The following is a 72089-nucleotide window of genomic DNA, read 5'->3' as shown; positions in this document are numbered from 1 at the left end:
AAAAGTCAACATGGCTTTTATAATGGAGAATCTTCCCTTCCAAATTTACTAGAGTTCTCTGAAGAGATAGATATGTGTGGATGGTGTTAAATCAGTTTACATAATTTACTTGAATTTCCAAAGGTCTTCTAAAAAATCCTCAAAAAAGTTTTTAAGAAAGCTGAGCAGTGATGGGATAAAGGGAAAGGACCCTGCATGGATGAGTAACTGTTTAAAGGATAGGAAACAGAGGAAATGTGAATTAATAGTTTTTGCAACAGTGTGTTTCACCCTTGGAGTTCCAGTGGGATCTGAGCTGGCAACTGGGATAGCCAATGCATTCATAAATGATTTGGGAATGTGGGTAAGTAGGGAGTTCAGGAAGTTTGATGAGAATACAGAATTATTCAGGATAGGAAGGGCAAAAACGACCAAATAAACCTACAGAGGAACCTTATGAGTCTGAGTGACTGGGCAATTAAATGTCGAATGAAATTCACTGTAGATAAATGGAAAGCAATGCACATGGGGAAAACAATTCAACTCCACGTATTAATATGATGGAGTTGATCATTACTACTTAGGAGATAGATCTGGGGTTATGACAGATAGTCCTACGAAAATGTCAGCCTGATGCTTAATAGCAGTCAAGAAGGCAAGTCAAATGTTAGAAAACATTAGGAAATAAATGAAGAACAAAACAGAGAACATTGCTGTGCTGCTACAGAAAATCATCACTCAATCCCACACAGAATAGTGTGTGTGGAATACTGTCAGGTCCCTTTCTTTCAAAAATCATACAGGTAAGCCAGAAAATTTCAGAGGAAAGCCACGAAAATGATCAAAGCTTCAGAGCGGTCATCATCTTAAGAAAGCTACTCAGCAAATACAACAGGAGATGCTAGCACACTGTATCCTGAAGAAAAGATGACCTGTAAGAATATGACAAGAAATCTGAGAAATCATGAACACAATGAAGTGAATGGATCTTGACCTTTCCCACATGAGAACTAGAGAACATCAAATGAAGATAATAAGATTCACATTCAAAACAAACACAAGTGCTTTTTTCTTAAAATAAGTGGTAGATGTGTGAAAATCATTGCTTCATTATACTGTGTGTGCATGGACTAAAAAGGGAAACTAAACAAGTAGATCAATCATCTACTGAGAGTTACCAAAATGCAGTGACTGCATCTATTCAGGATGAACACAGCTGGAGTCTGGAGAGCAGCAAGAGCAAGTATCATGCAGAGACAGGTGCTGAGCTAGACGAGCCTTTGCTCTTTCTAGTAATGGCTCTTAATGTGAACTTACATTCTGCTAACAGATTGCTGCATCTGGGATATTCAAGATGTGGTCGACTAACTAAGATGAGGGAGGAAAGATGAGGGTATGAGTAACACGTGTTATACAATTCAGACAAATGGTAGGTATCTGGAACTTTATCTCAATACAGATTCAGGATATCTGCTAGCTGGCAGAAGGCAGTGCACACTTTACAGAACTAGGCCCTTTAAGAAAATTATATAGTTTCACATATTTCTTCTTAACTCACATGAATCAATCTATTTTCTTTGATGACTTTAACAGGACATTTCTTATACCAGAGAGAGAGGCTTTTCCTCCTTCTACTCTCAAATGAATTATGACAGAGATCACCTTATCTAGTGATCTGGGACAATTTGCCAGGATCTTCAATAATCTTCCAGTGTAGTTGCTACCTTAAAGAAATATTTATACTTTGTTCACTATAATGAAATCTGAATTATTTCAGATAATGAAACCAACTGGGAAAGAAGAAAAGGATCTAAATTTGAAAGAAGACTGGGAGGGTGATGGGGCTATACAAGAGACTTAAATAAATTGCTATAAAGATGGCATCACCAGATGGAGCTGTTACTTATACTCTTCTACATTCTTCTCCTTTGCATGCAAGGCTCCTCTGAGTTTTAAGACCTTATACATCGCATAATGTTGTGAAATAATTTCTGTGCTACAGACTATGGCAAGTAGCAGGGAAGTTCGCTCTCTGTCCTAGTGTCTTTAATGGAGCTGCTATTCTGGGAATTTTTTGGTGCTTTCTCAAGGCTTCTGAATGAAGACATCACCTGAACCCTTATTCCTCTTTATTCAAGGAGTCTTTTACACGGCAGTGAAAATGAAGTATCCCACATAAGGACTATGCCTGGTGCCTGCCACACTGATTTTGCCCCATGATGTTAGAGCTCACCTGCAGAGCTCTAACACTCAATGTTGCTTTGGCAGCAAGACAAGCAGTTACAGCTGATCCACACATAACCTTATTGATTGTATCTCTCTTCACCCAGGCTTTCCAGAACAGTGCTTGAGGTGGGAGACTCTCTGCCATTTTTCTTGCTATAGATCTGCTTATTCTTTCTGTTATCAGTGCTCCCAATATGCATTATCTCTGTACGTTATCAGCTACACAAAGCCAAAAGAAGAAAAGCTTTCCCTGTAAAATATTTGACTTAAAATCCCAGTTATCTGATCAAAAGCCTTGGCTCTTTCCCAGAGAAGAGAGCAGCCTTCAGTTTATTGCCCATAGAGGAGCCTATTCTTATTAATCAAGGCACCTTATTCAGTGCAAAGCCATGCTTGGCAAAACTGGCCTGACTGCTGCCTCTGTGGATCGACGTGTGTGAGACTGTATTTAAACAGGGTATCGCAACCTTGGCAAAAATTTTCTCCTCTTTCTTAAATTCTTGTCTGTACCAGATGCTACCTCAAGGCTTTAAATTCCACTTTGGAATTCTATTTTTGGAGCTCAAATGGGATTTATATGGTGCTCCGGCCTGACACGAGCTCTCTGCACAAGGCTGAATTTAGACTTGCATGCACTCACTGCTAAAACTGCTGACTGTAATAAACTGAGAAGGGCTTGCTCTACATATGTCTAATAGGCTACTATGTACCTGAAATGTAGGACTTCCATGATGGCTAAAATTTCATCAAATGCTTCTAGCATGCTAAAGATGACAAATTATGTTTGTAAGTTCATCTTTCCTTATTTGCAGCATCTGTGCTTCTTTAGCAACTGTTATAGAAAAATACCAAACCCTCATTTTAAGAATAAATGAAATAAGATTCCCAGATTTACAATTATGAAAAGAGTCCCCTTTTCAGTCTGGTATACGATCATGCCATCATCAGCACTGGCTCCCCTGACTTGCGTAAAATTTGAACTGTTGGCCAACTTAAACAAATAGATGAGAAGGGCACAAGGGAAGAGGTCTCATGGATATTAAGCTCCTTTGGGGTTCATTAGGTAGAGGAGAGAGAGTACTGATATCTCACTGATAGAAATATGTTGAACCTGTATTAGACAGTAAAGGGGCAAACAGGAGCAAATGAAGACATAAATATAATAGAAAATTAGATGTTGTTGATTTTGTTGCTCATGGATAACATATTAGTGTGGGGGAACAGATACACAGGAGATCAAGACCTGTGTGCTCACAGTGTTGTTAGTTTTGTGTGCTTTGATGTTTGTTGCTTCATCTGCAGGTGCAAACTGAGCAGGCATAAATGGAGCCCTTTAATATAAAAATATAGATTAAAAAATCAGTCCTGAGTGTCTTGCCCAAGTTCAACCAATTATATACATTGCTTCAAACTGTCTGGGCCTGATAAATTTCTGTTCAAAGCCTAAGCTGGGGTAATGAAAAATATTCCCAGGATGGTCTCAATTTCATAACTACACATTAGATATAAGCAGAAAAAACCTCCAAAAACAAAACACAAATTGAAGCCAAACAACTCACAGTAGTAGAATAAAGCAATGAAGAATGACAAAACCAATGAAGAAATCCACAATGTGTTTGCCTGTGCCTCACAGTAATTAATGCTTTTTGAGATATTAGATAAAGTTTTCTTTGTTGTAATAGAAACAGATTTCCCAGATCTCCTATTTCAGCTCTCAAGCTCCACCTTTTCTCGGCTTTGTCTGAAATTAGCCACATTTTCTACCACTTTAATAAACGTGGAATACAATTTGGAAATTATCTGTTTGCATCAGCACTGGCAATGAACAATAGCTCAAATTTTGAGAGTCAAGGCTTCAATAATAAGGCCTGATTTTCTTAGCAATCAGATGCATACACATGCATACACACACACACGCACGCACGCACACCACATGTCTTTGTGAATAGGGCCCAAAACAGCTGCAACCTTCCAGAAATTAATTGGATTCTGGATCATTTGCATTTTTATATAGTTTACCAACAAAAGATGGAGATAGCAAGTTTATTAATGTGAAAAAAAGACAGACAGAAAGAGAGAGAGGGAGGGAAAGTGAACGTTTTGGTTGAGCCACTAATCCAAATTTTAATACACACAGTGCCTATTCACCTTATAATGCTGCAGCAGATCCTCCAAGGTGGAAATTGATATGCAGGTCTAAACTGCAGGCAGCTGTTAAGGACTCCTACTGATGCCTGGGGCCTTTACAGTTCCTCATCTGGGTAGGCATTATGATTTGATAATGGCCATATTCAGACAACACCCAAGGCAATTCTAGGATTTGCTGTCACAATAGACACACTGAAAATAAAGTCAGTGTAAATAGATTAAGAAATTGACAGAATAACAAGGCAGAAAGAATTAGAATGAATACACAAATGGCAGATGACAACTCAATGTATTGTGATGCAGAGATGGGATAAGGGAAGAGGAGCTGGAGGATTTATCTGCTGCCAGTGTGCCTTCAACCTGCTTCCTGCCTGCATGGATGCCTATTTCACTGAGAAGTGAAATCTTTATTAGAAGATTTCTTATCTCCCTTGCTGCCCATTGAAAAACCCCCTTTCTGCTCAATTGAAAGCGAAAGCTCCTGTAAGCTCCTGATCTGTAGGTATCCAAGACAGTTTCAGTTTTTCCAGGTAGTCATCTAATGACCAGTGGGTAAAACTGACACATTCATTTCACTTGGGAATAGGAAGAAAATACTGACTTGATATTCAGAGGAAGCGTAATCCTCAACTCCTAAGTGAGTTGCTCTGAACACTTGATGACAAGGTGGTAACCAAGATATTATATTACGTGATTCATTTATGAATTTCTTAGAAATGCTTGTGCTGAGGTGTATGTGAGGTTTAGTGCATGAACTGTTCTGCATAGTTGCTTATTTGATACCTTTTGGGGGGGCTATAAGTAGATGGAATTTAATTTATTCACTTTTATTGTGATTGCTGCTTCATCTCTGCCAAAAACCAGCTCCTAGATCTGCTCAACCAGCCTGAGAAACCAAATCATACCTGAGTAAAGAAGGTACCAGACTAATTCCTGAAATATGGAATGTGCAGAATCACTGTGGATAGTGAGTAGTTAATTGATTGGTCTCTGTATGATAGACCCTGAGCACATCCAGAGATGAAGTATCAGGCAGTGATATCTCCAGTAGGTTGTTGGGTGAAGGAGGAACTAGAATTACTATGAGGATGAAAATGAAACTCAGTACTGTTAGTGCTCAGCTGGATAAGGATCCCAGCTGAACTTCAATCCAGTGTTAGTGTAGTGCATGCTTCCTAGGCTGTCAGACCTGGTACAAAGCTTTTCTGTGGAATAAAAGTTGGATGGAAGCACATAGAAAAGCAAGGCAGTAACACTGCATAGGACCAGTCTATAGCAACAGGTGCCTGGGGATGCCATGTAACAGTAAAATGGCATCTGCTTTGACTAGGTCAGAGCTTTGGGCAGCAAGATTGGCCACCAAGGAGACACTGGAGTAAAAGGTGCTGCTGGGAGGAAGAGTAACTTTACCCCTCTGGGGCTACATGAGCAGAAAAAACCCTCAACTATCCAACCCATCTTCACCTTTTCCTTCAAGCCCTTTCTTATTTACTCCTTTTCTAAATCACTGAGAAGCCTTGAGATGGCATTTGTGTTTGAACAAGGCAAATCCCAAATCCTCAGTGCAGGGTATTCAGCTGACACATTTTGAGTAATTTGGAGTGAGCTAAGACTAATTTTGAGTAAAATACTTAGTTTTGCTTGACTTCATGGGAATTAACCCAGTGCTTGAGTGCTGTGTTGAATCAGGGACAAAATTATATGTGTGGCTTGCATAAATAATAATTAAATCCTTTATGATTTTATACATGCCTATTATCTTCTATGGATCTTGTGAATGTAACAGTTCCATCAAATTCTGAAATACAATGCAATGGAACAACTTTGAACTTTAATTTCCTTAGCTTTTTCTTTCTTTCCTCCTGCACCATTTCTTTTGCCCAGTAAGGGGTCTCCATGATTTTCTGACATTTTCTGGGGTTTATTTTCCTTCTGCATAAAGTTTGACCACTTCTTCTTTATAAACTTTGACCACAGTCCTGACATATTACTTTTCTTTTTTTTTTTTTTTTGTTTTTGTTTTTTTTTTTGTTTTTTTTTTTTGTTTTTTTTTGTTTCTTTTTCTCTTTGCTTTCTTCCTTTAGGTGTTATTTTTTATTCCTCTTTCTTTGGGTGTTCTCAACCACTTTTGTTTACTGCTTTCTCATTCTTTGTCTCTGATTATTTTACACTGAGCATCTACTGACACTGTTCATCTCCCTTAATCTGTCCTTCAAGGTTAGAGAAAGAGATAAGATGATGGTTGCTATGGTCAGAGAAAAGAGGAATCAGGCAACAAGAATGAAAAGGGCTGAATGTCACAGAGCCTTTAAGTATGAGAAAGAACAAGGTGGAGTAACAAATATTAAAAGAAGAGGAGGAAAGGGAAAGTTTCCACAAAGACTGTGGAAGAAGTATTGAGAACAAGAGCAGTGAGGGGAAAACTACAGTGCTACTACTTCTATTTGCAGGTTCAATGTTCCCTGATTTTTGAATGACCCAAAGCTGCAAGGAGTAGAGAGCTCCATTTAGCCTTAAATCAATCCTGTTAAAAGGAATACCTTGATTACAGCTAGCTTGCCAGCATTTAGAAATGAGACAGGAACATGGCCAACATTCTTCTGGCTGAATACACAGATATAGTGAGACACATTACAGAATGATAAAGTATCTAAGTGCACCAAACCCTTATTTATCTAACTTTTGTTAACCTTTACAGAAAGCCTGCCAAAGTATTCTGGTAGTACTGAAAAGCCAAGCAGTAATAGTCTTAAAACCAGGCAACATTTTGCATGGCACAAATAACTGTGTTTGTTCTGACTAGGGACTTCGTCATTTCGTGCTTTAGAGGCAGTCAAAAAATGTGAGAAGTGTAAGATTAAAATCTTGGCCTCACTGAAAAGGCAATATATCCACTTAAATTTAGTAGTACAACACTTTCTTACTAAAGGGTTGCTAACAGAATGTTGCCTGTGTGAATGTATCAAATTTAAATGGTTTAAAAAAATCACCAGAGGAGAAAATGCAGAAAGCTGATGAATATTAGGGAAGGAGTGATAGAGAAACTACAGGTAGAGCAAGTTCATGAGAGGACTAGGGCTGAAAAGCTGGATGAGAAAATGTATCCATATAGGACAGTAAAATGAACAGATAAGCATCAAAATTGTCAGGGACTACAGATGAAGTGAAAAGGAAGATACAGGCAATGAGAACTCAAAGGTATTCTAGGCAAAGCAGAGATTGTTGCTACCAAGTGGGCTGAATTCAGGACCATGACTAGAAAGAGACTCAGGATGCATCTTTGGAAAGAGAGCTATTCTGTGTTTGTGCTCGGGAACCTGGCACAATATTACGTAGTTTTGCATCTGTTTACTTTGCAGGTGCAGAATATATTTTGTTTCCAGAAAGTATCAAACATACACACTTCTTCAACAGTCAGGATTTATAGCACTCATCACCTGGATTTCAAGAATGACACACGTGAAGTCTGCCTGGAGACTGCCTTCTCCAGAATGAGAAGGCAACACCAGGGGCAGCTCTTCTCATACGAAAAGCTGTATTTCACCTGTTAAAACTCTTCCACTGCTTCTCCAAGCAGAAATACAAATATTAGACTGCTGCTTCACTAGGCAATAGAAATTTATAGCTTTCTTCTCTGTAGTGAGAAAGCACTAATAAACCACTTATTTCATTCCCTGAGAGGCAGCAAGAGGGAGAAACTATTACATCATCAAAGCCAAATCCCAATAACAAAGAACAGTATTTGATATTAATTTTCTATCCTCTTGTCTAATCTAGTTTAAATTCCCGATGGATATGTCTTCTGCTACTCCTTTTGGGATCAAACTCCATTTTCATGTCTTTCTTGATTTTGTCTTTGCTTTACAATAAGGTAATTTTTCTTTCTCCTTAGCATTTACATCCTATAAAAAATTTAAAACTTGTTATATTTCATCTCAGTTACTCTTTCACTAAGTTGCCTATACTTGATTGTTATTTTTTTTCATGCAAGTTCATCTTCCTGTTCTCATTCCTTGGATTTGCTTTAGTTTATCAGCTGCATTCTAGCAGCATGATAAATCAAACACACACCTAGTATTCTATCCAGGCTACAACAGAACTACACAGACAGGGCTATTAAGACAGGGCTCAGTGATGCACAGCCTTCAAAAAGGCAGTCTGAAATTTTGCTACGCTTCATTGCGACTGTGTCAAGTCACATATGCATGCTTAATTTTCTGTTCACTATTGCCCCGTGACAGTATGTAACACAGTGGCATAAGGCTATTCAGCTGGTTTACACTTTCTGAGCACTGCTTGGATACTAGTAATGATGTCATTAAAAAAATTTCCAAAATCTGGCTGGAATTGGGCTTTGCCCAGAAATTGCAATTTTATGTTATTTCCATTTTAAGCTGTTATAATATTATGAGAGGTCTGATGTTTCGCAAAGTATTTGCCTTTTGCAGCTAACAGTTTCACTTAATGCAAACAGGTTTTTGCTTTGCAAAGTTTGAAGAAAACCCATTCAGAACTTTATTTACCCACACAAAAGAAACAGTTTTGCTAATTAGAAAACTATTCTAATGCTCCAATGGACATGGCTAATTCAAAGAGTACTTGAAGTTAAAGATTAAATTCAGAATAGTACATAGGCCTGGTAAGGAGTTTAGAGTGTGCTCTCCTCACACATCATCATCACTACGTTGTTGCTTGCAGAAGTGAAACTTGTGGTTTATATAAATCTTCAGAGATGTAATTTGTCAGGAGAAGATACTCCATAAATAAATAAGCATCAGCTATTTCAGATAGGGTACTGTTGTCCCTTTGGATGCAGAATGTAGGATCTGCCTGGAACAATCTGCAGATGGGAAACATCCGCTATAGTGTAGTATTAGTATTTCATTAGTAATTGCAAATTATTTGGGAGCAAAAGATGAGAAGGAACTGAGAAGGAATATTTTTTCTTTGAGTACCTTTGTGCTGGTCCTCTGCAAAAGAGGGGATGCTCTAGCAGAATGGGTGATTGCCTTGAGAAGATGTGATAGCAGCAGGTGTAAGTGTACCTATACTGCTGCTAAATCAGATTCCCTCAACAGCATGATCAACATAAGCTACTCACATTTGCCTGGGACCCATGGCATATAGTCAGATGGCTAGTTTACATGGAAATCTAATTCACATTCCACTGCATTTCACTGCTGTTATTAAAGTTGCGGTTGCTCAGAAAGCAATTAATCCTCCTTGTTGCAGTATAGACACTGCTAGTAAGCAGAAAGCGAAACACAGAGTCCTTGATCAGTCAGTCCTTCCCTGGTTCGTGGCATAGCTTCTCCTGACTTTGTACCTTGAACACTAACAATTGCAGACAAGGAGCAGTGCCTTCCAGCTGTGTGTTCTCTTTCTTTCAGATAAAGAAGATAGGATCAGCTTGAGACAATGAAGATCAGAAACTTCCAGTATGATGTCAGCTGATTCCATAGTGTTTATAAATAATGTTCAGATAGTGGATGCTGTGGAATTCAGATTATTATTGGCTCTTTAATTCTGGTTTGATATTGATAAAGCTAACACAGTTTCACAAGCCAAGCCATCTTTTCCATAGATTTAGAAACTGGGTTTGTGCGAAAACTAGGCTTATCCAAGTTTGACCCTATTAGTACTGGCAGCCCAACACACATCTAAATCAAAACTGCATGGAGTAGTAAGTTTTTATGCCAAAGTAATAAAAACTATAATGAGACACATACATACACATATCCCTGTCACAACATATACACATTGTGTCCTAGGCATACTTTTAATCTATGTCTAACTTTTTTACTAGTGACAAAGCACCTTTCAGTCATTACTAGAACCATTAATTTAAGTATCAGCATTGTCTGGATGTACTGTTCTCCTACAGTGCCTAGGATGTCCACGCAACCATTGATTTAAGAGACAATATCACTTGCTTCCAAGTTTATGAGGCAATAAACAGCTCCCGCATATTGATGAATGCGGAGGTGTTTGCTCAGCACATTTGCAGGGAACGTTTATTACCCAAGTGCTGTGCTTTAAAAGCAAATGAAATTGTAACTATTCTCACTTTCTTCTGTTGGGGAGAAGGGAGAAAAATACTGTTGTTTTTAATTTGTTCCTTCACTTTCTCTCCTCCTGTGACTCATTAAAATGACTGACACAGCCATGGATGTTTCCCTCATCTGTGCAGCTGACGACTACAGTCATTTTTTCTTTGGTAGCTTTGCATGAGGCTCCTTTAGAACAGGGTGCAATTGTCAGAATACCAGAGAGACATGACTAAGATTATTCCTTCGTGCTTTATTACCCTATTATCCCCTTCCAAAGGATTAAGTTAGCTCATCAACATAACCACTTAGAGTTACTAACTCTACAATAATATTCATTGCTCTGCCCATACAATAAAAGAATGAAATAATTTTTAATCTGCAGAATTGGATCATGTGAATTTAAGGGATTAAAAGATGAGTCTTTGGATTGTACACCTGGCAAAACACTTCTTGGAATCTAAACTCCTTTTAAGTATATGATACTGGGAAGGAAGAGAGGGAGGAGGAAAGAGATGAGATTGACTGCAGAGCTGCCTGCCAGCTGAGTTGTTATGAGGATGCCAGACAGAGAGAGCAACCCGTGAAAAATGTATTAAATTATCGAAACCACAAAACTGATTTATAGCTGCTGTAATTTCTCCTTTGCTTTTTGTTCCTATAAGAAGGATGTCAGGGACAATATTTTCTTACAAGAAAAAAAATGTTTCTAGCTGTTATTAAAATATATACAAACATATTTTAATTATTTTATTTAACTAGGTTGGGAATTAAAACAGAAAGACAATTGAAAGAAAAGTTGGAATACAAAATGTAAGAAGCAAACAAATATTTTCCAAAATTCTCAAGATGAATAGATCATCGAATACTCTGGCTTGTATGAAAAGTCTTTACTTCAAATAACAGCATATTTGTTGTTTCAAGAAAACAACATTTGACATTTCTAGCAGAGTAGATGATTCCTTTCTTACCCTTACAATATGAGACTGGGAAAAATATTAACTTGAAATATTTTATAATGCTCATTAACTTGCTTCATTGTTTGTCTCATTATGTTCCTTGCTAATTTAAGACTCAGATATGCAAACTTGCATTCATTTGTATAAACCTGTTCATCTAAGCAGTGCCATTAAAATCAGTGGGACACATTCTTAGGACAAGGTAGTTGTTAGCAATGTTATGCCAGTAGGCTGTAAGAGGTTGTTCTTTTCCTTCATGTTTGAAAAATGCTTTCACTACATTTGGAGGTGTAAAAATTATGTTATTAAGAACTAATCAATATATTTAATAGCAGAAAAACTTTAATTGGTTGTACTTAACCAGCTCTTATTACCTTACATTTTTAGAAAGGAATTTTCTACCACATCTGCTTTAATCCATATATTTATCCATTATAGTCCTTTTCCTTCTAATACTCTTTCTGATCCTTTCAGTTGTCTTGATTTTTCATTTTGCCTTCATTTTTGTCCTTCATTCTTATTTGACAGAGTGAATTTTTTAAGGGGAATTGAAGGGAGCTTATGGAGATAACAGGTTATGCTGACATTTGTTCAACCTTCCTGGCCTGTTCTGGGGGTGATTCATTGCTAACAACCAGATTCCAGTTTGTTCTTACTGTCCTCTGCCTTCTTATTGATGTGGGTGACAGGGTAGTCCCCGTAAGTGAGATGGACAATAGTAACATCTGGTTCATTTACAAGTCAGTTGACAGGGTTTAGTTTACATCATTAACTTGGTAATATTAGGTTACCATAGACTATTTTTGTCCCATCCCTGGCAGTGTTCAAGGCCAGGTTGGATGGAGTATTGAGCAACCTGGTCCAGTGGAAGGTGTCCTTGCCCATGGCAGGGGAGTTGGAACTAGGTGATCCTTAAGGTCCCTTCCAACTCAAACTATCCTGTGATTCTGTGATTCTAGGAATTACAGAAATTAGAAGGAAAAAGTCTGACAGGTTTTGTCAGCCTCACTGACTGATGCTTGGGGCATTTATTGGGGCAGGATAGGGGTGGCCATTTAAAGCCAGATATTTAGATTCTGCTTTAGTGTACCTGAACTGGCTGCAAAAAGTGTATTCCAAAAAGTCAAGAAACTGAAATTAATGTTTTTCCATGCTTGCAATTTTAAATAATGGATGTGTGGAATTCTGAAATTGGAATTACTTTAAAAAGTCATGGCAATAATGGATGGAACCTGTGCTTCATTCTGGGAACTGAAGTGAAAATGAGTATCATCATAAAATGGTTAAAGTTAGATCTAGTTACCTCAAGTGTGAAACAAAGTAATGGAAAAAATGTTTACTATGTAGAGGTTTTTATGTATCCTGTTCTATAACAGTGGGACTACTTTTGACAATAAATATAGGAAGAAGGTTCAGTTGCTCAGTAAACTTTACTACATAATTTGCTCTTCTGTTATTAATTTTATCTGAATGTCTCTACAGAAGTTCACAGTACCCTTGACTAAGGTCCGTGCATAACCCTGTTCTTTGCAGGTCTGGATATGACAACAATCTGCTAAGAAAGGAGGTAGGAAGAAGTGGTGGCATAAATGAAAATGAGGCATCTGTCTGATTTAATGTAACTAGGGAACAATATCTAAAAGCACAAGGCTACATTGTCTAATAAAGAACTTCTAACTAAAAGTATAAAAAAAATCCCAATTAATGTAGGGAGAAAGAATCAAGCCTGACAGTATAAAGTATACTGCTGATAAAGTATAATATACATAAAAGACATAGAATTAAATCAGAGTATGTGATATTTGAAAAAATATTTTTTTAAGTTAGTTTTTTTTGTAATTCCTCATTTAGGTTGCCATTGAGGAAGAAAACTGAGTATAATTTTGTTGTTCTAGTTTTGGGGTGTCATCTTCACAAGTTCTTGTATACAGGAAAGTTCAAGAAGATTTACTTTCTTTTCAAACGATGTTTTCAAAATTACTACTGCCTCCTATTTTTCTTACTGGTCATCCTACTTGATTTTTTTTTCCAAAGCAATGGGAGCAAAGTAAAGTTGTCTACAAGAAGGATAACAGTGGCTTTTGACACCACATGCCTGACAGAAAAGTCAGAAGCAAATGGGGACAGTGACTAGTCTTTGTTAGGAAGGACTGTTATCCATGTCCTGTGGAGGAAAAGTGGGTGATGACAATTATTTTGGAAAAGACATTCTGAGTGTTTGGGCAGGTGTTTCTCTCCCTTTGAAAAAACTAGGACAAGGCAATGATTTTGAGAGATAATCCATTTTTTTTTTTAATGGACATGATGTGCCAGCCTCTGTAGGAGGAAACTCCAGAAGTGTTTATCAACGAATAAGATACTTTTCCTTCCATATTTTCTCTGCTAAGGGTCTCAAGCTTTAATTGCAGGGAAAGTGTGGAAAACCTATAATATTTTGTGTGAAGATTATTAGGAGTTCCCCAAAAATCTCATTTTGAGTGACTAATTGCTAGCAGCAGACATATTTCTAGTTAATTTTAACACAAAATATTCAGTCTCTTTCATTGTCTCAAAATTTATAAGCAAGCTCTGCCATTTGCATATGCTGTTTGGCCCAAGGGACATGTTAGTGCTGGCAGTGAAAGGAAACCAAGGAGCACTTCTGTTAAAAGGAGAAAGGAGTGATGCAATCAGGTGCAGTTTTACTGAGTTACTGAAAACACAGGCAGCCCTGTATCTCCAAACACAGAACAAACCTAGGTGATATTCACACTCACAACTGCCAAGTTTGTCTTCCCAGTCTGTTCTGTGCCCCAGTCTTTTCCTTCCTTTTGTTCCCTGTTATAGCCAAACGAGCACCTCATATCTCTACCTGTAGCTGATGAACTCAGCCTTTTAATCAGTCCCTAACATGAAGCCTGTTGCTAGTGAAGGGAACTCATAATCTTTTCAGCTGTTTCATTTGTATCAAGAGACTTAAACAAGTCTTCCCTTTAGCCAGATTTAGGGGTGTTTAGCACCCCTAGCTAGAGCTGCTATGGCCTGGGGATCACAGGTTTTCTTAAAAGCAACCACTAACACTTTCCAACACAGCAATATTGTATCCAGCTACAATATGATGTATGATTTCATTTCAAATCCCTTTTGTTCCTGCAGGGGTCCCATCAAGCAAAGCATACGCCAAAAGTATAAATTCATAGAAAAACACTGGCTCCCTGCATGGATAAGAGATGTGTGTTAAAGGGGAAAAACAAGAAGAAATTATATCTGGCCTGCTGCTTCTGTGTGATTTTCATATTTATTAGTATAATCAGATTTATCATTATTCTTACGTATCTCTTGAGAAGCACAGTTGACAATGATTTAAGTTTTTAGTAGTAAAGAAAAGCACATCTGAAGTACCAGGTGACAAGGGCAAAAGCCATACCCTCTGTGAGAGGACACTTTGCCTGAGCCAGTATCCATGAAAAGTATGCATATACTGCAGTACATTGGAGACCCCGAAAGGAAAGCAGTTCTCTCCTCAAAGAATTAGTAGAGGCAAACTTTGCATGCTGGATTTATTCACTCCCTCCTCCCAGGAAAACACCACCACCCACTTACCTCCTGAAAACAGCTGCACTTTTGATGTGTTCTTAATCCCATTTGTTATTTCCTGGGCAAAACTGAACTGTGGCTCACCCTCCAAAAGAAAAGCAGACATAGACCTATAAAAACTATCTTGCTATAAAGGACTCTATAAAACAGTATGTTTTAATTGCTTCCTGGTTTCAGCAAACTGTTTTATATTCAAAGTTAACATTAGGTTGACACTTAACTTCCTTGGGCCTTTTATTATTTTAAAACGTAAATTATCAGAAGCTATTTATTTTAGCGTTTGCTTTCATGAATGGAGGTAGCATTTGTGTGACTGATTAAGCATTTAGAAAAGCAGCACAGCCCACCCCAGATTTTAATTAGTTGCACAAATTATCACCAAGCACCACAAATTTAATGTCATCTCTTTTACAATGACAAAATAAATACTGAGCAGGTAATAACACATTTGTATGGATTAAGTGAGTATCCTGTGGGTAGGTTACTATTATATTCATTTGGGATGCAGGAAGATGGGACTGAAGGAGTTGCCCAAGGTGATGCACTCCACTTATGGTTTGGGTTCTGAAATAGGCAGACTGACAGTTCAGGAAATGAGGATGTTTGGCTTTGTGCAGAGATGGCCAGAGCTCCCCTCTCACCCCCACCTACAGAATAGTTGAGGAATCACAAATATGATCAGCTGAGCAATTACTTTCTTTCTTGGAAAAAAAAAAAATGAAATGGTCTCTGTTTGCATTGTGCATGTCTAACAATGTTTTGGTGCTCAGCCAGGTAAGTCTTTCCCTTAATAATCTGTCTTCTCACAGATGTTGAGCCTGTAATATGGCTACTAAAATGTATTTAGAGGGTTTATTAACTTCGAGACTCTTCTGAAATCATTGTCACCACCAACTGATATCTTTCTGGAGAGAGAGATATACAGTAGCTTCTGTAGTGAGTTTCTGGCACTGCTTATCCCACAAATGAGATATCAGCTCATGAGGCTAAAAATCAACCAAGTGAATTTTTACATTATAGACTCTCACAAGAATCAGATGAAAACTGGTGACATTCAAGAGAACCAAAAGCACACATGCTGCTTGTAGTACAATCTAGTCATTAATAGCCTGCTCCCAGATATCATGTGATCTCATGGCTGATCTGTAAGGACAAGAGGCCCACTGGGTAATTTTAATAAAACTAGTTTTTTTAAAAAACCACTCCACATTCTTCCCTGTGGAGGACACAAATGTACAAAGCAAAGCAGTATGTTACTTAAAGGTAAGTCAGTATCCTATGAGAAACAACACAAATGAGACTGCACAATCTGAAGACATAGCCCCCTTCCTGGAGCAGTGAACACTTTATAAGCCACAGCAGAAGCAGCAGAAAAACTCTGCATCAGTAATGATCTTTTTCTCTAACAAGCCCTCTTCCAAGGTCATGCTTTTAAGGGAGCTGACAGATGAAGTCTGACAAGTCTAGCTGTAGCAATTTGGGATGTTATTCCCAGTGTTTATCTGGATTCACCTCTCTGCTGTGGATTCCTGCAGAACACAATGCATGCAGTTGCTTCAGCCCATCTTCGCATTGTTACTGGTTTGTGCCTCAGTGGCAAGCTGTGAATTGAGCTGGTTGAGGTGCAGACAAGAACACTGCTCTGCTGCCCCTGCTGCAGTGGCCACAGCCTCTGGCAGAGGAGTAGGCCAGATATACTCTCCTTGGCTGGATCTGCCTCAACTTGCCTGTTGAATTCACTGGGGTGCACTACAATTCAGAGGCTTCACTGCAACCCCTGCAGATAAGAGCATTCAGCTGCCAAATATTATGCAGGATCCCTGATGGGCTCGGCAGCCTGTGTCAAACCCTGTGAAGCTGTAGTTACCATCATGCTGCAATCATGTATCTGAACTGCAGGCTACAATTGCTCCTTAAGAGGAGCAGCACTGAGAGAACATAACAGAAATCTCCCTAGCATGCAATGCTATCTCTTAACAGCAGATGCCTAGAGCACAATATAAGAACACAGGTACTTTTAAAGCCAGAGGTAGCATCACAGACTTCTCTTGTAGGAATGTAGCTAATTGCTTTTGGAACTCATATAAACTGTTGACTTCTATGTGAGGAGATCCAAATTACAACATTTTGTTAAAAAGCATCTCTTCTTGTTGCTTTCAACCAGCCATTTGCTAGTTCCAGTAGCAGGACCTATTTCCTGGGTTGGAAAGAACAATAATTTCTTGTTCATTTCGCCATGTACCTCACAGGTTCACAGATTTGGATTGTGATCATCTTTGGTCATTTCTTCCCCAGAGAGAACCATGCTAGTGTAGATATTTCTCACCTGGAAATCATTCCCTAACTTTGCTCACTCTTGTAATTTTTCTATGTCTTTCATACTGTGCTAGTTAGGTAGGTGTGCACGTTGTCATCTTTATGTCACAGGAGTCAGAGGGGCCTGTGATATTGGCATGCAGATATGAGGGACAGCCTAAGAGGTAATGGGTTCAAACCAAAGGAGGGAAAGTCTAGGTTGGATGTGAGAAAAACTTTTTTTAGTATAAGGTTGGTGAGACATTTGAACAGGTTGCCCAGGGAGGTGGTGGCTGGCCCAACCCTGGTGGTGTTCAAGTCCAGGCTGGATGAGGTCTTGAGCAACCTGATCGAGTAAGGAGGTGTCCCTGCCCATAGCAGGGGCTTGGGACCAGATGACCTGTAAGGTCCATGTCAACCCCTCAACATACTATGATTCTATGATTCTAAATCATGGTTAACAGCCCAGTATGGACGATGGCCACCAGCCTAGCAGCTCCAAGAATAATGTGCACATCCAACCTGTGATGTGCACCTTCATGCTCCCCACTCATTTGCAATCATATACTCTAGACTATGGGTTCATGAATGATCTTCTACTCCTCTCAAGACTCTCCACTTCTTACCTTTTGTAGAGATGAAGGATCTTGCAGAGATGGAGACTCTCAGTAAATAACAATGCTTGAGTTAAATTGTAAACTTGTCCTGATATGAAATTTATCAATAGTTAGAAAAATTCCAAGATACAATTATAACTACTCATTCTGCTCTTCTGTTGTTTGACCCATTTGGTTAACTTCACTCAACTAGCAAGACTGCTTCCACCCAACTGAACTACCAAACAGCAAAACAAACACAAACTAGCAAACTAAAAAGCAAAGCAGAAGAGCAAACAACCACCATAAAATCCAGAATCATTAAACTGGGATCCAGGAAACTCTGAGGCTTCATTACAGATTGTGAGGCTAAAAAAATTAACAATCTGAGATAAATATTTCAGTAAAGTAGGGATTCTGGTTTTGTATTCTGTCAGCAATTGCAAGATGAAAAAGCTGACTTTTGAAATGAAAGTTGGCTAACTGAGGCCAAAAGCCACAGCTTGAAAAAAAAATTTAGAAAGTGCAATACCATTCAAGGAGTTCTAGATGATGATCTCATGATTCCAGCCAAGGTCCGAGGCACATTCACTTGGCTTAACACTTTCAGTTTGTGCAGCTTAAACTAAAAGATTCAGCTCTTTACAGTAAACTAGTGAAGCAAGGACAGTTGTTCAGTGTCTTTTATTAGTTCATGTAACAGATACTCAGATTTTATATTCACCTTCAGTATCTTTCACTTTTTTTCTATATCCCCTTCCAAATAAGATACTTTTTGAGACTGGCAACACATATTGTGGGAATGACTGTGCCTTCATGTTCATGGCCTCAAGAGGAAACTGTAGCTGTGGGGAATTTGTATCTATTAAATTCTCTTTTCAGAAAAAGAAATGTGAATCTGTGCAAACTGAATGGATTGCTTGAAAAAACTCAAAACAATCTCATTACTGAGAATAAAGCTAAACTAACAAACAACCGAAAAAAATCCAAAACCATCTCGAAAGACACTGCAAAGAAATTTTAGCCCTCAAAGAATTTCAGCCAGTGGCAATTACAGTTAATACAGTCAAGCTAAACACTTCTCCAAAACATTATTTAAATGGTGTTCATAGTAATTCTTGATCATAAATTAGCCATGTCTTATTACTAAGATATTTTAGTGGGGATTGTTTGGCCATGACAGGCACTTACTTACCACTTTTGTAACACTTCTAAATTAATAGAGATGCAGGGCATGATTTGCCAGGAATGTTCAAAATGAGTCATATCTTTTCTGTGTTAGAAGAGAGTATATTTGCTTTAAAATAAGAGCTCATCATTACCCACAAATTTGTATGGGTCTCTCTCCTATCATGTCAGAAAGTGGAAAGAGCAGTGAATCTGCACTCTGTATGATTTACGTATGCAAAAGAAATAAGGTTTGCTTCATTCCCCCTTTCCTCCATGCTAGGAAGAAATATGAAGTGGGAAACCAACCTCCAGTTTTCTCAAACTCCTCCAAACATAAAAAATTACACTTAAAGAAGTGTATACAATAATTATATAGTAAATAATATTAACCATGGTATCAGACTGTATTAGTGCCTTTTAATATAGTATTTAGTTCTGTCCCCAGAAAACATACTATAATTTTAATTGGAATTGAGAGAAAACACCTAATGCATGAACTATTTCAGACTTTGTTCATTGCTAAGGAAGGAATGCAATTAGCAATAAAAATTATTGGGATCAGTTTATAGTCAGCTTTCTCAATAAAATATACAATCTATAACTTTCCTGGAGGAGATATGAAATATTTCAGTTCCCAACAGACTAAATTCTGTATGTAAAAAAGTTCCATAAAAGGTTGTCATAAAGCTAAGCATGGACTCTGTTTAAACTGTTCTTGAAAACAGTAATGTTCAAAACTTTGCAGTTTGCAGTAGAGTAACTTTCCTGGGGATCATGTGCAGGTGTTCTTCTATAGCCTCTGCCAGTGATACACAAGACTTGAAGAGGGAGTGCAAAGGGAAAGTATTTTGACCTGTGTCTGTCTTTATCCCTTGATCTCTATGCTGGTGGGCACTTGTCTCTACATGCAGTTAGCTTTCTGGACTGCTGACTGCCCATGTTGGAAGAATTCACTATTTACATATTGCCATCATTTTTAAGAGTAAGAACTTCTTTTTAATGCCAGAAAAGCAACGTTGTAGTGAATGAAAAAAATAAAGTAAACTGTGGTGGATTATGGGCCATGCTATTCTATGAAGGCATAGAATAGTTACACCCTTTACACCTCTGATAATTGTGGAGGAGGTATCTTTTATCCTATTTTACCAGTAAGGTTTGTCCACCAAACAGAATCACAGCTACATTCATTTTCTAGAAATGCATTTTATCCAGTACCATATCTATTAATTTTGCTCATAGATGGGGACACTTTTCAGTGTGTTACAGTTAAAACGTGTTAAATTACATGTCTGTTACTCCTCTTAGATCAGCATCCTAAAGCATTAACTTCCAACATGTAGAGCAGGCAGGCAACATCGTCCTCAGACAACATATGAGATATTTAATAATGTGCAGTAATTAAAACATAGGTTTGATCATACAGTATGGTCCAAAGCAAGTATAGATAGAGTCTCAATTTGGGTACTATGATATACACCATTTATGGGTGACTCTCTAAGTATTTTAAGGTAAGCATTCTTTGATTTGCTTTCAAAATTTTTACAGTAAATTTGCAATCATACAAAAAACCCATTGTTGCAATCATACATTCTTTGTGCCCATTGTCTCTTGTTCTGTCAGTGGGCTCCACTGAAAAGAGCTTGGTCCCATCCTCTTGACATCCACCCTTAAGATATTTGTGTGTATTGGTAAGATCACCTCTCAGTTGTCTCTTCTTCAGGCTAAACAGGCCGAGCTCTCTCAGCATTTCCTAAGAAGAGAGACGTTCCAGACTCCTAATAATCTTTTTAGGGCTCTGCTGGACCCTTTCCAGGAGTTCTTTCTCCTTCTTGAACTGGAGAGCACAGATCTGGACTCCAGATGAGGCCTCACTAGGGCTGAGTAGAGGGGCAGGATCACCTCCCTTGACCTGCCGGCAGTGCTCTTCCTGATGCACCCCATAACTTCCTCCTCCTTTGGCCTCTGATTTTGGACATCGTACTTGGAAATACAGATTATCCAAGAATATGGACTACTTGAAGATTTTTTTCCCCCAAGGAACAGAATTTTTAAAATACCAGTTATCAGAAACATGCTATGTGCAAGAAAATATGGGTAATTCACTCAATCCTTCAATCAGTGTGCTTGAAGGCTAGGAATCCAATACTCAGCTCTCTTGGTCAGGCTGTAATTTCAGATACTGCTGGACAGCTATCTGAATCTCTTTGCATGTTTACGTGGCCTATCCCCACATGCTGACAGGTTCACACCTGTAAATCTGATTAGCAGACAATGTTTGACTTGATTAGTCAAGTGCAAAGCTCAATGCAGTCAGACATTTGAAATTCAAGATTTCCTGGAGCTGTGTTAATAGATTTGAGACCTGAGCAGTGTGCAAATGAAGCAACAGGAGCCACACAGCCTTACAGACAGTGTTTCATTTCTTCATGCTCAGGGGGTACTGAATCAGGAGCTGTTTGGAAGTGACATGTCCCTCCCTTGCTAAATACCTTAGGACAGACTGTGGCTGACATCAGAGCTTTTATGGAGCTTCTTCAAATGGCAAGTAGCAAGTTTGTGTAATATTAATCAGCAAATTCCAGTTTTCTACTGACTAATGTCTGTTCATTTGATGATCTATAAAGGTCTACAGGCTGCTTTCAGATTATTCCTTCACATGAGAAACAAGGACTACATTATATTCTCCCTCCAGCCTTTCACAAGGCTAATGTTTGCAGTTTCTGAGCTCAACCTCTTGTTTTCTTATTGCTCTTCCATTCCTGTAAATCCCATTCCTCCTCAGATCAATGTCAATGCAAAGCCCTCTTTCTCTTTTAACACTGTCTCAGTGGAATGTGTCTGATCCCACACGTTATGGATGCTCCGTGAAATCAGTTTAAGAGTAATGATTAGCTATATATGCTTAGAAATGTACTTATGTTACCAAATGTCTCATTGCATGTTATTAAGATTAGTGAATCAAACTGATGAGTAGTTCTGCCACCATAAGGAGCCCAGAGAAGAAATATACATGACTATAGGTCCAGACAAGTCCTAGTGTGGGAAAAAGTCATGGAAGGCTTGTTGTCTACTAGTTATACCTACCCAATAGGGTCATGATATTTACTATCCAGTAAGAAGACATGGATCCTTGCCCCTTGATCCTGTAGATCCTGTAGATCTACAGGATCCTTGTAGATCCTTGTAGATCCTGTAATATGAGAGAAATTTACACTGCACTGAAGTAATTGTAATATTGAAAGTCCCTAATACTGACACTTTGTAAGCAACAAAGTAAGATTTATTTTCATGCAGTTCATTCTCTAACATACTGCAATAAGTAACCTCAGGAGTAAGTTCTACTCCCTGGTACCACACCTGAATATCTGTATTCAGACTCTCACAATATTGTCCTAAATTAGGTCCAAACACAGTACGAGAATAACAGGACATTATGACAGGCAAAGTAACAGTGAACAGAAAAAAAATCAATAAATATGAAGAAAGGCTGAAAATTGCTTTGAGGTGAGTAGAGTTATTCCCACAGAAAGACTATTTGCATTGATTTAATTTCTGACATGCTTTGTTTTCAAGGCTTGTAATGAACTGTACTATTATTGTTGGAAGAATTGTCAGAAGGCCTGAGCAAAGTCACAAATAAGCAAGAATGGAAATGAAAACTTATACTGTTTCTATGCCATCTGTGAAGGGCAGGAATCACCTACAGGCACTAAACATGAGCTGGCTAAACAGGGTGGGCAGAAGGCTGAAGTAGAACAGAGAGCAGCAACTCTGTTGAGAATGGGAGACTTTCAGGAAAATGATAGACACAGTGCTTTAATAATCATTGACCTTGTGCTAAACAGCACAGGAAAAAAGCCAGTGCTCCAGAGATATAACATGGGGCAAAAGCAACAGGACCAACATTATACAGATTTCTCTCTCATGCATACATTATTTTCCTATCCATTTCTCCCAGGACATATTAGCTGTGTCCCTTCTCCAGTATCGTAAATCTACTCTCCCCTTCCCCCAGACACCAGTTCTCTCTCCTCCCCTCCCCAAAACTCAGAGGCCTCTCAAACCTGCAGGGTAACATTTATATCCAAACCAACATTTTCTTTAATATGAGAGAACTACTTACCAATGAAAATTCATAATTTTTGAGAAGGCATTAAAAAAATAAATCCAAACCTTAAAATTACAACACTATATTTAAACTGAGAACATCCATGGAAAAGCTGACTTTCATTTGGTGCTTATGTGAATGCACAAATGAATATCAAAAGACTTTTCCCTGCACCATTTGCTTTATCACAAAGCAGCCATTGGGAAACTTAGTGAAGATTTCACAGAATTTGCATTAAGACCAATGTTAGTTACACTATCATTTTGCACAGCACAAGGCAATTTCAGAATTTGTTTATTTTCAGAGCAAAGTAATCCTTGCTTCATGGACTTCAAAATGAAGCCCTTATTTTTACAGAAAGGGAGTCTTGGGGATTGGCTGCCCTCTGTCATTCACTTTCACAAGTTCTGCCTCCTTTCTCACATCTTGGAAGATGTGTGAAGGCACTGTGGTTTATAAGGGTGATGCATCTGGTGCCTGCAGGCACAGAAGAGGAAAGCAAGGGATACACCACTGCTGGAGAGCATGAGCTTGCACAGCACTGCAATCCCCTCATCTCTTACCCCATGCACTGGGTAAGTCTGCCTGGTGGATCACAGGATCAACATTCCAAGGAAGTGTGAGTGCTGTATGGTGCTCCATAAATGTATGTGATTTGGTGGTATACTGGAGTCATGATTTTTAGGAATTAGAATATCCTATCTTCTCAGAGCAAAATACTGGCACACACTCACTTCTGCTTCCACTTCCCACCTCAAATGACCCAGTGGCCCTTTCATTATTCATCTTTCTCCTTCTACAGGTGATGTGGAAAATCATCAGGCCTCCTCCCTGTGTGTTACCAGGACCCCCACGTGCTCTTCAGAAAACTCCTCCCTACCCTCCTGATGACATATGTCTGAGGCTGTACAGTGTACACACACACGCACACACACACACACACAATCTGTGGGAAGGCATGAGCCAACCTACTGTTCCACCAGACTCTCAGTAGGGCTCTGGCCCTGTGGCAACCCCTGGCAAATGCTTAAAAGAATCGTTAGGACATTATTTAACACAGCGTTGCTTTCTCATTGAATTCATTCACTGGAAATAAAGAGAGCAAATCACCACTGCTTTGCAAAAGAAGTGCACAGCCTCCAATTTTTAGAATTTCTGCTTCAGAAAGCAGGCAGGGTGAATGGTATTTAAATGTTACTAGGGAAGGGAGGGGAAGGTGAATTTCTCTCATGACACACCATGGTCACCCAGGCTGACAGTGTATGTCAACTGCCTGATCTGGAAGGGTCACTGCCATTCTGCTGCTGCTGCAGCATGTATGAGGGCTTGGGTCATCTGACTCAGGCCAAATCAGCCAGGCTAGTGGAACCTGCTGAAACATGCAGTGTGAGTTTCCCTGGCTCATTTTATTTGAAGAGCTCACACAAAACTGTCTCCCTAGCAGAGCCGCAGGAAAGGAGCAGCAACAGGCAATTGGAAGGTAGTGATGGCTTAAATCAGAGCTGTATGCAACATGAACATCTGTGGTTCGGTCATTTGTCAGTACAGTTGGTGTTTGTCAACGTGGTCAATGAGGTCATTTGTCAAAACAAAACTCTGCTGAGTTCCCAGATGCCTCATTCTTTCGTGTGAACTTCCCTAACATAAGCGCAGGAATAAAAATAATGTTCTTGTCGTTACAAGCATGAATTAATTAAATGTTAGAGCAAAATCCAAAAGAATTATGAGGAAGCATTTACCTCTCCACAGACAACATCTCTCTGTTATTTTTGCCAGCAATTTGGAAAACTAATTAAAAGAATGGATTATTGTACTCAATGTGTTAAACAAATCAGTAATGCTAACATGCTATGCATTTGCTATTTCCTATAAACACTATCTTAAAAAGCCTTCCTAAATTGACACTTCTAAGTAAAAATTGTTTTCTTGCTCTTTTTGGTTATTTCTAATCCAATAAATAATAAAGCTCAACTTGTTGGTATTTGCATGGGTGTGAGACAGCACAGGTCAATGGGCATGGGTAGCTGAGGAGGTTTAATAGCCCAGAATATATTTTTCCACTAGTTTGATCAACTTAGGCTTAGATAGCAGTGACTAGAAGGCGTTAGCATTACAGAGTGACTTCACTTCTTTTCTCCAGGAGAAATGTCAAACACTGATCCCATGATATTGATGTACAAATGCAGGTTCATCGACCAGTGGAGAATCCCATTAACCTAAATGGGGCTCTATGCAGGCGTCTGCCCTACTCACAAGAATCAAGGTCTTTATGGTTGGAACACAGTCCCTGAGTAACAGGAGTTTGCACCTCAGAACCTCCCTCCTCCTCCATGCCCCAGTCCCATGTTATCACGCTGCCAAGAGTTTCAGAATATTCAGGGGAAAAAAAAGATGCAAGAATCCACTTTTAATGCGTAGACTGACTCTTCTCTGGTGGCTGAGGTGTGCTTACCGCCAAAACATTTATGATGCAACTCTATTCTGTGGATAACTGCTGGGACTAGATCCCCAGACAGATTTTCATAAAGCTTTTTAGATACCAAACACATAATGTTATAAAACCATTGACCTTCCAAAGGGTTGAGCACCTTTCATATGTCTCCAGGTGAGCTTTCCAAAGCAGGAGCCCTCTAAACTAACAGTCAGGCTTGAATGCCGTGTCTCAGGGTGTTTTTCACAAACAATACATACACATACACTCTGCTCATATCATCTGCCTCTTCCACTTGCCTGAGAACTAAAACTCACATAAAGGAAAGAGATCCTCAGTCAGGCTATGAAATATGAATAGTTCTGCTGTGAATTGAACTTTGAAGCTTATATAACAGAGCAGTAAAAGTCTGGAAAACTGAAAGATGCACAGTTTTAATTTAGTGCTACCCCAAAAACTCAGTTAAAACATTTAAACGTCTTTCTTTACTTTAACTAGAATCTTCAATGGACCAAAAGTGCCTCTGGGGAATCAGCAAAGCATTCTGCAAGATCTGAAGAAGATTCAGGAGGAGGAGACCATGGGGGGAATTATCTGCACTTCAAAGAGTTTCCTTCAATATCAGTATTTCAGATGAAGATTTACAAAATGTTTATTATTTATACATTTAGTTATTTAAACAAATGTAATGTATTACTCAGATGAGAACAAAAAGAGTTTGAAAACTTAATTTTTATGCTGTAAAAAAATAATAAAGCCTATTGGACTGAAGTTCCCTTTGACGTTTCTTTCTTTTTTTAAAGAGACTGTTTTCAAACTAAAGAAAAAATAATGTCAAGTTCTCACCTCTCTGCTGAGGTTCAAAGGATTTTCCCCCCCTTCATTTTAGAGTTATTTTGTATGGTAAGTATCCTATCAAATGAAGGCTGTGTTTGTTTGAATTTCAATGAAAAACAAGATAGAAACAAGAAGCCAGCAGCAAGCATTCCACACTGGGAGTGCTGCTTTCTACACTTTTGATACAACTGCTCTAAAAAGTCTGAAAAAAGAATAGAAGCAGCAATGTAAAAAAGCCATAGCAACATAACTTTGCTGTTTGATTATGTCTCATTATTTGAAATGAGCTTCAGAAAACAGGATAAAGTCAGGGTATCCGGAGGCACTCAGTGGCCATGGGTGTTACCTGTGGGCAGAAGGATGGCACAAAAATGCTAGGCAATTTTTTTGATTGTTGTTAAGTTTCTGTGTGATACAAAATTCAAGAAGTCCTTTAAGCATATGATAAACTTTAAAGGCATGCTTAAATTCCACTTAATGTTGTATGACTTTAGCATGTGCTTGACAGTGTCCTGAGGTGGCTTGAAAGTCTGCAACAACCTATCACGATATAACTTTTTTGATCTTTATGATTTCCATGCCCCATTCTGTACCTCCAAACAATTTCTATTTCTTGAGCATCACAGATTTTCTGAGGGAGAAGTTTCATTCAAATTAATCAGGCTAACCTCTCAAAAAACCTGATCTGCCAGGTGAAAGTGATTTTTTAAAAAGTGCTAGTAAGCCTCCCTCCTATGTCCCTATGGCCTTTGTGGGATGTGTCCTTTCAGGGGATAAGCAGTGCAGGAAAAGCATGTACACCACTGCTCTCACTCCATCTGCTTTCCATGATCTCCTGTGCAGTCAGAGTTCTGCCTGACACCCCTATGTCCTTTGGGAATATTTCTTTCTGTTAATGGATCCCTGCCTGCACCAGTCTCAGTGCTCTGCTGTGCTGGGTTCTCCCTGCTGGCCATGAGAACATCTCCCCAGCTGATCCTGCTCAGCTCCCCAAGAGGCTTTGCTGATTTGCCTTAATGTGCTTCACCTGCTGCAGGTGCTCAGGCTGTGTGGGACAGGCAGCACCTGCCTGGTGTTGCAGCCCTGGGGCAGTGTGTGAGCACACCTGCAGGCAGCTCTTCCAGAAGCTTCCAGGCCAGCATGCGAGGTGGGTGAACAGAAGTTTCTATGCAACCTTCGACTGTGAAGGTGAGTTCCTACAGCCTGCCTAAGAGGCAGCAGCAAATCAGAAGCATTGTAATGGCATGTTGCATATTTTAGCATATCTCCAGTAGAATCAGAGGCTATTGATTGATTTTAAGGCCATACAAATGTTGTCAGCTAGACTAAAATATATGGCAGGCCAGAACTGAGTTAATATGTTAATAAGACAAAGAGCCTTTGCCAGCAGGGATATATCAAGCTTTGAATTCCCTAAGGTTGTAGCTAGGTGAAGCAAAGGTATGGCTGGTTACCTACTGTTATGCTAGTCTGACTTGTACAATTCACACAGCTCATGAGAAACTCCTAGAAAAATGGGGATGACTTGGCAACAGTGTGCTTAGCTCTACTGAGAGTATTGTAAGGATTGCTTGCCTTGAAGTAACATTTGTCATTGTTTAGGGAGTACCAATGGCAGGGCTTTTAGCAAGCTTCTCCAGTAAACTGGCTTTTATCTCCTTCTGTTATTCCTACCCCTGCTGACAGCCAGTCAACACACTTCTTTGCTGCATTAAAGTTTGTGTTTTCTCAATTGGGGACTGAAATTTCACTGCAATGGAGAAATTTTGCAAAAGAAGTTAACTGCTTTCAAATGTGTTTTTATTAGGGGGAAATATTCAGAACAAACCACTTGAATTTATTCTTTTATTTTCTTGCTTTCCTTTGAAATATTTTGTTTTGACAAAATATTTTAGGTTATTATTCTGATTAACTTTCCATCATTTAGTGTTACATTAAGTATCAGTATTATGTTTGTGCTGGTTTGAAAGCAAACCAGTGAGAGACTCCAAGTCAGAAGTACAATTTAATATGAACAACACAGCAAAACAACAACAAATGCAACAGTACAAAAATAACCTGACAGAGTCAGAAAGTAACCTGACACCCTGTCAGTCAGGGTGTTAGTAGTAGTCCGATTAAAATGGTGGCTGCAGTCCTCCTGGAGCAATGGCTTTGCTGGAGCAGTGATCCCGCAGATCTGCTCCTCTCCTGAAGGTCCAGCAGCAGCTCTTGTCCTCTGGGAATCCAGCAGGCAAAAGGCTACCTGTGCTGGTCCAAACCCCGGCTTATATCCCTGTGAGCATGTTTGGCTCCCCACCCCTGGGGTGAGTCACCTCTCAATGGGACAAGGCGATAATGGATCACTGGGTGGATGTGTCATGTATGGGTCCTTGGCAGCCCATTAATCAGAGACAGCCCCCTGAGGGAGCCATCAGGGACATGGTGATAAGGATCACTGCCCCACCTTCTTTAACAGCTTGTGGAGATGAAAATAGAATACATACCATTGCAACCCAGGACAATGTTATAGATAAGCTTCAGCACTGATGTGATGCACTCTAACCAGTGTAGCAAAATTACAAATCACCTTGCAATCTGTGTCTTAATGAAACCACCTCCTGTACCTTTACACAAGGATGGTTTAAGACACCACATTTAACAATGGAAGTGGCAGTGTAAGAGCAAACACAGCTGTAGGTAGTTGCAGCTGACCAGCCTCAGGCTGTTTGTGTCTCACAGTCCTTTAAACTCTCCTCAACACTTCTTGAGGCTAGGGGGAAAGGAAGAGATAGGGAGATGTTCATTCAGAGTGCAGCAAACCTTTAAATGCCTCCCACAGGGTGTTACAGGGCAGGTCAGTCCCTACAGAGCCTTGGGGCATGAAGGGAACAGCTAAGCAGAACTTGAGTGTGCAGTGTGAAGCCAGACCCATACTTGTTCATGGTCTCTCAAACTAAGTTGTTGAGGAAGAAATTCGGATAGAAAACAGCCAGTCTGCTTTTTCATCTAGGCTTAGATCCAAGTCTTATGGAGGCCTTTGTTATTTTAGATAGATTCTCAGTAAATAAATTAAAACTTCCTATCATTTTGTCTGTTGTACATTGCAACTATGTTGTTTTCTTCCTAATAAAAAAAGAAATTAACATGTGCTTCAAATCTCACCAGATGCCACAGAAATATCAAAATGCTGCAACAATTTGTTACTATAGAGTTAATGGGGAATTGCATGATTATTTATTTATTTTCAAAACAGCACAGAAATTGCAAAAAGGTTCTTCAAAAAACTTTAAGATATAGTAATCCCATAGGTTTTTAACTTTCACTTATCTACAGCTGATAATGCTGATACCAACACTAGTAAACACCACTGCCTACAAAGTAATTAGAAACTGAAAATTTATGCTTAGATGATTGTTCTGCTTGCATCTTTCATAACTGACTATAGCAAAATCATTGTTTGATCCTGAGAATTGTATAATAAGTGTTATTGGTTATTTTATCAGCCAAAGAGTTTTGGAACAGAAGATACTTTTTCAGCTTCTGATACCATTAAAATGAAGAGGTTGTGTCTTTAATACATCACCATGCCAGTGAAAGGGTCTTACAGTACTTCATATTACTAAATACTTATAAACACAAGGCAAGGATTGCGGTTTTTAGTAGTTTAAGGATGATAAAGTGGTTCTTTCAGTGAATGACTACTACTCATATTTCTTTCAATATGAGCTAAAAGATTTTTTTTTTCTGAAATAGGACAAGCCAATCTTGTATGCGCTTAAGTTTGATATAGTATGTTAATTGTTGGGTTACCAAAAACTGATGACAGAAGTTTTGGTCATAAATAGAGCTCTCATATAAACACATTCTAGCAAAAGGGAAAAAAAGAATATTTTATTTATATATATATATATGCTTTTGTACCCACTTACTCAGACTACAAGAAAGGTGGAGAGAGGTTATTTCCAAGAGCATGTAGTGAGGACAAGGGGGACTGATTTTGAGCTGAAAGAAGGCAGCATTAGGCTGAGTATATGAGGGCATTGAGGTACTTGAACAGGTTGCCTAGAGAAGCTGTGGATGTCCCATCCATGGAAGTGTTCAAGGCCAGTTTGGATGGAGCTCTGAGCAACCTTGTCTAGTGAAAGATGTGCCTGTCCATGGTAGGGAGGTTGGAACTAGGTGATCTTATGGTCCTTTTCAACCTAAACCATTCTATGATTCTATGATTTTGAGTGCATGAAACAAAAATTACCTTTTCTCAGTGTGGGAAAAACCAAAGATCCACTTTTCAGGAACTCACTGATGGTATTCAACAGCTGACACCGACTATAGAAGGTGGACAAGGGCTGCACAATACTTGCAGGTTGGGGACCTGGTGGCACATTGTGGAGCTGTGGGTGCTGGAGGGGCCCTACAGCAGCTGCTTACCTTGGGGGTGCAGAGGAGGAGAGCTGCCTCACCCGCAGCAGCACGGACAGTGCTTCTCCTGTGTCAATACACTGGGACAGATTGCAGGAACCTGCTAAATATTGATTCTGCTAAGGCTTGGAATTAAAGTTAATTTAAATAGTATGTGTAAAGAGTTTTATGAATTGATTTCAAATGACAAAGAAGTATTGAAAAAGCATTAAACCTAAGTGCCATTTTAAACAATAAATTTAAGCTGATGGTAATTGAATTATGTGTTTGCAGCCGAAAGGGTAGTCTGGGGGGAAACACACCCTGTGCTGCTGAAAACGGGCTCCCTTGAGAGTGTTCTTACAGGAAAATGCTGTCCTGGGAGCAGAGGGGCTGTGTGTGGGATGGCAGCTTGGCTACCCCAGGTTCTCCCACATAAACCTGCCAGGCTGCTGCCTAGGGGATGAGCGTGCTCTTGCAGGCAGCTCCAACACCTGCTGTCCAGGGCAGGTGCCAGGAGGGCAGCCCCTCATGGGAGCTGTGCCAGGGCAGGGATGGCTAGGCTACTTGTGCTGGCTCCTGCTGAGCTGGTTGCATGTGTAGGGCAGGAACTAGTGGGACATAAGAGGTAGGTGTGGTGTGGGAGGAGGTGAGGAGAGTGACCAGCAGGCCGAGGGAGATGATTCTCCCCCTGTACTCTGCCCTGGTGAAACCCTGCCTGGAGCATTGTGTCCAGCTCTGAGGTCCCTGAACCTGTGGGTGCCCTGTCCCTGCAACTCCTGCTGAGCTGGTTGCATGTGTAGGGCAGGAACTAGTGGGACATAAGAGGTAGGTGTGGTGTGGGAGGAGGTGAGGAGAGTGACCAGCAGGCCGAGGGAGATGATTCTCCCCCTGTACTCTGCCCTGGTGAAACCCTGCCTGGAGCATTGTGTCCAGCTCTGAGGTCCCTGAACCTGTGGGTGCCCTGTCCCTGCAAGTGTTCAAGGCCACGTTGGGTTCTGAGCAAGGGCAGGGATGGCTAGGCTACTTGTGCTGGCTCCTGCTGAGCTGGTTGCATGTGTAGGGCAGGAACTAGTGGGACATAAGAGGTAGGTGTGGTGTGGGAGGAGGTGAGGAGAGTGACCAGCAGGCCGAGGGAGATGATTCTCCCCCTGTACTCTGCCCTGGTGAAACCCTGCCTGGAGCATTGTGTCCAGCTCTGAGGTCCCTGAACCTGTGGGTGCCCTGTCCCTGCAAGTGTTCAAGGCCACGTTGGATGGAGTTCTGAGCAACATGGTCTAGTGGAAGGTGTCCCTGCTCACTGTGGGGGGTGTGTGTGTTGGAACTAGATGGTCTTTAAGGTCACTTCCCACCCAGCCTTGCGACAGTCCCGTAGAGAACCAGGTTCCACGTATCAGGCTGGGAGGAGTTATGGGTGTTTCTCTCCACGTGTCCTTTTCATCTCCCACCAGGCTGACTACTAAGCAATTAAAAATTGAAAGCTGGGAACAATCCTCCCTCCAAACCTTGCAACTACTTTCAGTTCCAAGGCAAAAGAGTGCTGCTGATGGAGAGGTAATGTCAAATTAATACAAATTAGGGAATTAGTGTCTTCCTTCCATGCCTTGTCAGTGCTGCCCAAAACTGCATGCATAGTCTTTGGGTGCTGCAACACCTTTGTGATGGATTGATTGCCTGCTGGCTGCCCCACTGCCCAAAACAGAAGGGGAGTGAGAAGTCTGTCTTGTGTTCTCATAGTAGAATGTATGGTTTCATAAATATCAGGTTCATACATTAAAAGCCAAGCAAACAGTGCAGATTACAGTGCCTATTAGAGGAATATAATAGCAGTTGTGCAATCTCTTTAGATAATGATTTATCAGTATATTTTTTAGTGCCCTTTCAGCATGAGTTTATCACTCCAGCACTCCTCTTGCCTGTACCTGGGGCAAGAAGCTGTGCTGTGCTTTTGTGAGGTCAGGCTGAAGGTCCAATGCATGTTGGCTCTCTCTTACGCTAGGTTTTGAGTTGCTCTGGGAGGTAAATCAAATCTATTGGCTCCTGGAGAGTTTGCAGCTAGCAATAAATCATTGTCCATAATGTAATGGATGAATAAGTCTGTGAGTGTACAGTCATAGCAGCTGTCAAAATGTTCTGGGTGGAAAACCAAGCAAACTAAACACCTGAATGCATTAAATGCTTAACCTGCTTTGCCTGGACTAGGATAGAAACAGTACCCTAGCAGTAGTGCAGGGAGCTAATAACTTCTGAGGTGCAGGCCAGGAATGGTAACCTCTTGGGTAGGGCCAAAGCCAGAGTAACATACACAGCTGCAGCTGGAGATAAAACAAGCTAATGAAATTAGACTAAAAGTCTCCTGCTTAAAAGAAGGTATTTAGTGGATATGATCTGTACATACACATTATATATTGGTACATTTTGTTCCTTATGCCATACATAAGCAACAAAATATATCTTGGCTGATTGCTCACTAGTGAGTGGTTTGGTTCTGTGAGTTGCCTTTCCTAGAGAAGATATGCATGTTGTGGATGGTTGGCATATTCTAGGCTGCTGAAAATGCATGAGCCACTTGAGGTAGTGAATAAGCTGACGTTATGGAGGCTGTAATGTTATTTTCACAGGGTACATTGGCCATATATCTAAGTGCTTTTGAATGGGCATCTTTATTGATATTGGAAGAAAACTCATTACTCAAAAGACCCTATGTGATAGAAAAGCTGAGGAAGTTATAGTAGCTGACTGGAAAGGCTGGTTATTTATGCTTACTGTAAGTAACATGCCCATCTTTTGAAGGGGGAGAATGTCAAATGTGTGACTCGAAGCTTTTTTCTCTTCTTTACCTCTCATTGGCAGATCTCAACCACCTCCACTCTATTAGGGCTGGGAGTTAGTTGTAGTAACTGTTCCCTGCAGGGTAAGAACTTTTGGGAGGTTCTGCTCTCTCAAGAGCTGGTGACACAATCCAGCACAATGAAGAAATCCCTCTGTACACTTAGATGGTATCAGTAACAGACAAATCTCAGGCTGTTCAGTTATTTAAAAGACTCTCTAATGCATCGGAGAAAGGAAGGAAGCAACATGAGAGGTTTAGGGAATAAATACTGGGAGGGGGGAGGAATGAAAGAGAAGAACAACTTCTTCTGCACTATGTTATGAGATAGATATATGCCAGTGAAGCATGCATGACTATAAAATGGATAGAAATCCACCCTTTTAAGTGGGTCAAGGATAGTGATAACAAAATAACTTGCTGCTACAAGTCATCCTCTGTTAACTGCATATAAAATGTATAGTGCTAGTTCTGTGGATCAAGCCTTGTGCTTAAATCTCAGTATTTCTCAGTCGTGTTTCATTATGCAGAGCTTCATCTTTCGTATTAAAAAGACCAAGAAAAGACTCTTCTATAAGGAGTAAACTTTAGTGGTGATGATTCAACCAGTGGAACATTGTTTCTTTACAAAGTCGCTTAGAGGGCAAGAGATTTAATAGTTGATTTTACAGTTTCATGTTATAATTTGATGGTAAAATATGTACTAGATTTAGTGATTTTTCTTCTTCTTAGTTGCAGATGTGTATGTAGAACTGGTAAGCAAATTGCTACATGTGAAGTAGAATTGCATCATGGAGCACTGTAAGCTTTTATAGCATGTTTTGCATGTTAGATAAACATATATATCTCTCTCTTGGCATGATAATCTATCAACTTGTGTTTTAAAAATACTCCATAGTGGAGCAAAAGTTTGAATGTTTGTCCTTCAGGAGTCTCTTTGCAGACCTGAATCCACATTGCAGAGATGCCTGGGTCATTAGGGATTTGCTCTGTTAGTGAGGCAATTCCACTGTATCACCCTTTAAATGTAAATAACTATCCTTAATTAATGGAAATGCAATATATACTAAGTAATGACAGACCAAGTAAATTAACAAATGCAGGGAAAGATGCTGTAACTCTGTTGAAGGCATCAGATGAGGATCTTTCTCCTTCATCTCATTAGTTTAGGTCAGTTAGAGCCAATGTGAAGTATAGACCAGTTTTTTATACTGCACAAAAGCACTGAAATTAAATACATTTTAGCTTGTGTTAGTAATTAGAAGTAAAAATTGAGTCATTTAGGCATGTAAATAGCTATATTTGGTATGTGGTTCAGAACAGCTGTCTCCTCTACCCACAGCTACTGGTGATCAGAGAAAGCATGGCCAGACTTTGCAAACCCCTTTCTGACAGTGCACAAATAAACAACTAGGGGTGGACTTAGCAATGTAAATACATTTTAGCTTGTGTTAGTAATTAGAAGTAAAAATTGAGTCATTTAGGCATGTAAATAGCTATATTTGGTATGTGGTTCAGAACAGCTGTCTCCTCTACCCACAGCTACTGGTGATCAGAGAAAGCATGGCCAGACTTTGCAAACCCCTTTCTGACAGTGCACAAATAAACAACTAGGGGTGGACTTAGCAATGAAGACAGTATTATCCCCATTCCTTTTTGGGATTTGAAAGGTAAATGTAATTAAGTAAAAATTGAATTTACCAGTCTACATGTGGAGGCTCGTATTTCCCTTCCCTTGCTCCCACTGCCACTTAAAACCTTTTTTTACTTCCATTTTATTTTTACCAACCACCAACAAAATGCCATATTCCCCTGGCTTGGTTTAATTATTTCTTTGGAACGACCCAAACCTAAAAATAGAGCAATGCAGCAAGGGCATAGCATGGTTTTCTTTCAGCTCTTTGTGTTCTGCCTCCCTTTTTCCAAATGATGATGCCTTTTCACCCTTTCTTCCACCCGTACTTTTCACTCTCCTTTCTTCAGGCTCAATACTCCTTAAAAAAACTTTGTGAGGGTGGAAGGAAAGGAATTTGCCAAGGGCAATGTAAGATTTCACGAGAAAACAGAAGAGGGGAGCCCCCTGAAATGTCACTAATTATCCTGAGGAAAATTAAATTTGTAGGTGGTATAGGGCCATGTTCTAGATCTCTGAATTCCACTCTGCTGCAAGAGTGGTACCTGCCTTTTCAGTTTCCATTTTCTCCTGTCTTTCTCTATCTGCAGTTACTTGTTCATGGCTTGGAAAATAAGCTTTTTGCAGCAGGGACTGCTTTGTGGTTTTTTTTTGTCTGTAGTTTCCGCATATTTGATATTACTAGGTCGACGATGATAGAAATAGAAGTCATCTTTCTCTGGAGAACTCTTGACTCAAAATTTGAGACTGTGCTCCTAGTTAACTCCAAAAAGACTGACTTCCATGACAGTGTTATTACAGTGTTTGGGCAATAAGTGTGTATTATTTCCCAAGTATATTAGTACTACTACTTGCAGAGTAAGGAACCTAATGCAGCTTCTTGAAAGGTTAACTACCTGTGTGGCAGCTCAGTTCAGTTCCCACATTTCAGTTCAGTTTCAAGTTAGCTTGGGCATCTGCACTATGGATGCTTACAGTCCTCTCTCTTCTATAGGGGAGAACAGTGGAGAAGATAGTAATTTTTTTCTTCCAGTTATACTTGATTCTTTATTACTAAGAGGTGCTTTCATGTAACTTGTAAAGAGGTGTACCCTGCACTGTAAAAAATGCTGTTTAGGTATCATTAATGTGTAACACATGTTTTTGCTACAGTATTTTGCCAAGTAAGGAAATCTTTCTTGTGGGTGTATTCAAGCCAAAAAGATAATGGTCTCGTGGTAGTGATGGCACAGATTGTGGTGTGATGCAGCAAAAGAAGATGGAAAGGAAAGCACAGAGGCTTGTAAACATATGAATTTTTCTTCTCCATTCTTCCTTTTGGGTAGTTGAAAACATGGAGTTTTTGAGCAAGTTGTTTTCATGTGTTGGTTTTTGGTTTTGTTTCTTTTTTTTTAAAAAACAGTGTAGGAAGTTATGCTAACAAGAAACAAACCCTGCCAAAGGGGATAGGCAAATTCCTTAAGTGATTCTAAAGGTCAGTAAGATTCATTGCTGCTCTTTCAGTCTGCAAGTAATTAGTTGCTTAGGTCTGCCAAAGAAACAGGTATGTTATTGATATATATATATGTTAGTCAAATATTTGTGTTTGATTAGTGCTTAAAATACTAATTGTCTGTTTTCCCCTACATAATTCATTGCAGTTTCAGAATTTCAAATATTGTACCTTCTTGTTAGTACTACTCTGAGCTTCACTAAATTGTATCTGTGATCATATCAGCATAAAAATGTAGAATTTGCTTTTTAAACTGAAAACCAAAATACCTCTTGTAGGAGCAATACCAACAGCAGCTCAAGCTTGGTCAAGATTCAGTTAGAACACGCTAAGTTCACAAGTCTCATGAGCAGGTCTTCTCCAAAGGTTTAGGAGAACATTGTGGGAGCAGTGAAATCATACAAAGACAACAGAGGGAACTGGAGTTCTTACGTGTCACCTTTCTTCTGATAAATGTGCTTTAATACTAACCAGTGATTTAGATTGTTTGCTCTTACTGCAAGAGCATAAAATTGTGTTCAGGCAGAGTCTGTACTATTAAACCTTTTCACTGCTGTGATTTCTCAGCTTGTTCTTGGCCTGGCTGGAAAAGTGGCAGCAAATGTTACATACATATGGACATTATGTGGCTGGGGGGGTATTTTCTTCCCCTGAGTTGTTTAACCAGGCTTGGAGCAGTCCCAAATAACATTAAAGTGCTGCCTCTGACAGTGTTTTGCCACAGATGTCGTTTCCCTCAGAGGATTGTGGGTCTGAATGCTGAAAAGAGAATAGGTGTCCTTTTTTGTCCTAGACCAGGAAGGGGTGTGTATCGCTCAGCACAGGGTTTATTTAACAGCTTGCTTGTAACCATGGGGTAATATCAAGCAGTAAAATGTTAGTTAGAAGTAAGCTTAGCAGGGAATACTACTTTCACGCTGCCCAGTCAAAAGCTGTAAAAATCATCCCTGAAATATGGCTCTTCCTGTGGTGAAGAGTTACAGGTGGGTTATGAGTTACCAGGCATTTCTGAAAGCAGTCATATGCAAGAGAAAGACAGACCACTGCAGCAGGTGATGTAGGAGTGGAGATTACTGAGCAAGAAAAGCTAGGAGAAATTACTTCTCATGACACTAGGGAGGCACGTTTCAAACTTGGCTTATAATTGTATGTACTTTACGTGTCTCTGAAATTCTCTTACATATATTAATGCTGCAGCAATCTATATGAACAAAATGGGCAGTATGCCAAAGGGGATTGTAATTTTCAAGTACCTCCGTATTGTTATTGGAGAGGGGAGGGAGGATATCCACTAACAGTGTAATTATGTGGCAATTCCAGGGAAATTGATTATTATTAGCTTTTTATGATCATACTAACAAAGTCAATGATCCAAGATGAAATAGCAAAAATTAGTGCTTGAATACTATTCAGCAACAAGGTATCACCAGGTGAGAGTGGATGTATCTGCAACCAGATAATTCCTGAAATGGAAATGGCCATCTCCCACCAATTATAACGATGGATGTGCTCTATTAAAGCCTGATCCACTTTAATGGGGACTCCCAGGACGAGAGGCCATGTAAGTATGCAATGACACATACAGTATCGAGAAGTGGGTGGGTGTTTATTCTAAATACCCACATTGCTGGGGTATTTGCACCTTTAACCAACAGAGAGAATTACAGGTAGTGAATACAGATCAATTTCTTCAAGTTGGTTATTGCTTTAACAAAATCTTTTGTCACTTTTTCTAACATCCATCCTCAGTCCCCCAAACACAGCATGGAGACTGGATACCTGCATAGTCAGAACTATCATTTGTCAGCCTTGTCTTCCCCTTTGAGGCTCTGTGGTTTTGTATATAATAATTAAAACACTTCTCTGTGATGTGAGAAGGCTTTTCTAGAAGGAGAGCAAGTTGCTGCAATACAATTGCGTAATATCTTTGAAGGTCATAATAATAAAGCAGGGGAAAGAGAATAATCATTATTGCTCTTTCTTGTAATTAGTTTGCTTTCCGATATCCCACACTGTAACTAGAACATTATTCAAGAACACCCATCACAGTGCTTAACAAGATTTAATGTACATTTATTCTTAACATGTGGAACATATAAAGATTTTATACTGAATAAATGAAACTCATTAAGCCAGAGGAAAAGGAGGAATTTACATCAAGTTTTTTCTTTTTTAACTACATTATCTTGAAATACAAATGCAGATTCTTGTCACTGAAAAATCTTTGAAGTTGTGTTTCTTGCTTTTTTTTTCCTGTATATATTTTTTGTCTGTAGACTGGTAACCATTTTCTTAAATCAATCCATACGTAACCATTTCCACACCTTGATTTATAAAGCAAATTGTGATCGGCTGCTCTCCCGAAATAGAGCATGACTTTATACATACAGAAACTTGTACATTACCCTCAGTTGTTGGTTTCCTGTGTTGGGTTTTTCCTTTTTTCTTTTTTTTTTTTATTATTTTTTGGAGATATGGCCCAAATGAAAGAAAAAAAAATAATTCTACTATCACTTTGTAGATACCACATCATGAAAAAGAAACTAAAAACTTTGTACTAAAAAAAAAAAAATGAGGGTATGTTTAATGTACAACTTCTATATACATCACGGCCCTTAGGCAATAAAAAAATATTTTAAAAAATGATTAAAGGAATTGTGAAGAACTGTCATTGTGGAAGGTCAAAAAAAAATCAGATGTAGACAAGACAGTTCTGGTGAGGAAGCAATTGATGTTTAACTTCTTATTTTGTTTACAAATCTTTTAACTCGATTTTTTTGTTTTGTTTTGCTCCTAGCCTAATGTAACCATTTCTCCTGAGGAGAAACCAGTATAGTTTTGGATTTTGACTACTGACTGACACCCTCCTTGATCCCCTACACCTACATCACTAGAATCTTCTATTGCACAGAGCTTTGGGTGATGGTATACAAGTTTTTTTTTTATTTTTTCCTTATCTGAAAAAATAAAACACACAGGAACTTGGTATGTTGGTTATTTTTCACCTTTTTGTTTCAAAGTGGTGAGATTTTCTTTCCATCATACAATGGTTTGCCATAACATTTTTTTTTAAAAAGTCACTAGTTCGCTTCCCAAAAAAATATGCAATACAAACATGGAAAAGAACATTGAAAAGGATAATCTATGGAAAAAAAAAGTGTGACCTTTGAATGTACTAGACAGCAACTTTGGTTAAAAAAAAATAAAATAAAAAGATGTACTTATACACATAGACAGCAAATATTAATTTTATAACTGTTCAAATTAATAATTTCTTTAATTCCCAATTGGTAAATAGTGAATGGGGCAGAGGAGCAAAGATTCTTTTTTTTTCCTTCTTCCTACGTTGGATAAACAAGAACAGAAAACAGCCAGTTATATGTGACCCTCTAATCTCCACTCACACATGCTTGGCTTCTCACTTATGTCATAACTGCCCAATCTGAAAAAGTACATCACAGATGACAGATGCAACCAGAGAGTTCAGGACAGCAGATATGGAGATATCCAGCAAACGACCCTCGTGCAAAAGGAACTCTGAGCGGTTCTCGTCCACTCGAGCCATGGCCAGCAAGGCCTTGGCTGCCCTGCACATCATGTCTACGCTAGGCGGCTCCAGAGGCGGAGGCTGCATGTGCATGAGGTTATGCTGGCTCTGCTGGTACTGGGCCATAGTGACCCCATCCTCCAGGAAGCTTATCAAGTTTCCAATGCTTCCCTTCTGCACAGCTATTGCCCTTGCTGCTAATGTGTCCCCCTGGGCAAGGTTCGATAAGAGCGCCATGGACATTTCTCGGCAGACCGGGTTTTTGCGGTCCCCAACGTACCTAACTAAAGTAGCGTAGAGTTTCTCCTGACGACTGAATGGGGGGGTGGCCAAGATAAGGTCCACATTATTGTCCTGGATACTGAGCTTACACAGGGTCTCCAGCACAAGTCTCTGAGGCGAAAGAACTGAGTTGGGCCCCACGGTTGGAAAAGGATCCTGTGCCTCTGCAGACGGGCACACCATCCAGTGCAGCAAGCCATCCAAAATTGGCAAACAGATGCTTTCTGTGTAAGCAGACAAGTCTAGCTGCCCAGAAATGTTGGCTAATGTGACCAATGTATTATCCCTCAAGACCTCGAGGCAGTCCCACCACCACTCATCCTTGCTGCAGGCCACCCCTTTGTCCTCCTCTTCGTCTTTCTCGTAAGTCTGCGGTGCTCGCTTTCTTTCTGGATGCTCATGGTGAAGCAGGATCAACTTTCCCAGGATCAGCACCAAGCCTGGATGTTTGGACATTTCGGTGTCATTGCCAGGCACAAAAGACAAGCTACGGACAATATTTGACACACAGATGCAGCGTTTGGCCAAGGAGTCTTGCCAGTGAGTTATGGTGCATAGAGGAGTCTCATCCCTGCTCCTTGGCTCATCCTCTAGCAGTTTAATATTCCGGTGGCTTTTGGCTTGATGGATCCCAAAGGGAAATTTACTGCTCTCTGTTTGGGAACCAGAGTTTGAGTCTTCAGGTAATGCCCCTGGCCGAGCTGAGAGGACATCATCAATGGTTGCTGTTATACTTTTTTCTTGTTGTTCCTCAGAATCACCTTTCCCCTCGAGGTCCTTCTTTTTGCTTGGAGAGTTCAAGGGAGGAGGGGCTTTCCTGCGTGGAGGAATCTCCATCTTGCTTTCAAAGTGAGTCTGGATATGCTCAGTTGTGTCACCACCACCAAGCTGCCAGTGGAGAAGTCCACTATCAAATTCCTGAACGCGTCCAAGTTTGTCAGATCGGTCAACAACAAATAGATTATTTTTCTTTACAATCTTTATTGGCAGCTTGTCAAATTTACTGGCTTGTTTTGGCCTCTCACTTGGATCAGCAATGGCACCAGGAGTGGAAAAAACAATGCTCTTTTCTTCTCCTTCTACCTTTTCATCCTCCCCCTCCTCCTCATCTTCATCAAAATAGTCAATACATTCGTCATTCTCATCTTTTCCAGTATCCTCTGCCAAGGACTGACTATCATCTTTCTTGGCTGCTTTGTGATCAAGTGCTTTGTGGCCTGGATCTCCCACTTCATACTCCATAAGGATTCCAAAAATGTCAATCAGGCATTTTCTAAAATATTCTACTAAAAGCTCAAGAAATCCAGACAACTGAGGGGAGAAGAAAGAACATAAAAATCAGATAAATATTTTTGGCTGCATGGAATCTTATTAGGAACACTGATGTATACATCTGTGAATATTTCCCTCATCCTGCTGTGGACTTGTGGAAAGGTCCTGCATGGCAGAAGTTAATCAAAGGAAATTCTTCTAGTGTCTGTCCATACAACATATAATGTCAAAACTATCACAGCTCTGTTTACTTAGACTGTAACAGCTATGAGAAGTACAGAATTTTAAAATCATACGTCGCCTTTAAGTCATAGTAGACATCTACCCCAGCTGCTCTGTCCCCTTGGAGGTGCCTATTATTCTTCATTTTTTGTTCAGAGTACTGAAAGTCCATTTTTCTGATTTGCACTTTTATTAGATACCTAAAGTTTACAATTCTTCCTCTCCTCTTTTGTCTCTAAAAGCAAGTGTCATGTAGGAAGCTGCAGTTCAGGGCCCAAGTACTGATACCCTAGATGAACATTGCATCTCTATTGGAACAGTTCCATTTTTGCCTGGCACTAGTTAACATTGCATCTCTACTGGAACAGTTCCATTTTTGCCTGGCACTAGTTAACAGTTGCTATCGGAGCCTGGTGCTGTAAGTCACCCTTCAGAAACAGTTTTCATTTAGGTTTAATCTTCTTAATTAACTTGTAATCAGATTCTTATGGAAAGGCAGTAGTTGGACTTGGTATTAATTTATGCTTGGTGGCTTTATTATTAAAAATTCTTCACTGTTATGATGTGTTCAGCCTGATTTTCAGGATTTCAATTTTGTAAAAAAAAATGTTGGGCTACTAAAGTTTCAGCAAAATATACCTTTTTGTTCGTTCTATATTCTCTTCCAATTGCCAAACCCTTGAAGCATTAAGAACAAACTGAGGCTTATGAACAGCAGGAGTTATCAGTCATCACATGGTACTGACTGCCATGGGATATAGAGTCCAAGGCAAAAGTAACAAAAGACTATATATATTTACAGTATGGCTGGCATTCTGTGCAACTTGCACAGGGTGCATTAACACAGTTTCTAATAGAATTCAGAGGAGATTCACCTCATTTAACTTCAAACATCTGCACCAGTTACAAACCTAACCTAATTGTCTATATTCCTTTTATAATCAATGGCCTTTTATAGGCCATTTCTAGGGTATGATTCATCTGCCCTATTTTAGATGTCTTCTTCTGGATGAGATGAATCATGCTATAGATATCCCTAGTTCTAAAGTTAGGTGGGATGAAATGTACCATTTGTGTCTGTATTTTTTTAAAAAAAGTCATTATATTTAAAAAATGATGAGTTACACTATTAGTAACCAAGGAATGAATGGAGGGGAGAAACTGAATATTTAATTTGTACAAATTTTAGATGATGTGCATTATCAGCGTGCCCTCTATTATTACCACCTAACAGGTGGTAATGGTGAGAGCAGGGCTGGAGTATGCTGGGAGGTAGTGAGGCAAATGCACACACTGCTAAATCCTGTTACTCACATCCTAAGGACAGACAGTGGATTTTAGCCTTTAAAATGTCAATCTGATATTTCTGTGAAAACTTAATTCACTGGAAGAAGAAACCAAACAGAAAATAAACAATTAAAAAAAATCCCACAACCTCGTCCTATTCAGTAGTTCCATACCAGTCATCACAAAAAGACAGACTTCAAATCAATTTAATATAGTTTTGCAGAGCCTTTTATGGAAACGCAAATTAAACATGATTACTAACATATTGCTGTTTTCTGGGATTGTCCTTGTACTACCATCAGTGTGAATTTACACAGTAGCCTTTTGGCAGTGCTAAAATTCTTACTATTCCTACATGCTCCTGTCTACAAGAAACATCTTTCTTTCAGGCTTATAATTTCCCCTACTCGATCTATACCTATCTCTTGTTACCAATCGTGACCAAATAGAAGTTTTGCAATATTCAAATTCATGTTAATTAGAATAAATCGTAAAGGCCACCAGCATTCTCGTAGGTAACTTATTTCCGTTTTCCTTCCTTGGAAAGCTGAGAATAATACTGCTTTCCCACCTACCTGAGAGAGGTTGAAAGTAGCGACAGTGCTGTCATCATACAGAAGAATATTAATGGTGTCTAGCGCCCAGGTACTTTCAGCCAAAAGACCAGATTTAAGAGACATCATCACTCTCCAGGCCTCAGGAGTTACTGGAGAAAGAAAGAAAGAAAAACGTAAAACAGTATTAGTGCATCCTTGGAGACTGTTAATGAGTTCCTGAAAGACTAAACTGTGGCATTTGAGGATGCAAATTTAAATGAAACAATTTCTGAAACACTGGGTAAGACCCTGCTTTCAACACTTGGTCCTCTCCAGTATTTTGTAACTGCTGCTCAGCCTTAATACTGAAGAATATTCTAACAGGGCCATTCTTCCCAGCTTTGCTGAAGCTGAAATAATGGTACGAACTTAAAGAAGCTGACTAACCAAATAATCGGTAAACGCAGGTAAAATACTCTGTCAGGTGTGTGTAAAACTGAAGTATGAGAACTTGAATATAGGAAACGTAACCGGAGTTTAAGAGAATAAGGTACATGGGAAAGAATGGGGAGAAACAAACAGGACAAATAATATGGAATGAATAAATGGACCATTCAAGGGAGACAAGAGACTATAACTACACAGCAGAATAGCATGAGCTTTCATGGAACAAGAACCCAAAAAGCTTTGCTCAGCTAAATGTTGTATTGATGATTTAACAGACATTCTGAAGGACCTTTCAACACATCTCATTTGGAAATCTGAGGCAAGCTTCATTTTTAATGCATTTCTGGAGACCTCGGGTCTCCATATAAAATATTGCTTTCATTTCACGTAGATTGTCTGGGATGGGTTTTACCTATCATCCTCACTGATGCCTATGTTATTACATTTTTATTGAAGACAATCACATTCTAGTTACCAAAGTTCACTATTTGTCAAAAGAGTCTTAAAATGTGAATCAAAATCAAAGTCCCTTTCTTACAACTTATTTTGGTACTTAGCTTTTGTTTTGATGCTTACCAATATCTTTTGAGGTAATCTTTCGTCTTGGTTTTAAGACTGGTTGGGATGCTTCTACAGAGCCTGGGGGGAAGGTAATTTCTCGCCTAATCGGTGGTGGTTGGGGTGGAGGTCCTGTGACCTGTGAGACTGGAACTGTGGGTATAACCTTTTGCATCTTCATGGAGGGTAGGAAAGGAGACTTGCTTGGAGACATACGGTTTTCCAAAGAGCGCTGGAAGGATGCTGGACTTGGAGCTCTAGAGATGTGGTTTGGCATAGAGGGTGGTGTCTGGTAGGATGACTGAGGAGGTCTAGTGATAGGCTGCATGGAGGCTGAGGATGACATATAAGAAGGCTGACGTTGGTTGACATGAGAAGGCCACTGACTCTCATGGTTTATCCTCTGGTCAGGTACCATCATATCATCAGTGCGATTCATCCCTGGATACGGTGGGGCCTGTGCAGGGCCTCCTGGACCTTGCCTATTCTGGTAAGGGTAAGGCATATCATTTCGTGTTGGCCACATGTTCTGCTGAGGACCTTCACTGGAAGATGACGATTGCATGGGGCCACCAATCATCTGGGGAGGTATTCCATGCTGCTGCATTTGTCCTGGGCCCTGCATCCTCTCCCTGTTATACGGATACGGATACTGTCCCTGCATGGGCCTCCTGTCAGGCCCTGTGTAAGCGCTGCTGTACTGGTTATACATTTCCTGTTGCTGGTTGCCATACTGCATGTTATACATATCCCCTTCATGGCGCTTGGCTGGAGGCCCATACATGCCATCCATGTGTCGCTTATAGTTCTGAAAAAGAATTTTGGAAAAATGTTGCACTTTTACTCCACACACAATACAAATATACTGGCTGAAAGTTCATTAAAACAGCTGAAAGCGCCTAGTTCTAGAGGGATCATGCTGATACCAGAGTCAGGCGTGCAGTGCTATGGTTAGGCTTGTCCAATGCTTTCTTTTAAAGCCTCTGTTTTGCTGTGCTTACAACTGAATACTAAAAGGAAACTTATCCTTGGGCTAAATTTTCTTACGCTTGCTCTGATTTTCTCCCTTTCCCTTTCCTTTTCTATCTGTCAGATTAAATTCCACTGGTCATTTCAGACATGCATGAAAAGGCAACAGTCCTCATCAACTAAAATATTTTCACTTCTTTTTTTATGCTTAGTCTGCTAAGAAGAAAAATCTTAAAAAATATTCAAAACCACCCCGTGAATCTTTTCAAGAGACTAGCACTGAATAAACTCTTCAAGTAACAAGATATGGTGCAAGCACGCACGTCTGAGACACTGGATCTTACGACAGGACATAGGCTACACACGGTAAATTTATTAGGAGAAAACATTCTGCTGCATTTGATACTCTGTGTAATTCCCAGGAATGTGGTCCTGTTTGGGCAACCATCCTCTTCCCAAATCATCCTATAATCACATTTAATTTACTGTGAGATTATTACAGCAAATGGTCACATCCAAACATTCTGTTCTAGTTTATGCAGGTTCTTACCCTGCTGTTCAGTAATGAATTAAGCAATGTAACCAACAGCTGCCACCTATGGTTTATTCCCTCTTTGTTTCTCACCCTCTCAAGTGGGGAATGTTGTGTGAGGTAAGCTGTTTTACCTCGGGGAGAGCTGAGTGGTTTTTAAACCATATAAGCTTGTATGTATTTATGTTTAAGATGGCAGAACAAAAAAAAGACATGTTGCTGTTTGAAGGGAAGGTGGTAAGGTTTGCAGCAGTCCTTAGTTCCTGTGGGAGTTTGTTCTACAGTTCAAACCACACTGAGTGCTCTGAAGCAAAAAATGTGAATTAAATGGGTGATTTTTGAATATACGATCTATGGCAAATTCAAAGTTACAGCTCCCCCGGAAACTGTAGCTCACTCACATTGCACAATGTATACTAATGTACTACAGTTAAGATCAGATAAAATTCTGTATGTATTCAATATGAGAAAGTTAAAACAGCTCTGGGATTCATAAACTCATCTTCCAACTTTGGTGCACATAAAACCACAAGTACTATATTGCTTAAAGGATTTTTTTTTTTTTTGAAAACTTGCTATAGAGCTGTCTGGCTATCTGAGAAACACCTCTTTCCAGCCTTACATGAACTACTTGCTGTACTGCATTCCACCCTTGGGGCCAATTCATACATTAAGAAATGACTTGGCAGTTGCCACACCTAAAAAGGTGGTGTTTGCTTTGCCGTAGTGACTCAGTGCTTACAGTAGACACTTGGGACTGAAGCATCTGCCTTTTTAAAAGCACTTCAGCACTCTTGTATATGTAGTGGCAACATGCCTAATGGTACCAGTGCTGAGGCCAGTGATGCACCTGAGCTCCCCACTCCTGTGTAAAGGTTCAGCAAGAAACTCAGGCTGCACAATGTGACACTCTCTCTCCACTGGGGATGTGGAATTCTGAGACTTCCCAAAAGAAAAAACAACACAAGTCACCTGCTGTATAATAGCTCTTGGGGTATAAGAGGAATTGAAAACCCTGGCTCAAAGTGTTTCATTAGCCCCAGGAGTTCATGCTCCAATCACCTCCTTTCCAGGTCATTCTCTAGCCTTCAGGCTACAGATAAAGCTTTGAAAGGGTCATTTTTCACATTCTTCTGGTACCACTACAGAGTAAGACTTAGGAAATTGTAAATAAGCGAGTGGCAACTGAATCTCTAGCTAAATGAAGAAGTGAAACCCTCTGGGGATGGGAGGGGGAGGCCGAGGCTGGTCAGGATCGTTGTCCTTCATTCTTCACTGCTTTTCTGCATTAATGCATTTTGCATTCAAGAGCCATTGTACAAAGTATATAAACAGCACTAAGGACAGGGCCAAATATATTTTTACAAATTCTAGCTGTCTTCTTGCTTAAATGAACATGTAGTTAATATATTCCCTGTACACGTTAGCATGGAATATCACACACTGTTCTGTTACATATCTTCGCGATTTCCCCACTAAATCACCTGGACTGCTAGCACGTGCTCATCATAAAGAACAACAAAACAGTTTTTTGATTACGCTGCTTTTGAGATGTTATGAGCCAAAGAGATATGCAAGAAATTCTGAAACTGAAATTTATATACATTCTTAGTACAGTGAAATCTAAGATCTTTCGGGTTCTCCCCACCTCTGCCCTGAATTTCCTAGTAAAACTCTATCCTGAACTGAAAAGGACTATCTGAAACTGGCTGAAAACTAGTTTACATTTTACTTTTTTTTATTATAAGGAAATTTTTTTTTATTTTGGAAGCTAACTAACTTCAAGTATTTTATGACTAGGAATGAATTAATAACACATAGAATGAAACTGATCCTGTTGGAGTTTTGCTATTGACTTGTAATATGGGATTTTGCTCACAAGGTATGAATCATACACCTAACAAAAACCCCCTTATTAATTAATATAATTTGCATTTTTGAAGTTATTACAGAGTTGGGGAGACTAGAATGTGAAAATGTTTAAACAATTTTTAACATTAATAATATTCTCTCTTATGTATTTCTACCATATTATTACTAGAGATAACATGTGGGAATGACACCTGATCTATGTTAAAGATAGGTAGCTCATATGACCCACAACAGCACTGTAAATAATTGAGAGTGCTGCACATTTTACTTTGCTCCAGTTTTCTGCTGGGTTCACTTGGCTGCATGACATTAAGTTAAGGCCCTTCAACCTGCCAGCCAAGCAGCTTTCCTATTTGTTTCTGGAATTGAGGCAACGTCACTTTACTAGTCTATGCATTATAGTTTCCCAGTCTGTTGGTTATTAACTTGGGACAATCACTTGATGTACATCCAAAGCCACAAACATCTGTTAGAATTTACACTCTTCCAGTGTAATGAGCACATCTTCCTATAGCTGCACATACATTGCTTATCCATACGAGCTGTGATTTTGACCTGAAGTATGGTGCTCCTCGGTGCCAAGTGATATATATTGTATATACAAATGTGGTGAATTTTATTAAACAAATATTATGAATATAGCTGTTTTCCCCTCTTCTACCTGCTGCTGTGGATACATTCCAGGTTGATGTCCTCCATATGGTGGCTGTCCTGAGGGAGGTCCTTGTCCTGGATACTGCTGCCCATATGGTTCATGCCTAAAATAAAGCATTCAAATCAACACTTAGAGCTGCTGGGATTTCCAAGCCACCAGGAAAAGTAATCTGATGGTCTTGCACGTTGAAGATATTTGCTGTCTGGAAACAAGGTGAAGGTACAGTATGGTATGGTCCTGAGTCTAATGTAGTAAGCTCCACTGGAGCTGGCAGTGGTAGGAAAGAAGACAAAGGAGGAGTAGTGAAGATTCAACAGAGAGGTTTATAGGGAGCAATCAGGAATGGGAACAGGGTACGGTCACCAAAGAGGTAAGAAAGGCAGCTGCAGCCGTTGGGACCCATCTTTGGTGGAAATGTATCTGATGTACAGCTCAAAGGTTGCAAGTCAAATTCTTGTGTTTTAACATGCCAGTCTACTAGCAAGCTACTTTCTGGATTATTTAAGAATATAATCAAGAGTTAACTGCTGGTGTGAAATGAGTAAAAACAGTACTCAAAAGTTTGTTAATATTCATGTCTTTTTTAATTAAAGCTACATAATGAAGCATACATGTAAGAGATAGAGTTGCACTGCACTTGGAAACTTACCTGTGGCCTTTTAAGACCTCTGAGGAGCACTACAGTGTAACAGCAATACTTTGAGCATATCTGAATGAAATTTAGGTTGCTGAAATGAAGTACTTGGAAAGTATTAAGACTGATAAATAATGCTATATTGCAGGCCAACATGTCTGTAATTCCTCTCTGTACACTACCAGTGAGAACACATCTATGATTAGAGCATAATTATGGAAGTAATATATCAGGGAGAGTCACAGAAACAGAGGACTTGGGAAGCTGATGTGTTGAAAGAACTAATGGGATCTAATTTTTCCAAAAGCATAGAAAGCTTTTTTTTTTTTTTTGAGATGACCAGACTGAAAGAAATAGCAGTTCAGTATCTCCTAAAATTATCATGTGGATATAGAGAAACTATCTAATGCTGGTTAAAAGAGCAATATAACTGATGGGAGTTGTCCTCAGCTGTCTGAGATGGTACATGCAGTAAGATAAAACTGAGCAAAGATACACACATGTTATATGTAAGGGAACACTTTCTAAATGTTCAGTTTGTCAGCCGGGGATAACCACAAGCCAAGTGAAATTGTGGAAGCTTCGTTAAGTGGTGTCATTCAATGCTGCTCTGGAGAACTTGGGCTTATAAATTATGTTCTAGTTCAATGATGGCAGGCTGACACACAAGGTAGGATGTACACACCTTTTCTAACATCTCTGATTCTACAACTACAGAAAGTTCACTGATTCAACCAAACCTCTTCCTCCCTGCAAGAAACTGAACCAACAGTAAAAGCCTAAACAAGAACAGGCAAAAGAGAACTAACGCACCAAGAGGCCACATATTCTGTCTATGTGCTCTCCCAGAGACAGCTAGCACTCGTTAGCTGGTTATTGCAGGTATTACAAACAGAAATCAGGGTTCACCTTTGCTGGCCAGGGTAACAGTTAGCAGAGTACATGCTTGGGTCACTGTTTGAAGGCACCATGTTGCTTTGACCAGGTGGTCTCATACTGCCTTCAAGACCCAGCACATGATCCTACCTAAAAAATGACAAAGGAGACCTCATTCTGTAAAAGCACTTATTCTCCAAAATTGTCAACCAAACAAACCAAATCATGTCCCTTAAAGAGAACACTCTCTTGACTTAACACCTTCTGCTGGAACCCTCACTCTCACTGACTCCCCAGCACTGTGACCTGTTGAACAATTTCATTGTATTTGTTTTATTCTACATATCTACTACTTAAAACTACCAACTGAAAACCAGTCTGTCATTACACTTGAAAGACCCACACTGCACCACTTTGTCTATCACCAGGAAACAAAAAGTGGACCTGAAGTACACAGCCAAATGAAAGAGAAAGTCAGAGCTGCGAAGCCTACCAGAATACTTAATATAATCCAAACATTCCCAAACCATTCTGCTTTTGCTATACCAATGCTTAGACATCAGTGATTTTACAGATTTTTTTTTTCCCAATGCCTTTCTCCCAGCTAAACAAAAGAGGACCACATTTATTTTGTGTACTTCATGAAAGACAAACTTACAAGGGTCCTATTGGACACTTTGCAAGTGACCCTACAGCTCAGACAACAAACTCCAAAGTCTCCAAAGGCACTAACAGACCACAAACCAGACACATGCAGACGGTGCACTGTTTTTCATAAAAAGCCAACCAACAATTGTTTAGGTGAAAACATGGCCAGAAGACTAACTTAAGTGCTACTTTATGCCATCACATTACAGTCCAGCCCAGCCATCATCTGAAGGCAGCTGTCAAACACACCCACAAGCTGATCAGCTGCAGCTTAAGTGATTCCTAAGGTATGACAATTCCTCGTTATTAATTTCTGTGGACAGTTAGGCTCAGTTATTATCAGTGGTTTGACTCCCAGTGATTTAGTGCAAAGCTGTAAGAAATGTAGGCTGCTATGTTCTCTGCAAGACGCAATGGGAAAATGAGAAAGGGAGAGAGAGGATCATTTTCACTAATGGGCTTTGCTTTTTCTTAAAGATCGACTCACCTTCTGTCATAACCACTTCCATAAGAAAACTGCTGTCGCTGGCTCATGCTCATGTTGGACATTGCTCCAGATGGACTCTGGTTATACATATCTTGTATTCCACTGTTAGGCATTTGTCCAGGGGTCATGAAAGGCTCATTGCTTCCAGGCACTGCAACAGTAAGGGAAATTAAATTTATTATTCTGGATGTTTGAAGATATCTTTCTGTTAAATGAAGTATCTTAAAATAATGTTCAGATCCCTAACACTGCCAAGGAGAATTAGCTGGTGTCTGACAAGCTCTCTGAGGTCTGATGAAAACGCATGAAGCAGCACCACGACCAAGATGATGGGTATAATATTAAGGAGCTGCAAGTGAGGAAAGAAATCTCATCCCATGGAACTGAGCTCATCAGGCACCAGGCAGCTTCTTCCCTCTGGTCTTCACAGCTGAAGATGAACTTGCTCTTGTTCTTTTCACCCCAAACAATGCTAAATATGAATGCAAACATAAGTCTTACAAAACAGATGAAAGTAAATCTCCTAGTTTGAATTACAAAGCTGTCAGCATCAGGCTTTTATTTCCCCTCATAAAACCCTCATACACACATATACAATAATTTAGTCCTGGAAAGGATACTGTATCCTAATGTAGCTTCTCAAGCAGGATGGGCACATTCCAGTGGTCCAAGAAAAGGCACATTGACTATTACCGGATATAAATCGCTGAGCAAATAGAAGAGACCCTAGCCTTTAGTCTCTCATAGTAGATACAGAACAGAGATATTTCTGTTTCAACAGGATAAAAGTGAAATGTATGACCCACTTAATCTCACATGGATATAAAACCTAAAGAGAATCTAAAGGCAGAGGGGGTTTTCCCTTCCTCCAACTGTGTTACATGTTAGTGACTACAGTCCAGGCAAAAGGATTTAAAGAAAAGGTTAAAAAAAAAATCACATCAGATTAGCTATCACTTTCAAAGCATTTCTTCACTTCACCACATCTCTTTCTGGCCCTGATTTCTGTGCCTCTTCTTCCCATTCATCCCCATTGCTCCCTTTCAGTTTACACTTCACCTCCTCCACCTGCTCTTCTCTTTGCAGCCACTGTGAGCCCTGCTTGTCTTCTCTCCTCCCATTTTCCTACATACGAGGCACGCAAGATTGATTAATTTTAAGCACATTTTACAATACCCACAAAACCATCTGTAGGTTAAGTGCCCAGAAGGACAAGAGTCAGTTTTGACATTAATTTTAAATTTTGCTTTCTAAAAATAAACAAACTGTGACAGTGTTTATCACCTTTTGCCAGGGGCTGTCCAAGTGAGAAAAAAAATTAGCTTTCCTATTCTGAAAAATATGTAAACTGAGACAGCCATTAGGAGACTTGCTCAGTTCTACACTGTGAACTTCCTAGTTCAGACCTACTACAACCAGGCATGTTCCTTCACCACTTCACATTCTAACAGTGAAGCCCAGCATCTGACTTGTAGAGTGGCTAACCAACTTCAAGAAAGATAAAATATAACCCTATGAATTTATGCCTGAAATGTATTCCTATAAGCATTTTTGGGATTCCGTTAATTCCAAAATGAACAGTGTGACTCTGAGTGGGGAAAATATGACACAGACCAGAATGACACACAATTGCACTGCACCTCTCTTTTTGCTACAAGGTTATGAATGGCAAAATCAACAAAGCGATAAAGCTCATTCTGACTTGAACATCTTGATTACACAGACATAGGGAAGAACACTTAAGCTCCCACGAAGAAAATACCTTTTCTCATTCCACCGAAAGGATCTTTATTCGGCTCATATGGCATCCTTCCCATCATATCTGGCATGTTTATTCCCTGCTGGTATGGTGCATTTGGCGTCATGGAGTTTCGCTTTGGGAATGCTGAATCACTTACATCAGAAAAGGGATCGTGCACACTAACTGCGCTGTTTCTAGCAGATGAAAAAAAGAAGGCATTAACACCATGTATTGTGAAAACAGACAACTATACTAGAACTAGCTGTGGCAGTGATCAGTGCAGGATACATCTGACGAAGATGCAAAAGACTTTCATAATGGACAATCATTAAAAAACCCACCCATTTTTCCCCCAAGCATCTTTGTCTACTCACCTTAGAGATCACGGTTTTTCATCTCATTCCACTGTTTGTGCATTCCTATTACTTTTATATAAAAACCTAAACCTTTCTGAAATTTCACTAAGCTGTTTTGCTGGTTTTTACATAGTGAAAGAACACTCAATCTGGATTGAAGATGATTAAAAAAGGCTCTTGCTATCCTTTCTGCAGTATTACAGGGGGAGAAAAAAGAACCTAAGTACATTAAGTTTGGAGTGTCTCTGTCCTTAGTTCAGAGCTCAGCTGTGTTCCTGCTAAACTCATAAACAACCATTTTGCTGGAGTTTAGTGGACTAAGAATCCTTAATGAATGGTGAGAATTCACTTTGGATTAAGCTGGTCTGCATCTTACAGGACACAGAAGTGAAAAGGATCCCTTGGTCCTTGCAGGTGAACTCTCTGTTCTCTCAACCACTGCTACTGTATATGCTTTTTGTAATTTCAATATAAGTAACACATGAAAAACACATATTTCTCCTTCCTGAGCTTGTCTGGTGGACCTGTGTACCAGAGGAGTACAGGGTAAAAAAGGAAAGGAAGGTTGTGGTTCTAACCTGGTGCTGTTGGGTTCCACCTTCCTTGCTACTATTCACATATTCACACCTGTCCCTTTGCACTGGTGCTTGTCTGATCCCTCCCTGGTGTTTAGAAAGCTAATGCACCTTCTACTCCTTCCTCCCTTTTGCTCTCTCCCCTCCAAAAATACACCATTTTCTGCCACTTTTCAGGCTCTGACTGGTTCACCACGTCCTCAGATAATGCCTAAGCAGCTAGGAAAGACTGTATTAAACTGCTGTAGAACAACAAAAAAAGGAAGCAAAGCCCTTTTCATACCTGCCGCCCTGCATAGGTGTCATCTGTCCATGAGGTGTGGATGCTGGTGTTGGGGGCTTCAAATCACCTGGCACTTCTGTCATGGAATTACTACCAGTGGACTGTGGAGTCTGTGGGCCTTGCAAGGAACCAGAATTAGCTGGGAAATTAAGGAAAAAGGAAGTATTAAAAGGTAATAGTCAAATTCCTTTGGAAATAATAATCATCAAGGAAATCAACCGGTTCTTTCCCCCAGAAGCCAGTGTATATCATAATCCATCACAGTACTTTCTAACTTCCCCAAAATCCTCTGAGATCAGGATATGCTGTGCAGTAATAGCCATCATCTTTCCTAGAACCATGAATTTAATCTGCTGCCTGAAGCAACATGAATGGAAATCATCTAGATGAAGGATCATTTAAATCAGAGGTCAGAGATACAAAGTTAATTGTCTATAGTTTACAACAGAATAAATGAAGGTTGTTCTTTGGCACAGCTTCTTCATATAATCACTATCACAACACATATATTTATAAGGCAAATTTCAGTCAAAGCTTTTTATCACAAATTTAAACTGCTATATTGATATAAATCCATACTTGCATTTAGCACTGAAAGACAGACATTTCCATGGTGAAACATGGCAAATGATTAGTGGCACACTGCAACCCTACGTCATCTTTGAGACAGCATGGCAAAAGATCAATTTAAGAAATGCAAAAGGCAATCTGGGATCAGAATAAAATGATAACTGAACACAGAATTTGAACATAAGGCTATAGCTAACGCTCCTAGAAGAATTGTAAAAATAGCAACAGACCTCTTCACAAGACATAGTTAGGGTCAGTCATTGTAAAGCATATGTAACAAGACCAGGTAAATTCTGCAAAGCATCCATTTCATGTGCAAAAACTCATACGCTGAGATCTGAGAAAGCAATAGAGTAACTGCACTAGTGTTCTCTTTAACCATGGTAAATAGCTTGATATTCTTGATATGTCAAGTGTAGAAAAGCATTTACTGTTGTATTCTGATGAGACTGAGCAGCAATAAGGGCATTACATGAATGCATCACATTAGATAATGATAAAATACATCCAGACCAGTCCTTTAGAGTAGACACCAAAGTTACTCTTTCCATATGAGTACTGAGGAGAAACAGTCCCAAACCCCAAAGATCTGACGTAGTAATTTTATAACTTATGATTTAGAAGGTGCTAAGTAGGAATTAGTAGCAACATCTAAGCCTTGGATCTGGTTGGCTTTGCAGCAGAAATTCTATATAAGGAGAGCTTGTAGGATTCAAGTCTTTAGATGCAGTTGTGAAAAAAATTACCAACAGAAAAAATGCAAAAATCTAACAGACTTAGAAAGACATGGATTTGGCTTGAGAGGTCCTTCTTTTTTATGAACTGTCACGTAAGCATTTTATAATGCCTGACTATCTACGTTCAACAACCAATTAACAAAACTTTATAAATTACTGTTAGAGGGAAAGTTGGAACAAGCAGTATGGGCTTTTCTTCTGTATGTGAAAGAGAGAGTAGTTTATAATTGACTCAGAATCCTAGAACACTCATCATCTTGACAGGCAGAGCTTGTTTTTAACTGAAGAACACCTCTTTTATATGTGTTTCATTTATATCTGTAACACATGTTCCCCTATCTGGAAATCAGTCTCAGTAGCAAGTGCATATGTAAAATCCACATTGTGTAGACCACATTGTTCCTGCCCTCAGCTTTCTGAGGCATGTTTGGATTATGCTCACATAGTAATGAGGTTCAAAAAAAAGTTTAAGAAAAGCTCTCTGATTGCATTAATACAGTAACAACAACATTTGCAACAACTAATGCTACAGTTAACTGAAATCTTCTAGTGCTATAATAAAACTAATCCCTGTGATTAAAAAAAATAAAACCATCATATTCACATAAAATGAGCCCTTTGTATACATGACCCTTAAGGGAGCCAGGATCATTCTTTTGCCCTTGAGCTTTAATCACAATTCTAGATTCATCTAAAACATTTGAGAGCATTTCTGAGTTATGCCACACATTGTCACATACCATCTTGTTATATCAGGAACAGGTAAGTAAACATCTCAGTGTACCCATATACTTGCTGTACATTTTGATCATGCCTAACCATGCATATTTCTCCTATGGTAGGCTAATAAGCAGCAATTAAGTTCTTCTCTATCCTACCTGAGCAAGAGCTTAATTCATATCTCAAGTAAACCTAAGGAAAACAAGTAAAATGTTTTCTTAGTATTTATGGGCTGCAGGAATACAGACTCTTTTATTATTAATAACAATGTGTTTTATATAATCTCATACAATGAAAAGTTTAAAAGCAAAAAGAAGATATCCAACTGAGAAGCTACATGTGAAATTTCTATCTTCTACGTGGCAGCTATAGGGTTGGTTATTTTTCCTCAGACTGGTTATAAATGGAAGGTAAATGCTATCGTGAGAAGTGCAAAGTTTCTGGTATTTCTTTGTAATACGCTTTACCCTTGACCTCCACTGGGTCAGGGACACATCTATGGAATAGGGACTGCAAATGTTTCAATCTCTGGATCAGGACACCATCGACCAGTAAGAGCCCATATTTCATATTTCACTTTATACTGTACATTTTCTAAGTTTTTTATTACTTAAGATATTTAATTTTGATTGTGGACATCCTGAAATAGAAAATGCATCTTTTAAAGAGCTTTATAAGCTCCAGTATTAACAAAGAGCTAAGAAGGAAGACAAACAATATTCTTTCACAAAAAGATGATCCCTGCTTACATGATTCTGCAGCTATCTTGGGCATGTCCAGGATAAAACCTGTGTGTACATAGCTACTGAATTCCTCATCACATCTACATCTAAGCAACACTTATCTTCCAAGTATCATAACAGATTCGTAAGAATATGCTTTTAACAATACAAACTACATAAAAAAATGAACAAAATCAACATCTTGGTCACTAGAAGATGAGGTCCTACAAACTCTTCCACAGTTCACTCCATGGCATATTCTCTGCAGCATGGAATTATAGTACTGGCATGACTTTTTTCCCACAAAACCTGCAAGGCTGAAACTACTGCTTTCAGAAAATACCCTTTATATACCAGAAAAGAAACAAGCAGCTAAGAAAGATATAAAATCTTTCTCTTGCCAGCAATTTTTAACTTTCAGGAAAAAAAAAAGGAAAGAAGAATGCAACCTCTTGAAACTCCATTAATATGAGGCCTGACATGCTCTCTAGGATATCCCTACCTTTTGCCAGAAGCTACAAATGTATACTCTAAAGTAAACAATGGAAAGGTTACTGAAGGTTAAGTACATTCACATACTTCAGAGCGAAGAGCCAGCCGCCACGCTGGGAAGATAATTTACACAGCACGAACCCAGTGCCCCAGTTAGGCTGGGCTGGGGCTGCTGCTGCTGCAGAGCCCCCTGGGCTGGCACTGAGGCAGGCACAGGGGCAGCTCTGCCTGTCCCCCCACCGCCCCCAGCCCCTCGGCCATCCATCTTCAGTGGGGATTCCCTGGCTGCCTCCTGACACGCTCCATGACATCACCTGCCTGCTAATAATAGCACTGCAGCAGCCACCTGCCAGCAGAGACGGATGGGTTTGGTTACAGACACTCATTGAATGGCTGTGTCGTGTCCCCCCCACCATCCCCCTCCCCAACTCTTGTTTCTCTGCTGTCAAGGAAACACAAGGAACACGCTCTCGCTCCCTCTTTCCAGCACAAGCACACGATTTTTCCAGGTTTGCTGTAATGAAATCTCTGTTGACATCAGGGCCAGCTGCTGAGTGTTACTCATGAGCATCCTCGGCCGTACCACTCCGGCCATCCTGTTCATCAGTATAGGATAGACTCTCAGCCTGTAATTTTTAGAGTCATGCATACATAACTGCACACTGCAACTAAGAATTTAGAGTGCCAGAGTACAGCAGTGGAAAATAACCCCTTCATGCTGACTCTCTTTTGGAATTTGTTCTCCAGCATCCATTAGTGCTTAGTGTAAAGGCCTCCAGAATTCTGCTCAGTTTAGAACTTGCCACATAATTTGTAGGTATTCTGATCAAAACTATCAAACAACACATGACAGAAAGAGCATTTTGTCTTTGCACCCACTTCTGGAAAGCACTGGAGCACCAGAAGGATGCTTAAGAAGACCTACAATGCCTCTCCCTCTATAAGGGATTTTCTACACAGCGAAAGAGTCATCAACAATTGACATGGACCTTGGCACAGACCCAGCCATCAGGACACAAGGCCAACAGGGGTCCTCTAATAGTTAGCCTGTCATTATGCATCTGCTGCTGGTCATCACTGCTGATGGCATTACCTGACCCAGACAGATTTAAGCTGTGACACAAAGGCCTCAGCCTACCACAAGCATGTTGCCAACTTCCACTGCCTCACAGCAGTGCAAGGCACACTAAAACACATTCAAGCCCCCACCTCTCCCCAGGAGCTTTATTTAAGAACAGAAGAGGCTGTGACAGTGATATGAAGCCAGAACACTTATCAAAATGGGCACTTAATCCTAACCCTAACACCTTGGCTACTGTGCAGACCTCTGCTGAACAAGGCCAAACAGCCTGTCACTTTGCTGCTCTACTCTCACTCCCTTTTTATTCAACTTCTTATAATTGCTGACACTATCGTGAATTGCACCGTACACAGCACTACATTTACTCTTTTACATAACATTTACCTTATTAATTATGTAGTAAAAACCAGAAGTGATGGGAAAGTACCAAATACAGTGCTACAAGCAAATGGACCCAGACCACTGTCTTGCAGTCCCATAAATTTGACTTACATATCACATCCTTTCCTTGACTGTCTTCTTCTATATGAGTCTCCTTGCCATGATTGTAGCACTGTGTTTTCTAGCATTCCCTCTACTAGGAGTGCATTCTAAAGGTCACCTGTGAGGCAGTCACGTAACCACCCCTTGGATGTGAGACATCTGTAAGAACAGATTTGCTCTAAGCTGTGCTTCAGCCTGGTCCCACCTTGCATAATATCTATCTAGGAACTACAACTACATAGGAACTGAATTCTCTGTACCAGAAAGGCTGCCAGTCCCAATGTATTCTTATGAGCAATTGAAATTACTTATTTTTAAAAGTTTTATGAAGATCACTTGACTTTTAAGCTCTCAAGACTTGTTTCATAGCATCAGCTTGTTAGATTGGACCACACACAACACCCTCTGCTCTGAGACAAGTCCCTCTGCTCTTCTATCAGAATTAACTTCAGCCCTAATACTGTAACTAGTTCACAGCAAATGGATTTGGCTTCGAAGTGGCTCTGCCTACACTGAGCTAACTGCACCAGAGGGGCTAATGGTTAAAGCAAGGACCTTTGGAGGCTACTGTTTCTTGTTGTACTGGGCTCCTGTTCCCTCAGAATGCCAAAGAGTAACAGATTATCTAAAGTATGTCTACAACTCAGCTTCTTTTGTGCAGTTAAAATGTTAATGTTGGTATATACTAAAGCAAAAGGAACAAGAAAAAAGCTGACTATTAAAGAGAACAAGCTTGTACTCTCCGAGGCATCTATACCTCAGCGGGATTTCATGTACTAAAGCTGATACACACTGGGAAAGCCTTTCTCCGTACAGAAGTGCAGTCCCATTCAGTGACACGAGCCCTTTTCTCTCCAACAAAACAAACCTTGAGATCTTTGCTTGCTTTCCCCTCTTCTAGTCTCTATGTCCTGCTGTGTTTTTATTTTAGAAAAATAGTTTCAGTTCTCCTCATAGACAGCTTGTTTGAATGTTATGATAAATTTAAACTTGGACTTTGCCATTGTCATCTGTAGCATCATGATGCAAAAGGACCCTATAAGAGTGGTACATCTGACACTTCTATTACTTTGTTTCATGTTTACATATTTAAATAACAATTCTTCACCTCAAAATTCAGCTGATTTACAGCAATCATTCCCAAATAATTTATAAAGGGGTAAGGGAGGAGAGAGCAAAGCAAAATACTCTTTCATTTTTAGAAACAGATTAATTTCCTCTTCACTGTCCTTAACAAGTCTAACAGTTTCAGCTCCCCTTATCAGTCTTCTCAGAAGGTGATGGGCATCTCCAACATATTTTATCTTTTGCAGCTGTGCACATTCGGGACACGCTATTCTCATATGAGAGAAAAACATTTGGACTGTGGGCTTCACTTCTAGTACCAAGTGTTTTTCTCCATTGTCTAAACTTGCATTGCAAAGTAACCTAGTCATCCTCTCTATTAAACAATCATCACGGGGTACCTTGTAACCCTAGGTGTTAACAAGATGAAGGAAGTATTTCAGTTATTACACAGAGAGATGTACATAGGAAGATTTTAACTGAACACTCCCCCAAATCCCTACAGTGATTAAATCAGGCTGAGAAAGATTTAAGCCTTATCGCTGTTATCTTTTTCTGTACTGACAAAGCACTACCATAAGAAATGACCAAGGCCAGAACTTTATTATATGATTACAAAGGTCTTTGTCATTTTCTAGTAGCCATGATATGGTACTGGAGTCATGCAACTACTAACTGGCTTCAGAGCTTACTGAGTCCCTGACTGTCTACATCCCATTTTCAGCCAGTAAACTACACTAACAGAAATTAAGTTACTTTATATTTTCCCAAAAGTGCCTTCTAATGGAGGAAACTGCTGTAAACATTCCAAGAATTATATTCTACTGGCAATAACAGATGGTGGTCTGCCAAACAGTAATTGTGACAGTAGTTCACAAATTTTGTCAAATTATTTTGTGGGTCAGAAAAGCTAATAATCAAAAGAATAATCCAAAATAATCAAAGGATTTTTTCCCTTTTCTATGTGTAGTCCAGAAGTCAACATCACAGACTAATTCCACAACAACTTCCATACTTAAAATGTTTCTACTTAAGAGAATTGTCCTGCCTTGAATATCAATTGTGACAATCCAATCTTGAGAATCTTAAGTTAAATGAATTTAGAAGGAAAACAGTGGTTTCAAACACCACACCACACATGCAAAAAGAAAAGCCAAAATAAAGCTATTCCAGTTCCAATTTTTCAGATGAGAAGATAAACACAGTGATGCTAATGACTTATGTGACACACAGGATTAGCAACAAAAGAACACAGAGTGTGTCTCCAAACTAGGAGGTCTGGCAGTGGGGATATACCATACTCTCAGCTCTCCATCTGCCACACATTCAACAAGAGCTGTATCAGAGCAACCATCTGAGACCTGCTGATAAGTCCAGCATCTGCCGTCCTTACTCCAACTGAAGCTTTACTGACCAACAGTTGTCTTGAAAATGCAGCTTCAGCATCACAGCAAGGAAAGTACAAATACCAGAGTCTGACCTGTAAGCAAATGGATGCCCCTTTCAGTATCAGCTGCCTCCTGTGTTACAGTGCAAGCACATCTGTGCAGAACGCTATTTTTTTTACTATGCCCATGTAGCTCTGAATATTAAGGGTACACTGGCACACATCTTTGTATGCTGGAGTGAGAAAGGACAAACCAGACTCATGTCTGTGGATGGCCCTTCAGAGTTAAATCTGACTCAGGAGCTAGCTGTAAGTTTGAGAACAAGATGCCAACAACAGATTTATCCTTGCCGTTTGTCCAGCATTAGCAACACATGCTTCCAAATACATAAAGTGCAACCCAGTATGCTTTGCATCCACAAACGGTTGTGTAAGAGGATGCAGTTTATCTGACTTACCAGGAGATGGCGGCTGAATCTTAGGTTGTTTCTTGGTATCTCCAGTGCTGAAGACTTCTGGAGGGGGCTCCTCCCCTCGCTCGATCTTGCACTCGAAGGCAAACAGGTACTGGATGTATTGTTTTTTCAGGGAGCTGGCTGCGCTGCTCGAAGTGCCAACGTTCAAGGTGGTTGCCAGCTCACGCCACTTCTTGTTTTTATTAACCTAGCAAAGTAAACGGCAGAATCATTGGTTTGCAGCAAAGTGTTTTGTTTAAGTCAGGAAACAAAAAAGGAGGAAAAAAAAAAGCACTTAATGTCTTGGTTTACTTTTTTTTATTTTCCTCTTTTAACTAATGCTCATTACTCCCACACGCAGTAATGCGCAGACAGCATTTACAGTTATAAAACCATTAAGGAACCTGCTGATAGCTACATAAAAAGCTTTGCTTGTAGAGAGTCTTCTGCATGGTGCATCCTTTAAATGCCTTTCACCCTTCCAGGGCCTATGCTCTTCAGTTAGCAATCCATCTCCAAGCAAATTCCTGCTCCTCCCTGACACCCACCCACACCCACCCCATTCTAATTAGGAAGTAGCTTCTAAAAACTAATTTAGAAAGCAATAACAGCATTATTCTGCAATTTAAGTGTTTGAGCATTGATATGAAAAATAAATTTTTCTCCCAAATAGCCACCAGCTGTCAAACAGTTCAGCCTGTAATTCCTGCTTCAAGTCCTTTCACTTTACTGCATCTTGCAGGGACAGATCAATGATCCTCTGGCTAGATGAGAGGCAGGTTGAAGCCAGGCCCCTTAATTAATTAAGGCAGACTTCAAACACACGGGGCTAGTCCAGCAATACTCTGTATTACAATGCTGACTGCACAACTCCGCAGCAAGTCTTGTTTGCAGTGTAAGGCTGAGAATATTGAAAGACTCTGCTCCTGAGTTCCTCAAACACAGCTGATCTGTAATAACAACGAAGTTCATTTGTCATCCTGGATGATGCCACTGGCTCACTCAGCTGCACCACTCACAGCAGCCTGTGTTCTTGCTGTAATACCTGATGCTCTCAAGTTCATTCAACAGTTATGCAACTGTTAGGTATGATCCAAGGAGGGGGATCAGCACTAAATTAAATGGGTTTTAAACATCTGAGACTCAGCTTTTGTTGGGGAACAATCCTGATTCCATGCTGTCTACTAATTGCCCTGAGGCCTGAGATTGCAATGACTCCAACTTAACTTGTATAGCTAGAAAGGTTATCATTAGCCATACTGTTCCTAAGTCTATGTTCCAGCAAAGGAAACATTTTTTACATTTCTCTCAGTGTTTAATAACACTGTAACTGCTGCCAGTCAGCAAAGATCTTTTGAGGATGGCATTAATAGGAAGCAGGTTGGTATGGCTATGCAAAGTGTTTTTATTTCTCTGGTACATCCTGCAAGAGCCCAGGAGTTAAAGGAGACAAGATTTTCATAAACTGCCCCTGTTGAGGCTTGAAATCCAGTTACACAGCTCTTTGTGCCTACTGGCTTATAGCTAAGTGGTGCGTAATGAACACATTGCATAATGCAAACAGAAATGTTCATGCCTAAATGCCCAGTATATATTGGCATTTAAAAGAAGACTGCCAACAGCTGGTCTGTTCATGTTGGGACCCCATCAACTGCAACTATTCAGACAGAGAATATGCACCGCTGCTGCACATCTCCACTCCCTGTCACTCTCCAGGCAGAATCATGAGATATGGAGTGCAGCACTTGGATCAACACCATTTTAGGAGGGCATCACACAGATGCATTTAAATAAAACTCAGCAGGCACAGCTCTGTACCTCTCAGTAGCTCTAAACAGATAAACATAGAGAACATTCATGTGGGCACACCAGCAAAACCAGGAGCGTTTATTTCAAGTGAAAATTTTTACCAGTACTGAAGCACGAGCATTTGTAACTCAGGCTCCTTCAAAAATCAGTCTAAGTGAGCAGCATCTATTCTTCGGCAAAGCATAATGTCTATCACTGAAAATCAACACTGAGTGTCCCGAAATAAAATAAATTTCCATAATAAGCAAACATGAATGACTCTCTAGAATATCCCATCTGCCCCCCATCCTGCTCAATTGTTGATGCTAAGAGTCATAGTATGGGCACAATCACACTGTATGAGGCAGAGCAGCTGCATGACACAATTTACCTGTAATAAAGTTTCTGAGCTAAAAGTAATCAAATCCACATGAAGCTGGGGGGCATGAGCTGATCACTAAAAATGTCAGGATAACATCTCTTACCCATATACAGCATTTAACAACTGGCAAGGTGAACTGTATTAGGTTTCTCTGCCTTCCTTTAACAACAGGAATAGCTAAAATCCCTGGATTTGAAGGGCCAATGATCTAATTCAGCAGTCAAATCCTATGTTGTAAGGTGTACAAATAAAAATAGCTTTGAAAAAGGTACTAATTGATGTTGGACATTCCTAACTAACCACACAGATCATTAAAATGTGTTCTTTTTCTGAGGATCTAATTTGCCATATTTTTAAGTTCAGATTTTGTAACTGAAATTGTATCTATTTTAACATCATAGGATTTATAACAAATATTGCACATACATATTTATCTGCATAGCTATATTTAAGATCTCATTTTGCAAGGCATTGAACATCCACAAATGTTCTTAAATCCACAGAAATTATGGGTCTCTGCACTTCACAGTAGTTTCTAGCATCTAGCCAGAATGATGCCCTAGATGCAAGGGATGCTTTGTAAAAGCATCAGGCAAGGACAGGTGACTTCGAATGCCAATCTAAGACTGAAAACACTTGATTGTTTTCTCCTGCTTTCCCTTTTGATGGTGCTAGACAGTGGAACATTTCATTTTGCTCTGTGGTGGTCAGTCATACAGAACTCAGGAGTAATTTCCAAACATCCCTTTGCAAAACTTCCAGTTAAGTGGTGAGAACACAAACCAAAGGTCCTCTCTCCAATCTGTGACTTTTTCATTCTCAGCTCTTCCGGCTCTCTTTTATCTTCATCTCATTTAGGCAATTCACCTTTTCCTGGTGATCACTATGTTTGCAAGGCAACTCAAAATATCCTGTAAGCATTTTCTAAACATAGGGAAAGCACAATCCATGTCTCAGAAATTAATGAACCATATACAGACACTCAGAGATGTCTGGGGTAAAGGACTGTTTCCAGAATATATCTGCAACTTCTCTGGAGAGATGAACTAGAGGCTGTATCCCTATCTGGGAAATATGGATTTAAAAATCTCCTTCTCCTTTTAGATGTCATCTTCTTCTTACTCATAACTTTGATCCAGTGGCCTTTTCCTCTTTTCATCTCTTAGGGCCATTACCAGATTCCCCTGAACATGCAACAATTTAATCTATCTATAGCAATGGTCAATCTTGATTCAAACTCTAAAGTTTTTGGGCAATTATGCAGCCCGAAATGAACTCCGCAGAGATATTAAAGCATGAAACTGTTCTCTTCAACAACACTGTCAGGGCTGAAAACACCATGGTGTAACCAGCAGGAAATGCTCTAGAAAAGAACATGCACTGCCTTTTCGAAAGGTTCACTTTCAAGCACTTCTTCTCACCTGTGCTAAACCTCCAATCTCTTTGACACAGACATAGAGCCTGAACAGGTCCAGGGGTTTCTTGCCCACAGCTGGCAGACTGGCCACAGGTGTGCCCCTCTCCTCCATGAACGTCAGGTACCGATCTACCCACATCTTGCGCTCTGGCTCATTTCCCAGCTCATAGACTTTAGTGATCTTCTCTCCAGTTGTGGTAGAGGAACTTGACTTCTAAATTGCAAGAAGAAAAGAAAGAGTTGGGGGAAGGGTGGGAGGGAAGGGAAAAGAAAGTAAGATACTCACAACATTGAAAAAGAGAAGATGTCAAACAAACTAAAGCTATCACACAACAGTCAGGAATGAAGGCTACTAGTTCAGGCACAAACAGTACATTCTGTCCATATATGGAAAAGTCAGCTTTTTAAATAAAGGGCCCAAACTCCCTATTTTTGTATTTCTTTCACTGATCTGAACTTTGGATCCCAGAAGGCAAGTTTCTGGTGTTGCCTCATTGTCATTTCAAGAAGAGGTAGCTCTCACGTAGTGCTTCTCATCCACTTATCTCAAAGAGCTTTTCAAACAACTGATTTTGGTAAATTTGTTAAAAACAAGTTTGTCCAAGACAAGTTGAGAAAATCCTAAAACTAAACCAAATCAACTCTCTGCTCTTTGCCCTCAAAGAAGGGCTAGAAAACCCGAAAGTGATACATGGAAGAGTAGTACTCTCTTCAGAGCCACAAATGGTTACGCTTTATACCACTGTTGGCCAAAAAGCAAGATGAGCAGGAGTACCTACAGTACAAGGAGATTGGTGGCAATACTCTTTGTGAACTGCCAGTCAGCTGCCTGATCCAATAAGGCTTGTGAGTAGCTACTACTCTCCTCCCTTGTTAGAAGACAGAAGACACCCATCTTGCTTGTCCTCCCTTGCAAAGTGAATGTGCATTATAACCTGGGGAAAACCAAGGAAGCACAGCAATCAGAGCTGAACCACCACCAGGAGAAGCAAAAGAGGTGGCAAGAGCAGAATTCTGTCTCCATGGCAGAAACGCAGGAGTGAACCTATTTTCCTGCTGCTATATGGGCATTACAGCTAATGAAAGCTCATGTTATTCTTTGGGTGTTTTATGTGGAGATGGCAGAAAGCACTGAGGCTGCTATAAATTCTCACCGTATCTTTTCTGTGCAATATAACCCTGCGAGCTGGGCTCCGTGCCAGGTGAGGACAGACCTTGTCACAGACCCTACCCGAGCTGCCTCTGATCTGACAGCAGAGAGGGGCTGCTGCTACTGCAGCAAGACCCTCCCACTTGCAGAAGGTGAAGTGATTTGCTCAGCACTGAAATATGGGAGTGGTTCAGAATTAAACACAGGGGAAAAAGACTGACATAAAGCTTTGGGAAAGGAGCCAAATATGTGAAAGGAAACATATCCTTTATGTCTGTATAGTAAAATCCTAAACTTTGTTGTTGATTGCAGTAGACACTTCTTTAAACTCATCTATCCCTCCTTTGCCTTTTCCCTACTTTGAACAGAAGACAGCACTATTCTCAAGTAAACAGAAACTCGTTCCTAGTTGAGCATCTCTAAAGAAGACCCTAGCTGTACCTCAAAGATGCTACAGAACCACTCACTTCGTCCATGTCCCCACATAGCACTGGTGAGGCCTGGCACTCAACACCATGAAAGAAGGATGCAGAGGAGCAGAACTCCACTGCCAATGATTTTAAAAGCATTGCCACCATTCATCTTGCATGTTAGCCTGGAAAATATGACAGGCTCTGTATGTCCTTCCAGCCATCAGCTGAAACTTGGCAACACTGGAGGAGACTCAGGAGAAAAGAAACATGAAGCCAAGGGGGGTGACCTAGCAGTTCCATGAGCCATTGCTGTTCTTTCCAGTGAATGGATATTAATTTTAATTAAATAAATAGCCTCCTGTAAAGTTTTCTGCCTTGCTGACACTGTAACTTCTTCTCAGCAGTCCTTCCTGCAGAGATATGATTACCTTTCTTACTTAAAAGGAGATGGACTCCTGAATTTACTTGAGCCAGACTCAGTTATGCTACAACTCCCACTGCAGTCAGAGTCAAGGCTGAATTTGTTTTACTAAAATGAACTGGCAGTCAGGAAAGCACTTTGACATGAATCCTGCAGATTATGCAAAGAAAGCACAAACTGATTCTATAATGGCAACCAGTTTACTCAAAGCATCACTTGCTATGTATCTGGGTGTTTAAGAAAATCAATTTATCTCTTTGCAACACATATACTTTGTCAAAGGGTTTTTTTCAGGGGTGGGTGGAAAGGGGGAAGTAGGCAAGTCATGTTGCTACTAATTTGATTTTGAGATGAGAATAGATATATGATCACACAGGCTTGAACAGCTGAATGAGCTGGAGCTACCCCACTACCAACTGCAGTAAGTACAAAGTTACTCTACTGCTCATTAGCAATAATTTTAATCTGACAGTTAAGATGCACCAGAATTTGTAACAAAAATGAAGGTGGGCAATTTCAGCTTTTACCCAGCAAATTTTCTGTGTTCTTATAGTCTAAGATATAAGGCAACAAAATAGTTTCTATTTCACTTTTATGGTAATTCATGATTAAGAAAGTTCAGATTTACCAGTTTTAGGGTTTAATTTTTATATGTTAAGATTCACTTTTTCAAATCAGATTCAGAGCAGAATGGAAACAGTTAAGAATCTTTCATTCTGCATTTTTTTACCATACATCTCAAATGATGCTGCTTTTCAGCAGTGTGGCAGCAGGCTCTAAAATGACAGTATAATCTGAAAACTTTTCACAGCTTACAGAAGGTAAGAAGTGTTTCTTACTGTGTGAGCTTTCAGGTTGTCATGCTTTGTAAAATGGGTGCAATTTTCTTCTAAAATGAAATGTTAACTTTAGAAGAATGCACTGGAGGGAAGAATGCTATTCCTCAAGAGTAAAGATCTTTTTCTCTTCTCTATTTTTATAAATGTAAACATATAAAAATGACAGATGTGTGCAAGCTAGTCTACACACAAACAAACTACAGTTTCACATGGGCAGGTTCAGCTGGAAGCCTAAATTTGCCTATAGGTAAATATTAACTCTCAGAAAATTAGGGTTTATTAGAGAATGATCCCATTGTTAAGTAAAATGAGTGCATGCCAGGCAATGTTGGAAGAATACAGATCATGAGCTCTACTTCTCTTAAGTTGGTTGATAATTTTGGTGATAAAAGAATGCTAGTGCAAACCTGTGGCACATACCTTTACCAATTTAGTTGTATGCTACTCTACCCTCAATCCCCTGCACTCTTCCACATGATATGACTGGCCATGTTTAAACGGGTGATTGAAAAATAATCCACCAAAGCATGTGGATACCAAAGCCAATTCCCATGTTAAATCTGTCCAACCCCATACTTTCTTTTCAATCCACCTACCCTCTATTAAAACTGTACTACACACAGACCCTTGTATGGCAAGTTTGCAGAATCCTTCAGAGCAACATAAATTTCTGTGGGAGTTCTTTTCACATGAAAGGCAGTGGGTAGTTGTTTCTGTACATATCTTTAAGTGTCTATATTTATAGAACTATCTACTGTTCACTTTCCTCACTTCAATGAAAAATCTGCCAATATTACACATATTACATAGATCTCTTTTACTACAGAACAGAATGTGCACAGACAGACAGCAAAAACTGCCGAAGTCCAATCTCTAGCAAAGGCTTTTGCAGGACACAATCTTCTGTCAAGATTTTCTCTTGAAGGACTCTGCAGACCCTCACAGCTAGCACCATGGAGGTGCAGTACCGTTCAGGTGTATTCACTGTCACGTTCATGGGTACCTATGGGCAGTGAACAGCATTTTATGAGGTTTTTGTAATCTACTGTTTTATTCACGTTGCAGCCACTCTGCATAGTTCACACCCACATCTGAAATGTCTCTTTTAAAGAATTTTAAAACCACCACATCACTGTCAGAGATGCACATCACATGCAAAATTTGCATACCAGAAGTGTCCTTTCAGTGATGTACCCAAAGAGGCCTCAAAACATAATGTTCAACAATTCCTTCTCCCCATTTTGTCATGGCTCACTTCCACACAAAACAGCTGAAAGAGAGGATCCACTTAGCAGGATCACAGGGATACCTTGAAGTGAATCACAGACTATTCAACCTTGCCTTTATATTCTGGTGGTGTGGAGAAGTTGTAGCATGTGAAGCAGCTTTGGGATTCAATGAACTAATTCAGGCTGTTTTCAAGTGTAACGAAATGCCTGCAATCAACCGTTCCAGTCTATGTCAGGCTGCTGTTGAAGTCGATGAAGTTATCCAACCCACTGGACTTCATAGGTAAAAAGGGATCAGCTAATTTACAGCACTCACTTTTCTATAATTTCATAGCATTGTATTTACCCATATCTATGTACCAGCTGAAGCTTTTGGACAGAAGGACATTCAGAAGAAACTGAAAGCATAAACTTTCTCATTTATTTTTTCAGTGCTATGCTTTGGCATATGGACATGGAAAAATCTCCACATATATTCACGATGACTCTAGGATTTGCAATGCAGTTTATGCAATGAGCTCAGGAATGCATTATTGTTTGGTAGCCTTGTAGAGGAAGCACTGGATGCATTAGACAGACTGTGCAAGAACTCTCTTGCTTTCCTCCAGAAAATTGCCCAAGCAAGCAATACCCAAAACATTACTACAAGAAATACTAACAGAACATTTGGTACCATGCTTTCAGAAATGCTGCTAAGAAAAAGATGAGACTTTGTGGGAAAAAGTAGGACCAGCTGCCTTCTGAGACTCAAAGTTACTGTCAAAATAAACTTCCAAAGATTAAAGTGGTACATTTCATGCAATGCTGCCCCTTTGCTCAGGGGATTTGCTGATTTTTGGATGGGTAAATCTTTTCACCTCTGATTACCCTTCCTCTGTTTGTCCCGAGACATACTCTTCAACGTATCACTTCGTAAAAATTAAGTTGTTGTCAAAGAATTGTTGCTAATTTAAGTGTATGTTAACATTGGGGAAAAAAACCCTTTATATTCTGCCCAAGAATTATGTTTCAGTATTTTTCTACAGAGAAATTACAATTGTTACTACTTTCGGTAAAAAGAAATAAGAGAGGAACGACATATATTTCTAATTGGGAAAAAAAAAAAAAAAGAAAGCAAAAATGACCAAGTGGACATTTGCTCTCCATAGGCCATACCACCATATCAGCTTAGGTCTGCATTTTCTTTTCTATATATCAATACAGATTTTCTATGTGTACATATACAGATAGATAGATAGATACATGCTGAAATTTGATTTTAACTCCACACATTTCTCTCAGGTTTTTCTTTACAACCTGTATGAGAATGACTAAACACTTTTCATCTAAAAAATAGTTTTCTAACAATGTACATGCATCAGGGTTTTTTTCTACCAACAATCTGGGTTATTTTGAAGTAAGCAAATTAGAAACAATTTTGGTTTAGGCTGTGCCCTGATAGCCTAATGGCTGCATTTCCAAACACACAATTCAAAATGAAAAATGTTTCAAAAATAGAAATGTCAGCCTTTTTGTGGTGCTGAATCTATAATTTAACCTGTGATGGATATTAGTTTCACTAGAGGAGAAGATTTCTCATTTTGCTTTGTTTTTTGCTTTTTTTTCCCCCCAAAATAATCCTAGTAAAGACAAGAGCAGCAACCAGAGTGAAGTCAGTTGTGTGAAGGAGTTTGGGCCCAGAAACAGAAATGGAATTGTCCTTAACAACACAGTCGGCATGCTTGGAAGCTGATGCATTACAGGAATTCTTCACAACAACTGCTGTATTACCAGACAGCACACTTGCATGATGCACGCAATTTTACTCTTTCTTATTTCAAAGTACTGTTGGGACAAATTTTGCCCTTGGGTAAGCACACTCAGGCCCCACTGAAGCCAGGGAGTGGAACTTACAGTCATGTGTCCGAGAGCAGAATTTGTACCCAGTGTTATAAAGAAAGAAAACTGTTTAGTGAATAAATAATGAAGAAAAGGAACTTACAAAACAAACAAGCAAGCATTAAAATATAATTAATTACAAAAAAATAAACAAAAACCAAAAAAACCAGAGCCACTTACAGGGCTTGATGGAGTCTTTGGCCAGCCTGGGCTGCTAATGCTATCACTTTCATCTCCATGAAATGAGGAGATGCTAGCAGAGCTTGGGGACATTGGGGAAGGGACTGGCAGGTTGCCTGGGGTTGGGGGCTGAGAAATACCCTGAGAGCTGTAGCTATCCTGTGGTAGAGGAATAAAAAAAAAAATAATATGAC

The 72089-nt window shown here is 39.7% G+C and overlaps 1 protein-coding gene across 1 annotated transcript; it reads right to left on the bottom strand.

Moving 5' to 3' along the window:
• Nucleotides 1-38764: 38764 nt before the first annotated feature.
• ARID1B (AT rich interactive domain 1B (SWI1-like)) lies at nucleotides 38765-72072 on the bottom strand (the record flags this gene model as incomplete). Its single annotated transcript, XM_009078815.1, has 10 exons — nucleotides 38765-41847; nucleotides 43893-44023; nucleotides 44877-45666; nucleotides 48893-48989; nucleotides 51532-51682; nucleotides 53294-53466; nucleotides 54487-54625; nucleotides 62202-62406; nucleotides 65790-65999; nucleotides 71896-72072. Coding segments are annotated over 10 exons (3786 nt in total), but the record flags the coding sequence as incomplete, so codon positions are not given.
• Nucleotides 72073-72089: the final 17 nt, after the last annotated feature.

The sequence above is a fragment of the Acanthisitta chloris genome, unplaced genomic scaffold, assembly GCF_000695815.1.
Source record: "Acanthisitta chloris isolate BGI_N310 unplaced genomic scaffold, ASM69581v1 scaffold8767, whole genome shotgun sequence".
NCBI lineage: Eukaryota > Metazoa > Chordata > Aves > Passeriformes > Acanthisittidae > Acanthisitta > Acanthisitta chloris.
Note: the sequence above shows the minus strand (reverse complement) of the source record. Positions and strands in the feature narration are given on the sequence as shown.